This window comes from Falco punctatus (genome assembly GCF_963210335.1).
Source record: "Falco punctatus genome assembly, contig: scaffold_91, whole genome shotgun sequence".
Lineage (NCBI taxonomy): Eukaryota > Metazoa > Chordata > Aves > Falconiformes > Falconidae > Falco > Falco punctatus.
The window spans coordinates 37,541-107,897 of NW_027660237.1; the positions used below are offsets into that span (position 1 = coordinate 37,541).

At 50.2% G+C, this 70,357-nt stretch overlaps 4 protein-coding genes across 4 annotated transcripts; all 4 read right to left on the reverse strand.

Annotated features, from left to right (window-relative positions):
• Positions 1 to 25,385: 25,385 nt before the first annotated feature.
• Positions 25,386 to 28,243, reverse strand: LOC308057431 (uncharacterized protein; the record flags this gene model as incomplete). The annotated part of the gene is made up of 3 exons (XM_080411535.1): positions 25,386 to 26,861; positions 27,104 to 28,080; positions 28,139 to 28,243. 2 exons carry the CDS (start codon positions 28,241 to 28,243, stop codon positions 27,133 to 27,135), a joined length of 1,053 nt encoding a protein of 350 aa, XP_080267661.1. The 3' UTR covers positions 25,386 to 26,861; positions 27,104 to 27,132.
• A 15,748-nt stretch (positions 28,244 to 43,991) lies between these two features.
• On the reverse strand, positions 43,992 to 45,950 carry LOC308057432 (vigilin-like; the record flags this gene model as incomplete). The annotated part of the gene is made up of 3 exons (XM_080411536.1): positions 45,390 to 45,950; positions 44,338 to 44,544; positions 43,992 to 44,123 (listed from the first exon to the last, which is right to left on the reverse strand). The coding sequence occupies exons 1-3, from the start codon at positions 45,516 to 45,518 to the stop codon at positions 43,992 to 43,994; spliced, it is 468 nt and encodes a 155-aa protein (XP_080267662.1). The 5' UTR covers positions 45,519 to 45,950.
• A 15-nt stretch (positions 45,951 to 45,965) lies between these two features.
• On the reverse strand, positions 45,966 to 49,666 carry LOC308057433 (vigilin-like; the record flags this gene model as incomplete). The annotated part of the gene is made up of 4 exons (XM_080411537.1): positions 49,566 to 49,666; positions 48,493 to 48,647; positions 47,941 to 48,156; positions 45,966 to 46,289 (listed from the first exon to the last, which is right to left on the reverse strand). The coding sequence occupies exons 1-4, from the start codon at positions 49,639 to 49,641 to the stop codon at positions 45,966 to 45,968; spliced, it is 771 nt and encodes a 256-aa protein (XP_080267663.1). The 5' UTR covers positions 49,642 to 49,666.
• Positions 49,667 to 58,772: 9,106 nt separating this feature from the next.
• LOC308057437 (vigilin-like) lies at positions 58,773 to 64,873 on the reverse strand. The gene is made up of 7 exons (XM_080411541.1): positions 64,764 to 64,873; positions 63,691 to 63,845; positions 63,139 to 63,354; positions 61,281 to 61,487; positions 60,588 to 60,803; positions 59,530 to 59,736; positions 58,773 to 59,315 (listed from the first exon to the last, which is right to left on the reverse strand). The coding sequence occupies exons 1-7, from the start codon at positions 64,837 to 64,839 to the stop codon at positions 59,184 to 59,186; spliced, it is 1,209 nt and encodes a 402-aa protein (XP_080267667.1). The 5' UTR covers positions 64,840 to 64,873; the 3' UTR covers positions 58,773 to 59,183.
• Between the last annotated feature and the right edge of the window lie 5,484 nt (positions 64,874 to 70,357).

The following is a 70,357-nucleotide window of genomic DNA, read 5'->3' on the forward strand; positions in this document are numbered from 1 at the left end:
ACAAATCCTTTGGTCACATCAAACCTTGAACACTAAATGTAATCAGGCTGTCCTTTTGATAGAAGTATAGGATGGAGCCAACACCTGACCACTATCTACAAAAACACTCCTCACATACGCAATTCAGTGAGTATTTCACCCCCAAAATACCATGCAGGCACCCTTCTGAAAATTGTTTCCACAACTATGGTTACATGCATAGCAGTTTTAAAAATCTGGGTTTAATATTTGTAGTACTTCAGTAAAATTCAGTTATATTTAAGATCGCAGCTTCTGGATGCTTACTTGCAAGTGTGCACAAGGGAAGTAACTGTTAAGAACCCTAGGTTTAATGCATTGATTAGTCCCTGCAAGTACACTTACCAGAATATCCTTACATTTCAAAAACATGCCCAAAAAATGCATAATTTATATTTAAATCAGTGCAAGAAAATGAAATCATGTTAAAACTAAACATGCTTGCACCTCCAGTATTACAGAGTAGGTTGAACTAGAACACCGGTTCCTCATCGCTGCAGAATCCCAGAGCAACAGAACAGATGCTCCAGACATCCCTGCAGAAGTTAATAATTCTTCAGAACACTAGCAAAAAAAGCAGGCCTGAGAGCTTGTAGCTGACAAAAAGAATACTGCCTAAGCATTCAAAAAAAGGAGGGAAAACATGCAATGTGAGATTACGTGCAAGCACAGAATGCCATCTCAATAGAAGAAAAAAAGATGACCCATTTGAGTAACTCATCCGCTGAGCACTCTTGAGTAACCTGACGAGGAGGAAAGGAGAACTAGGTGATGAAGGATTTCAGTACCTCTTCATTAAAAAGTGCCCTTTATCAGTTAGGATTCTATCACGAAATCTACAGGAAACATTAACAGTGTTTGGGGAAGAACAGAACAGGTTATATTAGTAACTTATAAACTTAAAATCTGACTCAAATGACCAAGAACAAACAAAACTGTGGTGGTTTATCTCGTCGCCTATGGCTCTTTTGCCTCAAACCACAAATCTACTGCGTGCTCTGCCACAGCTACAGGTCTTTTAGGAAAAACTCACAGCAAAAGAAAGGCTGGCAGGTCAGAGACTGCTTCTAAGGAGAAAACAATATTGGCTAGCACTGTAGTTTCTTTCAATCCCCCAGAAAACTTGCCTTCAGATCACTTATTTTTATAGGACATTTACTGTAAATACACCATACCTTGGGAGAAAAATCGAGTTCTTCCTCAGAAGTATGCCAACTGACATCGCTCCCCTCCTTCTCCAAGCTTCTTAAAAAGTAAAGCAAAATGAGTACTGTGTCTCTCCAATCATTCCTCAGGTATGTGCTGGGTATGTTTAAAGTCTTACCTGATTGAGTCTCCTTGCGACAAGTCGTCTATTGCTCTTCAAACATTAATTGACATGTTGAAATTAGATTTGGCATGCCAAAAATCAACCAGCACATACAAACATTTAACCTGGACAACTCTACATGTCATAACAGAATGAAACTTTGGGGAGTCAACTTTATGTAAGACAGCATGAATGAATGCATGCATTTCCAAACAACTGCTTTCTCAAGTCACACTGAATTGACAAAACAAAAAAGACTAGAGTTTTATCTCCTTTGAACTTTTATACCTAAAAGTTTAAGAACTACCTCTAAACTAAAAAAACCCAGCATAGCATGAATATGCTACGTTAATAAACAGTTAACAAAATACTGGTGCTTTAGCAAGACAGTAAATAAATGAACTTCTGAAGTATTCATACTGCACACACAAGCACACACTGTTGACAGAGATATTACTGGTTTATATACTATACTAGCTGGTGCTCTACCCACTTACAGGTTATCCTGAAAAGGTAAAAACCGTCAAAAAGCATAACCAAGATCTAATGCCTATCCTCAGGCAGAAAAATCCCCAGCAGTTCTCTACGCTGCACCAAAAAGGGTATTCAAGAGGCAAGACAGGCGTAACCAGGGCATTCTATACTACGCTCCAAGCTTTCATCCATGTTAAGACAGCAACTTGCACACAGGATCACAGGATAAATCAGGTCACAAGGGACCTCGGCAAGTCTCTCAGCCAACCGCCTCCTCAAAGCGGACTCAGCTCTGAGGTCAGATGAGGCTGCACAGGGCTTTTTCCACTCTGATCTTGAACCATTCAAGGAGGGAGACTGCACAACCTCTCTGTTTTACTGTTCTCACCATGGTGAAGCTGCCCACATTCCATTAGAAATTCTCTTGTTTCCATTTATGCCTCTTGTACCTTTGCTTCATGTGACACACCACTGGGAGGCACCTGTCTCTGTCTTCTCCTTATACGTGCTAGAAGCTGCCACTGGGTCCCCTTCAAAGTCATCTCTTCTCTACACTGAACAAGCCCAGTTCCCCCAGTCTCTCCCCAAAAGGCAAGTAGCCCTGCTCCTGGCAAAGTTTGATGGCCCTCCACTGAACTCGCTCACGGATGAAAGACCACTCTCTCTTGCACTGGGGGCTCAAAATTATACCCAGGGAGCTGGACACAACCCAGGGACTGCCAGGTAGCAGCGTACAATCCCCTTCCTCAGTCCCCTGGCTATGCTGCTCTTCATACAGCCCAGGACACCGTTAACCTTCTCAGCCGGCAGGGCACCCTGCTGGCTCATTCTCAGCTCACTTTCTGCCAAGACCCTCTGGCTATTCCCAGCAAAGCAGCTCTCCAGCCAGGCAGCTCCAGCACGTGCTGTAGCAAACGGTTGTTCCTTTCCATGTGCAGGACTTGGCATCTGCCCTTGTTGAATTCTGTTAAGACAGGCCTGACAGTCCATTTACCCAGCTTGTCAAGATCCCTCCGAATGGCAGCGTGGCCCAGATGCACATGTTGCAAACTCAACGACAGCGCACTCTAGCACACCACTGATGTACTAAAGAAATCTGAACTCTAGGAATCCAGCCTGAAGAGTGCGAAAACCTCTCAATTACCAACAACTAAGAGGAAATAAAAGGCCTCTTCAATTCCCAGGACAGAAAGGAAAAAAACAAATAGAGCCTCCACATCGTATCTATTTCAGCATTCCTCAAGTCCTCGATAATTAGTTCTCGTTAACTATCATCACAAAATGAACTTGCTTATAAATAGGAGATTGGTGGCCTTCCATAAAGTTGTATGATGACAGCCAAACCGAGGTCTTAGACAAAATCATTAAAAGGAAAAGAAAACAAAGGGCATATCGTGTTGAGTAAGTTATCTGAACTTTTGCTTTCCATGGATAGTAACTTTAAGCAATGATCAAAACCAGTTCCCATTCTCCTTTAAAAAGCAAGAGAGAAAGTTTATGAGATAGTTTTCAGACAGATCTTGATGCCCTACTGTAGAAATGGGATCTAGAAAAGTAGTATCTAGGGATCACTTGTTTCTACTTTAATTGAAGTCCATTTTCATTGTGGAGTAACAGAAGAGCATAATTTTTTTTTAAATATTATTTACTATCACTAATGACACAAAGCAATCACTCAATCCAGTAATAAAGGACCCGTGCAAAACACGCAAACAAAAAGCGCCCAAAGCCTGCTCTCAAACCTGATTTATAAAACCAAAACCATCAGAATAGAGACCTCCAAGATAATAAACATCACAGGTGTGTTAGTATTTGTACATCACACAACATGTTTCACAGTTGAAATGCTACTGTATAGAATACCTTTCTTTGGTTTTCCTGTTCTTGATGTCTGGCTAGGAGATTGTGGCATTCCTATATCCGTTTAGGGAAAGGCATGTCAAGGACAGACCAAACAAGGACACCAGAGTAAATGTGAATTCCCAGAAATTTGGAAAACCTAACCAGTACATTAACAAAGCTGTAGCAATGGGAGAATGTACTGTGACCATCAGCCTACTCTACAGTTACAAGAAGTAGAAGCCAAACCTATCACAACCTACAGAACTCTACTCTTAAGGGACAGTGTCAAACAGTGTAACTTAATTTACTTGCTCCATTGTAAAATACCTATATTCCAATATTTTGAAACACTGAAACAGATTCTTGGCAGTTTACTGTACTGCCAACTTTGAATTTCTCTCAGCTTGACTAGTCCTTGCCCAGCACTGACTGCCAATGCAATTCCTCCATATTTGTAGAGTGTTTTATACATACGGCACACTTAAAATCCCTCCGTTTAAGCATCCCAAAAATCTGTAGGTGCCAACAAACTTTGGAGATACACTAGCCAGTTGTGTCAGATGGTGCCGGATGCAAACACAGCCCCCTCCTACCTCAGTCTGAAGGTAAAAGCCCTGCATATATTGATTTGACCATGCTGAACTGTTCACATAGAGAAGCTACGCCACCAGCCAGAACGCAGGCATGACAAGCAGTCAGAGTGAATACCCTGTTCCCCCAGGGCTATAGGGCAGGCCACAACTGGACCAGAACAGGTGCACTGGCTGGTGTGAGTGTCATGCGTGTGTGCTTGTGTGTGTACGCGTGTCTATGTGTTGTGGAACAGAAGCTTTAGAATATAAATCACCATCCGCCTGCTCTACTCATCCTACTTAGTAAAATTTTATTTTTTATATCAATGAATGGTGTGGTTCTGTTATTGCAGCTACCCAACACCAAACGTCTGTGTGACAAGGCCATAACATTTGCCTCAGAGCAACAGGGAGTCCTGCTTATATTGATGTTACCACAAATACATGGAATGGATGTGGCAAGAGGACTCCTATCAAAAATACACATGTAAGAGTTAAAAAAAGGACCTCAAGATTGTTTCTCATTCCTTCTCCATTTCTGTTTTCTTAAAAGGCGATACAGCAGATATAAAGCACACTGAAGCACTCGTTTCTTTTCCAAGAGCTCTATGATGAAAAACCAATGGTTTCTGTAGGAACAGTACACCAATATGCAGTGCAGCAGCTAAAAAAAGCTGCCACTGAAGACATACTAGAAATCTGAACCCTCGCTTTTAGAAAAAATACATAATTACTTTTTGCCAAAGAAATTCCAACTTCAAATCTGAAAAGTCTGTCATTCGATATGCTAGAGGTGGAAGCCATTCATTTGGAGGTTTTTGCAAGTCTGTCTGTAATCAACAAAAAGGTTCATGTTCTGACAAAAAGTAAACACTCAAATAAGCATGAGCCAACTTCTTAAATATACCAACTTGCTCACTAGAGGCGAATATTTTGAACAATGTTCAACAAGTGCAAAAGTAGCAGCAAAAGGAGGAAGGACTACATTGTAAATCCCAGAAAAACAGGAATGAAGAGCAAGATTAAAACAAAGAATTCAAAGTGGGTATTCCTCCTTTGTCTCACGATCAGTTGAGCTTCTCCTCTAACAGGGGCTTCAAAGCTTTTACTGCAGCCTGTCAAAGGGACTCAGGATGCAGGACCTGCCCTTTGTGTGTGCAAGCAAGAGACTGCAGAATCAATGCCACCAAGTGCTCCCTGCATGCTACTAATCCCTCTCACTCAACAGGCCGGGGTCATTTTCCAGGAGACTGAGCACAAGGAGAAAAAGATTCGTACTACTCAAGGAAAACAAGCCCTACTATAAACAGTTTGAGACCACAGCGCACTCTTTCTCCTCCCAAGTCCTTAACCCACATAAATATGCTCTTCACACTTACTAGGCCTCTTCAAGTGAGGATTTCCCATAACATTGTGGACTTATGCTAGTAGTATTACTGTCTTCAAGGAACTGCGCAAATTACTTGGTTCAAGAACCCTTGTTTCCCTGAGGGCATATTAATTTTGGAATCACACAACAGTATTATTCTTCAAGCCACATATTTTAAAATAACCCAGGCCTGTCAGTCATCACAATGTGGTACCACAGCAATTATCTACGTGCACAGGAGGCAGCCACAGAGTGCTGTTTGGGTAACAGAAACATTTTGTTGATTAAACTACCTGTACCAAGCCCTTTCCAAAAATAAAATAAAATATAAAAACCTCTGCATCTTCCTTCAGTCTATCAAGAAACTTCACACATCGCTGACTAGATCAAAATAACTATTCCTAAGTCAAAGGAACAAAGTTTGGCTCTAAATTAAATTCCCCTATCTGGGAAAAGTGAACTCGGAAAAATATCCCATGTTTTGCTCATATTTCACGACATATTTAAAAAAGGAGTAATAAACTGTGTTTGAACACTGTCTGCTGTCCATTTGCCACAAAGTTCTGATGTAACACCCTTAAAAAAACCAGAAAGGATAGAACTTCCCACTGTAGGGCCTGAGATGTAAAGTACAAGAAGTTCGATCTATATTAAAAGATTAGTTTTCTAAGATTCCTCTAGAGCTATATGAGCTCATAAGCATAGACTGGATCTTAAAAATTAAGGAGTTGTTTGTTTTGGGTTTTTTTAATTTAAAATGAACTCACTGAAGGAGCTAATTTTTTGATAACAAGGCAATTCAATTGTTTTCCTGGATCACAAGTTAATATGGACTTTTTAATGTTTATTTCATAAAATTACTGGAAGTAGAAGTGGTTTTTATTTTTACTGGAATCAAACTATGTCCATGAAGATACAGTACACACAGAAGTTGCATTATTGTTTCTAACAAAGTGACTTTTCCAAGACGATTTTTCCTAAGTATGTCTCTACAGCACCTACACAGAAACAATCGTAACTGATGCTGAGAAATAAGACGACTCACTAAAGGCAGCTTAGTGCAGGTGAAACCATTAATATTAAAACACCACCGCACAAACTCAGTGGAAATCAACAAGACATGTACGGCCCTGCTAACTCATCTGTTGCTTCCCAGCTACAGGAAGATGAACAACTACTCAGGACGAACCTACTGCTTTTGCAATTCATTTTCACAATCTGAATGGCCATCTACAGGTACAAGTACACACCCCAAAACCAAAACCACTCTCACCTAGTTCCTTCCCTGTCCCCCTTCTCTCTCTGTATGAAAACCTATACAGATGGGCAATCTGGCAGGCAGAACACAACAACCCGGTAAGTGGGCCCGTAGCACACAAACCGCAGCTGCCTTCACCCCTGACAAGAAGCACCTCCAACCAGCAACAAGTCAGCATATTCACAAAGCTGCTTGCGCTACCCCACCTGATGCCTCCACTAAAGTCAACGGCGAACACAGTGAGCGCTGACAACACAAACCCCCTAAAGAAAAGGCCACAGTGATTTTCCTCGTGAGCTCCTGCGTGATTAAAGATCCTACCTCCTCTGTCCACAGCAGGTGCACCCAACGTCAAGCCAGCAGCTCTGGCCCGGTGAGGAATGCCAGGTACTGTGTCGCCTTGTGCACCACCTTCGTCTCTGTCTCCCCGGAATGCGTATTCCACCAGTTGTTTACAAAGACTATATAGGGAAAGAGAAGAAACATATTTGGTAAAAACAACCACATACTTGCTTATACAGTTTAATAGAACAGTTAACAGCCACTTACCCACCCTACACGTATTCACAGCCGTATGAATTCGTATACTTGTATGCATTCACTGAGAGTAATACAGACAGAACTTACTGCACAACTACTACCTACTTCAATGTTCACTACAGTCATGTTCACTCTAGAGGTGCATATCCACACCTACGAAGCTATTAGCTCCAGCTCGGCACAGTATTTTCAGCCTAGCTGTTAAGCACACATAACCACCTCAGAGAAGGGATACGCACAGGTACAAAGCTATCCGTAAGAGGGGTGAAACTGCTTAAGACTTTAACAAAAGGGATTTGTTAGATCTCTGAAACAAAAGACTGGTAGTTCCTGGTGATTGTAGTGGAAGTCAGTAAGGACAATGGTGCTGGTCTGAGGAGAGGACTGACATGCATTTCAGTTTGCCACGTTCTACCTCTGGGTAACTGTAGGATACAGACATGTTTTAGAGTTTGTATTGGGCAGGTGCAAGCTTAGCGTCAAAACTTGACATCTACAGACAATTCGGGGCGGAAATTTTCTTCAACATCCAGATTAATACTAGACACAGGGAACGATACGTATCAGAAGACGCCACTGAGCACAGCTTCAGGACAGCTTTCAACACACCATTAAACCGTGCTGCTATTACCAAAAACATTCAAAAGCCACACTGACAACTGACAACCTATTCTAACAATAAAGTCAAAAATTTACCTAGAATATCCATGAGTAACAGCATAATCCTCAGCTGTCCATCCGTTAGTGTCTTTATGGAAAAGATCAGCACCATATCGAAAAAGAACTTTTATTAAATTAAGCTGTCCACCAGATGCTGCAGTCATAAGTGGGGTTCTGAAACACCAAAAATATGTTATGAAGTAGATCATTTGACACAGACACTGTAATTATTTTTATTCCTATTTGCTCTCAAAAACTACTTTCCTCATTACTGAATGAGCAAAAGAAAACGCAGTTTTCATTAAATATTAAGAGCAACCATAAAATGCAAGAAGGAGTCAAAACAACCAAACCTTTAATCTTCAGACAAAGCTTCCACATAGACAACACTCACATACAAACTATGCCACTATGCAGGAGATGTTTTTCACAAACTGAGGTAGTGCTGCTGAGCTAACAGCATGTTTCCTGCCAGAAGGGACACCACAGACAACGCCTTCTTGTAATCCTCAATGAGGAAAGCACCCACCGAGGTATGACAACAGCCAAGCGCAGATGTGCTTTCACAAGTCACACAGAAATAGCTGCTATGTGGCTCCCCGGGGTTTTTTTTTCAGAGCTCACTCTCATGCCTCTGATTAATCCAACCTAAAGAATACTAAAGAGACCCATGCAGAGTTTTGACGAACCACTCACCTTTCACAGTGATCTCGAGCATGCACATCAGCTCCTTTCTGCAGAAGAAACTCTGCTATATCTTCATGATGTTCAGAGATAGCAAGAATAAGCGGAGTGTTTCCCTCCTGAAAGGGCAGATAAAGTTAAAAATAAAAGTAAAAAAAAAAACACCACCCTACCAGAGAAATACTAATACAACTTTTTGAAAGAACTTCTTCAACAAATACAAAAATTTACCTTATTCCGAGCATCAATATTGGCATTATGCTCAAGTAACAGCACCACTACAGTTGTATTAGGAGATCGGACAGCAAGGTGAAGGGCAGTGTTGCCGTCAGCATCTGCCAGATGTGGGTTGGCACCGTGCTCTAGCAGAACAGCTACACATTCTTCTTGCTGGCACTGTACTGCCTGGGAACAACACGCAAAAAAGGAAGAACTTCCAGCACTCTGTTACAATTGCCACAGCTTCCCAATGCTGGAAAATAAGAGCACCTTCAAAGCTGAGCTAACATATGCCTATTCCACGCTGATTACCAGATGCATGCTTCTACACAGAGCTGTGTAAAGAATCCTACCAGCCACCTCTCATTTAATGCACAGTTGACAAGCCCCACTTGAAAGAGCATAACATATTCCACATACCTTCATCAGCGGCGATCTGTTATCACTGTCAGTAAGATTTAGTTTACACTTGTTTTCTACGAGATATGTAACAACGTTCACATGGCCATTCGCAGAAGCAAGATGCAGAGGTGTCCTAAAAATTAAACATATTAAATTAGCACAAACAGACAACTAGAGAAATAATTTCAGGCTCTGATAAATTGATACAACCACAAGTTTCACTTTGCACAAAGCAAGCTTAAGAAATGATTTCTCATTCTGTTACCAGTAACAGCAGTTGCGCACCAAACACCCGAGACTGGCCAGCAAAACCCCTCCACAGCATCTGCTTAGTAAGCTGCCATTTCCTTCACTCTAGAACTTAATCTGCACAGATTCCTGTGCCCAAGCATTGGTCACTGCCTCCAGCAGGACTACACCCGTGGCACAGCAAAAAAGCTTGGGAATCTGAGAACCATGGCAAGCAACCCTCTAAGTTCTATAATTATTCATGTGCCAGAAGTATCAGAGATGTAGATGGGCTTTATATAAAGAGTATTAGCATTTCCCTGCACTTTGAGGATTTCTGCTTTTTCTCTAGGTTGCTTACTACTGCAACAAAACCAAGTACTCACTTGCACCAAAGTGCCCCCCATCACATGCAGCAAACCAGACAGCAGAACACTGTAATCCTGAGTACAGGGAAGTAATACCTGATCCTTCAGATATGTATAACTACAATAGTCATAATAAGCCTACTACAGAGGAAGTCCTCTCCAGGGAGGGAATACTGTGTTTCCATAATACATGACCAGCATAAGAAAATGAAACTCTTTTCTTCAAGTTAAAGCCTTGCCAGAGGAAAAAAAAAACCCACAAAAAACCACCCAAAAAAACCCCTCCTTCAAACCACAGAACATCTTAGGTCTGATGTCAATTAACCAGCCTACTTATATTGAAAGAAATTGCCCAGAAAGTCCTTGCATGTGTTTCCCCCTAAATCAGAGGCACAAATCAGCACAAGCTTCACGCTGTGCAAAGGCAAAGCACCTGCTGCTCTGCAGGACACCTGTCCCAACAGAGCAGAAGACAAGCTAGAAAACAGCTGGGACCTTCCTCCCTTGAAGGTGATGCAGTAACAATCCCACAGTTCCTCAAGAACTGAGGGGAACACCAGCACTGGCTCTGAACCACATCGCTGCAGGTAGGTCCTTCTCTGTATTTAGGAAAGCTCAACTAGCCTTGCAATTGTTTTGGTACCTTGCTGAGACCGGAGCACAACAGCTCCCTGGCTAAGTGGGAATGGAAAGGGAGAGGTACACAAATGCAGTGGCAGGTGATGCAGAAACACAGTAATCTGTAATGCAGATACTTGTTACAGGGCAGCTGACATCCTCCTCCACTGCAACAAAGATGAGGATGAGAGAAATACAGAAAACTTCAAAGAATTTGTAATGTCTTGCTACAGACAGGGAACAGACTGGAGCACTGACAGAGGAGTAGCTCAAGAGCAACTACCACCACTTTTTGAGAAATTTCCATGGAAACATGCAGGATTCTTCATCTCTGAAGAAATGACTGGCTGAGATTATCTGAAAGCTAACCAGGACTGGTTATGAAGGAGTCCACAATCCTCTGAAAGCTGCTACTACCAACCACTAGGAAGCATGACAGACGTGAAGTAGTCACTATCAGCTCTGCAAACAGAAAAGCCTTCAGAAAACTTGTGGACTTGTTGCTGTCCTCCTCAACCAAGCCTCTCAGTCTGTCAACAGGAGACGGCTCTGCTTGGAGCAAGGCCTGCTGTGCTCCACAGAAGATCCACTTCGGGGAACAGGCTGGCAGAGAACATCAGTGTTCAGGGTTGCCTGTCCCTGCAAGAGGCCTCCAGTAACACCGAAGTTCTTCTGCCACCCAGCCCTGGGGACACTGCCCAGATTCTGTTCCTGCTCCTGTTGCTGCTACGCTGATCACCTATAGAGTAGAGGAGAACTGCTGATGCTGAGCAGCCACGAAACAACCCCACTGGGAAACAGCAGGTTGGCAGTACGCACTTTGAATGGCCCTTGAGCCGACAACCCAGCAGCTACAAGCCAAGCAATGAAAGTGCTGGAGTTCAGTCTGACAGGCAGCTGACAGGGTAAATCTCCCTTAGCGATGAGCTCTGACCCAGGATGATGACTAGCTGGCATTGTGCCTACAGTGCTTCCAACTCTGTGCTGACTTTTGCCCATCTCTGTCAGTGAGGCTGAAGGTTTTGCTAGACCACCTCTGAAAGCTGCCTGCTCCTAACTGATGCTGTATCAAGCACACTTTCGGGAGGTCGTATGGGCTACAGGACCCACTTTATGGAAGGAACCTGTTGGTGTGATCCTTGCCATGTTCCTGGTGCAGGATTTTGCTTTTGGAAATCCTGAGCAGCAAAACTGAGATATTCATACAACCAATGCACACATTTTTGCCGTTACTTTGCATTATTTCCTATTCTTCACCTCTGTTTCCAATGATACCAAGTCTTCCAACACGAAGCCCTGAAACACAACTGCATCTGGTGGTCACTCACAACACACATCACCCCCACAAGCACTAAGAGGGCACAGGTGGCCTTGCAACCCCCATGGCTGGTACAGAGGGCAGTGGCTGCAGCAAGTAGGCAGGCTCTGTCCACCGAATTGCTCTCAGCCTCGCTGTTCAGCACTGGGCATTATCATGGCAAAACCACCACAGTGCTCATCATAGTATGCTGCCTTTTCTTTCTTCCCTCCGTCTCCCCCCCCACCCCCGGCTTGTTTTTTACAGTTTGTGACTGTATTTGTCCTGTTATAACACTGATAATTGCCTGGCACACAGAAGGAAACCCTTCAGAGGAAAAAAAGCTTTCTAGACAAGATGAACTTGAAACGCAAAAACTAGTGAAATTTCATACCAGGGTCTGCTAAGAGCTGGTGACTCACTGATGACTGAATCAGTAAGCAGTAAGAAGAAAAAGAGAGAAACGTTCCGAACTATTTCCATAAATGCCATCGTGCACCTTGACTCTGGCAGCTGAATTATGCACAAAAGTGCACTCAAGCCACCTTAAATGGCATCACCCACCTCCAGCTGCATAAACAAACACTGGCTGGCAACACTCAGGCACACAGCCCACATGCTGACTGACTGCACTCTTCATTGCCTTCCTACAAATCTAGACAGTTTCAGGTGTTTTCAGGGCAATAAGCTAGCTGGCTGGCAAAAGTCCAGTCTTCAGAAAAGACAGCCCAGGATGCTGAAGTACTCTGATTAAACCAGCATCTCCTCTGAATGTCATGGATGTTTTGACTCAGTCTTTTCAGAAAAGGCATTAACAGCTCGACACATCCAAGACCCAAAACCTTCAGCTGATTCCCTTATGCTTACAGCGGACCATGAGGAGCTGTGCTGCAGCCCAGGGCTTCTCCCTAAGATATAACTGCCAAGTACTTGCTGTGCTTGACTCAAAAGCACACATCCTAACACCTGCCAGAAGCAGCAGCTTCCTCTGCATGGCACTGCCCAGATCTTCCAAACCAAGGCACTAATTAGCTGTACCAAGGCCACAGAGCAAACAGCAAAGTAACTGCCACCTAAAATCAGACTGATGTTGCTTTGGCTGCAACATCAGAGTCACAAAAGGCACATCGGGCAACCGTCCACACAGCACCAATACACAGCACATTCACCCTTTCCTAAACGCAGTGCTTACCCCTCTTTTACTCCCAGCTGAGGCAGTGCAGCTTGCTCAGCTCAACTACTAACCCCGCACGCTGAGGCCTCCGAGGTGCATGCACTCTGCCTTCCAAGCCTGCCTGGAGAATGGCCCTGAGGCTCCTTCTGCAACCCGCCCTGGCCAGGCTGCTGCCGGCCCCCTGCCGCTCCTGCGCCCCCAGGCAAGGCAACACCCCCGGGAACGAGGGCACGGAGGGGGCCGGGGCAAGACCAGGACAAGACGGGGGATGCTCGGCCGACTCCAAGGGCTCCTGGCAGCACAGCCCTGGCTCCCCGCCCAGGCTGAGGCTCCCCGCAGCGATGCTGCCGTTCGCTCCCAGCGCCCTTGAGCTGCACCTGCGGGTGCCGGCGCTGCCCGCAACCCCCCCACACCCCGCCCCAGCACCGCCCGGCGCTGCTGCCCCCCGCCGCTTACCGCTCCGCCGCGTCCCGCTCGTCGATGCCGCATTTCTTCAGTCTCTGCCGCACCTGACCCAGGTCGCCACGGGCGGCCGCACGGTGCAGCTTGCCCAGGTCCTTCAGCCGGAGCTCGTAGGCACCGGTGGGGAAGGGCTTGGCGGAGCTGCCGGCCGCTGCCGGCCGCCCCTTCTTCTTCCTCCCGAACCCGAAAAACCTCTTCATCCCGCGGCACGGTCCCGCCTCAGGGAAGAGACGGCGGGAGGCACGCGGCGGGCTGCGGCAGGCCCCGGGCAGGGCCCGGGGATCGGGGGTCCCCCCGGGGCAGGGGGATCGGGGGATCGGGGAGCCCCCGGGGCAATGGGATCGGGGGGCCCCCGGGGCAGGGGGATCGGGGGATCGGGGGGCCCCCGGGCAGGGGGATCGGGGGATCGGGGGGCCCCGGGGCAGGGGGATCGGGGGATCGGGGCCCCGGGCAGCGGCCCGGTACCGCTGTCTACAGAGCGAACCACCAGAGGGCGGGAAGCCGAGCGCACAGGCTGCTCCTCAGCGCGGCAGCGGCGGACAGCGCCTCCCTCAGCGGCGAGCGCGGCGGTTAAACGGCCGGCGGGCTCTGCTGGCGGGGGCGGGGTCTGCTCCGGCGCGTGTCCAGCGCGAGTGACGTCACTTCCTGCCCCGCGGTGCCCGGCGGCTCCCGCGCGGTGCCCGGCCGCGGCGCTGCCGAGCGGGGCCGGGGGCAGCGAGAGGCCCGGCGGGTGGCGGCGGCGCTGCGCCCCCCGCAGAGCACTCGGGCCGCTGTCGGGAAGCCCGGGGGGTGCCGGCGTACCGGGCAGCAGCAGCTCCCCGCTGGCCCCGGCGGGGCCCGCGCTGCGAGCTCGCGGGGCGGCTCGGGCGAGTTGGTTTTAAAAGAAAATGGCTCAAACTGGGAAAGCGCTTGTCGTTCAGGGCAAGGGCATCTCGTCAGGGAGTTATGGCCAAAACAGCTCTGCGAGCAATTCGCCTCCTAGTTTGTTGAGCAGTCCTGCTTGTGTGCCATCGTTAGCCCTGGGCAAATGGATGCCAAAGGAACGAACAGCAAGGGTTAATATAGCGGGAGGGGGGCTGGGGGGGGGCTGTAGGCATCATCTAGTTACCTGCCTTGCCAGGACAGGGTCAGAAAGTTACTTTCCAGTAAACGTGGCCGAGCTGGCACTGCCACAAAAGAACAGAAACGCGCACTGAGGGTATGGAAACGTCCAGAAATCTAAAGACAGGTCATGCCTTTGGTATAGATAAGTTGGGAACCATCCTCCTATTCTACTGCTGCGGTGATGGCACTAAGTAGTTCAGCGTGGTGAAACCTTGCTATAAGTACCATATGGTTGTGGGGTGATGTCACAGTCCAGTATACCCTAGATGGTTTGACTCATGGAACACCTTGCCAGCACACTACTTCCTATTAGAAACTGTCTCTTGCCAATGAATTTGTGAAACATGGGAGAGATGGCAAAGAAAACCTCAATCAGAGAGAGGGACACACTTCACTGTGATTAGCGCTGAAAATACTGATTACAACAGGACAGGAATCTGGTACCACTTTTTAGGAAGGAGATTCAGCCCTTTGAAATACCTTCTTTTTCTTCATCGCTAATAATGGTACAGCTCCTAGAACCTTCCTTTTCCTTTCTGGAATGAGCCTTCACAGCTTTATGAAGCCTCTTCGCTCTGGCAGTGTTCTCGCCGACCAAAGTGGCTGATGTACAGTCACTTTCCTTAGCTGATCCTCAGTGTATTAGCAGCATTCCGTTATTGCAGACATGATCTCTAGAAGGAAGAGCTATAATAATAATAATAATAATTTTAAAAAGACAGAAAAAAGACTTTTGCTGAAAACACAGCCAAGTACATTCAGGTTGCAAAACCCGAATTCTATGAGTTTTGGGAAATGGCTATGAGCAGCAGCCATTTCAAGAGTAGCTCTGTAATCAGTCGGACCATTTAATGGGGGAATGGAGAGCAAAATGCATTTTTTAATTGAGTGTATTTGTTTTTTTCCAGACATTAGAAGAAAGGCAGAATTTTATTTACAAGATGGCAATACACAGTAAACACAATCAATCTGTGCTCTTTCCAGGAGGAAGTATTTCCTCTCCAGTGTTTTTTCAAGTGCACGCATGCTCAGCCACAAAAACTTGGGTTTTTTTCAGGTCACTCCCCAGCCAAGACCAGGAGACTCTACAGTTCCTGTGCAATATTAAATGTTTCAGAATGGTATTAAACCCCCCCGTGATTACCCAGTTTTAGTTGGCAGGGACTTGGTAGCTGGCTGGGCTGAAATTCAGTTTCAGGCTTTGAAGGTAAGAGGGTGCTGATGGGTCCTGTGGATATAGTGTTATGGGCACAACGGCCACTATTTGTTCATTATTAGCCAGAAAGGATGCAAAACTAAAAACTAGAATCTATCACCCAGAGCAACCTCAAAAGCACTTCTGGGAACTCTGCTTCTGGGTCTCCATGACAAGGGAAAGACGGACTGAGTCAGCTACTAGTAAGCAATAAGTTACTGCATTCATTTTTTCTGCATCACCTCACACTGCATTGTGCCCTGGGAAGCAAAGACACCATTCCGAAAAGCAAACCCCCACCTGCCTCCTGCTCAACTCGTGCCCGAGACAGGCTTCAGGGGGTGACCTTGGGCAAGGCCAACTGCACAGAGTTGTTCCGAGTGACGGTGGCGTTACTCCCCTCTCTTCCGAGAGGGAGTAACTGGGAACTCTTCCCAACAGAGCCACTCCAGAACTTACACAAAGATACCCATCTAGCTTTTATTTGCTTCCTCCGTGACCCCCAGACGATAAGGTACTCGCAGCCTGAATGGCAGGGATAACAGAAAGCAATGATATGTAAGAACCTGACCAGAAGGTGCATGTGGTTCTCCTGGGTATTGGCTCGGTGCCCGGAGAATTTTCTGGGCTCACCTGTTCCAACAGTTCAGCCTTTTCCTCGTCAAGATGAGCAACGCGCTCTTCCAAGGTGGGATCGTGACTTCAAGTGCTCCTCCCACGTGCTGTGCAAGTCCTTGGATGTCAGAGCCAGCATGTTCTGCTTCTGCATCTGTGAAAGCAACAGTGGCAGAAGAAAAAGTAAGGTGGCCGGAAAAGACAAGAGCGCAGGAGAATGCAGTAACTCACACAGAAACAGGCCTAAGCTCTCCACCCATCCAAGACCTATGGCCAAGGTTGATGTGGAGCGTAAAACACACCTTAGGAACCATAACCAAGAACAGAAGCTGGAGCTGATGGGAAGAAGGAATACTCTAGAAGTGACAGGATGAGGTTGCAACTTTGGGGAACAAGATGACGTGTCCACGCACACACAAAATCACCCTACAGCTTTCCTGCAAAGCTCCTCTGGTTCCCTCTATACTTCAGTTTTCATAAGAACACTGCAAAACGTGGTGCAAAAGTACAACATTCGCTCCTACTTTCAACAGCTACAGTCAGATTTCTTCATATAGTTACAGACATTAAGGACATTAGTTTTCAACTTTCTTTCCAACTCCTTTTGCAAGTGCAGCTTGTCTCTCTCCAGGTCACTGTGGTAGTGTGTAGTAACTTCAAGTGAAGCTTCTGGCATAGATTGCTTTTTAAGTGCATCAGCAAGCTCCTGCTGCAGTTGTCCAACCATGCCCTAACAAAACAGTTAAATGAGCATGAAGAAATTTCTAAGAACATGAAATACACCTTTAACTTATTTTATTATACAATTAGACCTGTCTTAAGATTGAACCCAAAGGTATGAAATTTTGCCTGCCACCAGCAGGCATCTGCGCAGATGATGAACCTCTCATCATCTTTCTCAGCTGAGCACCTTCGACTATCAGCAGCTGTTCATGAGGATTTCTGTTTCCTAACACATAAAAAAGGCTCAGGTATTGTTCTTCCTTGAACAATACACAAGCACACACTGCAATCGGGTATTTTTTTCTAACAAAACCCAAAGAAATCTGTTGTGATCTAAGAGCCATAGTTTGACTGCAAATATTACTCTGGTGACTGAAGGCAGGACTTTGTGTTAGATTGTTCTTTCTTCTGTTTCTTCACTATACAAGTACAATTAAATGAATACAAATATCTGAAAGCTCTTTTGAGATACACTTTAAGAGTATGTTGAATCACATCCTCTTGTAGTCTTCTTACTGAGCTCGTTTTAGAATAACAACTGCCTTTATACTGATAGATTAGGTTTACAAAATTCTGGATAGCTCATATATATATATATATACACACACAGTCTTCAAAAGGAGCCTGTTATTTTGGTAGTAAGAATACAAAGCAAGTCACAGATTAAAATGATTGACAGTACTGCTGGAGTGTGGCTACATATCATAAAAGAGAAGGGAAAGCTTAAGGTCACCGTCTGACATGAACTTTGAGGAACAGGCAGGCCCCTCAGAATCCTCAAAACACAGACAGAAATCAACAGCTGGACATTACTAATACTCTTCAATCTAGATAGCAACTAAAAGAGAAACTGTAGAAGAATGGCTGCAGAAGCGTGGCCTTAGAATCTCTGAAGATCTGCACAATCCAGGCCTGGTATTAGAATAGGCCTGTAATCAGAATTGTGCTGAAGTTGCTGTGCTGAAGTTAACAAGAAAGGTAGCCTTGAGCTATTCTTGAATCCTGAGACCAAGTAATTATGTTGTGCCAACAGGCCGTGGCTGTAACAAGCTACAGCTGCTGGGAAAGCAGGTGCAGGGCCAAGAAAGAGAGGGAGCGGTATGGGAAAATAGGGAGTAACAAACGACAAGGCTGAAGCACAGCAACACAATTAGCTACATGGATAGAATGCTTATTTTAGTCATGATAATTACGGGTGTGAGAACCACGCGCGTTTAGAGACTACTAACCAATTCTATTTCTGCTTTACGAATATGCATGTGTATCGGTTCTGTATAAGTAGTGTTAGAAACTAATAAAGTTTTATGCTGTAAAGGTTTACTAAGAAATAAAGTTGAGCAAGATGCGTAACTCATATTGAGCGTCTTCTTGACCCCAGCGAACCCTTCTTCCAACAAGAAACTATTTTTTCCCCTCTGTAGAAGCTTCATATAAATCCAACCCCAACCACTTCACTTGTCTGCATCTTCATTTCTCAGCCCTCGTGTATTGGACGGTTCCTGCTTTTATACCACTCTCATTCATGTCATCGGTGCAATACTTATATAAAAAACATCAAATACAAAACCTATTCTATAGGGCATATGTCTTAGGGTTAAGATTTAACTTAAATCTTAAGGTTTAAGTCTTAGGGATAAGTCTTAGGGTTAAGTTTTAGGGTGAAGTCCTAGGGTTAAGTTTTAAGGTTAAGACAGGGTTAAGTCTTAGGGTTATGTCTTAAGGTTAAAGTCTTAAGATTAAATCTCAGGGTTAAGTCTTAGGGTAAAGTCTCAAGTATAAGGCTCAATGTTAAGCCTCAGGGATATGTCTTAAGGTTCAGTCTTAGAGTTAAGTCTTAAGGTTAAGTCTTAGGGATAAGTATTAAGGTTAAGTCTTAGGGTTTAGTCTTAGGGTTCAGTCTTAGGGTTAAGTTTTAAGGTTAAGTCTTAGGGTTAAGTATTAAATTTAAGTCTTAGGGTTAATTCTTAGGGTTAAGTCTTAAGTTTAAGTCTTAGGGTTAAGTCTTACGGTTAAGACTCAAGATTAAGTCTTAGAGTTATGTCTTAGGGTTAAGTCTTAAGGATAAGACTTATAGTTAAGTCTTTAAGGTTACATCTTAGGTTTATGTCTTAGGGTGTTGTCTTAAGGTTAAGTATTAATATTAAGTCTTAGGGTTAAAGTCTTAAGATTTAATCTCAGGGTTAAGTCTTATGGTTAAGTAATAAGTTTAAGTCTTAATTTTAAGTCTTGGGGATAAGTCTTAGGGTTAAGTCTCAAGGTTAATCTCAGGGCTAAGTCTTAAGGTTAAGTCTTAGGGTTTAGTCTTAGGGTTCAGTCTTAGGGTTAAGTCTCAGGGTTATGTCTTAGGGTTAAGTCTTATGTTTAAGTCTTAGGGTTAAGTCTTATTTTTAAGTCTTATGGTTAAATCATAGGGTTAAGTTTTAAGTTTAAGTCTTAGGGTTAAGTCTTAAATTTAAGACCTAGGGTTAATTCTTAGGGTTAAAATCTTTAAGATTAAGTCTCAGGGTTAAGTCTTAGGGTTAAGTTTTAAGGTGAAGTCTAAACGTTAAGTATCAGGGTTATGTCTTTGGGTTAAGTCTTAAGGTTAACTTTTAGGATTAAGTCTTAGGGTGAAGTCTTAAATTTAAGTCCTAGGGTTAAAGTCTTAGGGATAAGTCTTATAAGGTTAAATCTCAGGGTTAAGTCTTAAATTTAAGTTTTAGTGTTAAAGTTTTAAGGTTAAGTTTCAGGGTTACTTCTTAAGGCTAAGTCTCAGGGTTAAGTCTTAGTGTTAAGTCCTAGGGTTAAGTCTTAGGGTTAAGTCTTAATGTTGAGTCTTAGGGTTGATTTTTAAGGTTAAAACTTACAGTTAAGTCTTAAGGTGAAGTCTTAGGGTTAAGTCTTAGAGTTAAGTCTCAGGGTTATGTCTTAAGGTTAAGTCTTATGGTTCAGTCTTAGGGTTAAGTTTTAAGGTTAAGTCTTAATGTTAAGTCTTAGGGTTAGGTCTCAGGGTTAAGTTTTAAGGTTAAGTCTTAGGGTTACGTCTTAACGTTAAGTCTTAAATTTAAGACCTAGGGTCAATTCTTAGTGTTAAAAACTTTAAGTTTCAGCTTTACTTCTTAAGTTTAAGTCTCAGGGGTCTTAAGGTTAAGTCTTAAGATAGGATTAAGTCTAAGGTTTAAGCCTTAGGGTAACAGGCCTCAAAGGCATGAAGAACATGAGAACAGCGGTGCTGGGTCAATGGGTCTGTGCTTTTCTCTAGTGCTCTCCTTGCTACCACCCAGCACTCAGCTGGCATATTCATGGGCACAGCCAGGACCAGCCCAGCCTCTTGTTTTCCAGGGAGCCGATCACCACACAAATGGGGAACAGACAGTAGACAAGACGTAGCTCTTCATATCCTTTCCGTTGTTTTGCTAGAGAACCTAAAGTTTGATATACCTTATTTTGTTTATATTTACATTGGCACTTCAGTGGGTCCAGACTAAATGGCAACTCTCTACCTGACTGCTGCAAAAATTGGTTTGAGCCCTCGGTTAGTAACCAGCCGTTGGTTAACTTTGTCTTTGAAATACAGCAACCTATGGTGGAATAGGAAACTGAGACAGTTAGGGACATCGGTTGTATTTACTTGAAGGAGGTGGAAAATTTTCTAGGGAAATTTTTTAATAGTGTTAGCATAAAAATCCTGTATGTGGCACATGAGCGACTGCTCTAGGCAAATGGCTTTTTAGAATTAGAAGCCATCCCTGCCTTAAGTGACACATTTAGAAAAAGTCTCTACGTGAATAATAAGCTCACACAGCAAAGCTGCAGCTACCTGATAGCACAGTATTTTTCCTGGTTTGGAGGATTTTTTTATTCATCTAAAACTTTCCAACGGTTGTCACTGCTAGTTTACTCCCTGTATAACAAATAAGTAGTAAATGAAGGTGTTTTCATACAATGGAACAATCTGCATGTTTGCATATTTTTAACAGCTGTTGCAAAGAGGTACTTGAAACCCTAAAGAGCTTTTGCTTTTTATACTACTGAAAACCACGCTACACAGCTTTTTGCAAATTTCCAGTTTGGAGAATCGCACAGTAATTGTTCATTTGTTTCCATGAAAGAAAAAAACCCCAACACATCTTCCTTTAGAGGCAATATATTGCTGCAGATTTTAGATCTATCTTTTCTATTTCATCTACCTCTTCTCCAGCTCAGAAAGGTCTACTTCTTTAGAAATTCTTTTCGTTTGATATGTTAGAACATCTCTGTGTATTAGTGAAAAAGGAACTGGACCTGCCCTTTGTCTCACTAAATTCTCATTTCCATAATACATGCAGTTTTCCTTTACTCGTTAAAGAAAATTACCAAATCCCATACAGCTACCTGGGATCATGGATCAATCTGTATATGTGTGGCCCAGCATTACTTTTTGCAACTGATTTAAAATTCTGTGCCAAATGCTATCATAACCCAGGAATGGAAATAATAGGGATGACATACTTTGCATATCTTCTCTGCAGGTTGTTATGACCCACTGCAAGTAAATAAGAAAAAATACAGGTAGTGGACATTTCTAAATAAACCTCTGACATCTGAAGAAGTCATTTTAATATCAGATTTATTCTCACCATACTTTCTGCATGGAAGACCGGAAGAATCTATGCTTTTAATACAATTTGTGCAGGAAAGCATTGGCAAAAATACTAGAGTACTTGTAATGTTTGTTCCTACATCAAACATGCCGAGGTGAGGCTTAAAAGCCCACCAGTGAATTCACATTTGCCGCAGTGCTGTTAGTAAAAGCTGTAATTATCCGTACTTTTTTGAGAATGCTTAAAATGAAAACACAACCTAACTCTCAGTTATAGACCAGTGTAGCACAGCAAAGACGTTATCATCTAATTTTTTCATTATAAGATGTGGGTGCATAACCAAGAAGAACACTAACAATTATTTCTTAGTAAACCTTTACAGCATAAAACCATTTAGTGGGGCAGTGCAAATCAGAACATACTCTGACTAACACGAAAGAACACTTCTGTTGTATAGGTAGACAAAAAAATTTGTGGGACAAAAAGACAAAAAGATTTAGTGGGGTATTTTCATTCTCACAGTGCTGTTTCCTCTCCTTTCGTTGTCAGTAACCTAGCTACCCAGTGATTTTGGGGGGACGTTAGGGTTAACATAGATGTTAGGTTAGCTTTAGATGCTTTACATGTTAGGGATGCATTCCTCGTGATTCTGCTCCACGCACAAGAAAAAGCCCAGTTTGCCTTTGCCTGGAGCGGGACTCAGTATGTTTTCAAACAGTTTTCTGCAAGGATACACACACTGCCCCACTATCGCTCACAATGCTCCGGCCACAGTCCTAGCACAGATCACCATTCCACCTGGCCCCGCAGTGTATCGATACATTGATGGCATCCTCAGCAGGGCAGAAGGGCCAGAAAGCGTTACAGATGCAATGAAAAACATTTGGGCAACACTAATCAAGTTGGGACTGGAAGTCCCAGAGTCAAAGTGCCAAGGGCCAGCACGAGAAGTTAAATTCCAAGGAGTCTGGTGGGTTGCAGGAGCTGCCTCTCTTCCACCAGACTCACTGGAAAAGAAAGAATCTGGGCACAATCCATCCAGTACGCTGGAACTACAACAAGTTCAAGGGACTGTGAAGTACTGGTGTAACCATATTCCTGCCTTTTCTGTCATTGCTCGTCCCTGGTAGAATTTGTTATAAAAGGGAAAATCATGGCAGTGGACATCTCATCAGCTCTGTGGTACCGTCAAGTTCCCCTTCCTGCAGGAGCATAACAGAGCCTGGCCGCGGGGTCTCCACTCCGCTCCAGCCCCCGTTACTCCTGTCAGCACGTGCTGAGGTTGCAGGCTGCGTTGCTTAGGGAGCCGTGGCAACACACATTTAGGATGGTGAATGCCAGCCATCCTGAAAGCGACAGCTGTCTCTTACCCTAAAAAGCTTCCTGTAATACTATGCTTCTCTGAGGTCCCAGTTTTCTCAAATTGCCCCCACCCCAAAGCAATTTCCCCACAGGGTCCCTAAGCAAGGCAGTGGAGGAGTGGCTCTCTCAAACTCCCTCCCAGCCCTGCCCTGGCTGAAAGAAGGCAGAAGGAAGCCTTCAGATGAGGGAAGTTCTGGCTGCAAGAGAATACAAGCTGACCAGGTCTTGGGATCCACTGACATCAACAGAAATTTAGGTGAAAACTCCCCTTTCACATGAAACTCGACTCCCAAACCAAAAAACAGTTGTGATGGGAAACTATGGTGGGGGTGGGAAATCAGCGCTGAGGGCAGGAAAGCATCAGCAGGATGGGAAACCATTGAGATGGGAAGTCGTTCTGTCATTAAAAGTGAAACTGTCACAACGCTGGCTGACCCAGGTGCTGGCGGAATGATCGCCATGGAGACGGAACCCCAGAACACTGTTTGCCCCAACAAACGCCACGCTGGCCAACTTCCACGGCATAGAGCAGCATGCTCCTCGTGGTGCTCCTGCCCTCCGGGTAACCCCCAACCAGCTGTGCCGGCCAGCATCTCACCCCATCACCCCCCTTCGCTTCTGCCAACAGAGAGGTTCCCCCTCCAGCTGCCGACGGCATCAGAGGTGCCCGGCACAAGCTTCACCACTCTGACCATGCCGCCATCGGTCACTGCTGGTGTGCTGCCCTCTGTCCCAGGGCTGCTGATCACCGTTTGGCCTTCCCAGCTCCACACCATCACCCACCAGCCCACCCAGGCAACCTGGCAGGGGGTGCAGGGGCCCCTGGGGGACTCGGGGCAGGTTGTGCAGCTGCCACACGTGCTGCAGCTCCCCAGCGCTGTGCGGCTGCCCCCTCTGCCTGCTCCTTGTCCCTCTGCCTATGGCCAGGGACAGCAAGTGGTGATGGGACACTTGTGCCCCACCAGCCAGTGGGGCTGGGCCCATGGGACGTGGGCCAGGGGCAGCCCCTCTACCCTACGGGCTGCACTGTGCTGAACGTCCCTGCCCATGCTGGGCCCCTGCCACCCCAACACCCTGCGGCTCAGCACTGCGTGCAGGTCCCCCCTGTGCTCTGCACCCATCCTGGCAGCGCCCAGAAGCTGTTGGAGGCCTTTAACAACGACGTGGTGGCCAATGAGGATGGCATCCCTGCTGCCACCCCCTGCGAGCCCACCCTGGATATGCTCTCTGGCAGAAGCAGGACCAAGCACCAAGGTGAGGTCTGCAGCGTGGCAGAGCCCATAGGGGGTGACCTGCACCAAGGAAGGCTTGCATCACCCTGGGGGTGGCTTGGCTTCGTTTGCTTTTTCAGAAGTGGTGACCACCCCGCCAAGCCCAGAGAATCTCCTGGACCTGCCCAAGCTGGGGCCAGATGCCTTCAACGAGGCCTCTCCTGAGCTGGCAGAGGACAAACTGCAGTTTCAGGATGAGCATTCGGCCACCATGGACAGCAGTGACCTGCTCACCTGGCTCGACAGCATCCTGGAGCTCCTTGAAGTTTTCAGCGGCTCCTTCTTGACCACCCTCCTCAACAAGCTCCCGGAGCTCTCAGAGTACGTGGCAAAGGGTGGCTGCTCCAAGGAGCAATCACTGGTGGCAGGGCTGGGGGACAGCAAGAACACTGACTGTGGTGTCCCTGATGTCCCTGTCTTGACCACCACCCTCAACAGGATCCCTGACCTCTTGGAGTGCATGATGGAGGGCGACTGTCCCAAGGACCAAGTGGTGGCTGCAATGCAGGAGGACACCAACCCCTCCTGGCAGAGGGTGGCAACATCCCCCTTGCTGGACGCCAAAGGCAAGCAGGGTGGGCTGGCAGCGGTCTTCCCCACCCGGCTGCCAGAGAGTCCCATGGAGCCCTCTCAGGAGGGTCCTATGGACACTTCAGAGGAGAGCCCCTTGAAGGGATGCTCAGAGGGTCCCCACCAGGGTCTCCCAGAGAGTCCTCAGCAGATCCTGCTGAAGAGTCCCCTGGCCAGCCCCCGACTGCACCCCAGCATCATCCACCCTGCATGGCCCAACTGGTGGAGGAGGTGCTGCGGAGGCAGCCCTGGGTCATTTTGACCCTCTTGCCACCACCACCGGGCATCTCCTCCTGCCGGGTGGTGCCCAGATCAGGCAAGGCTGCTGGCAAACAGGCCAAGTGCCCCACATTGGCTGACACCCTCAGGATGCCAGAGACGTCCCCACGGGGCAGCATGCCACCCAAGAAGAGGAAGAAGATGGTGGTGTGCCCGGTGGCAAAAAGCTCCAAAACCCTCTGGGGGAGGAAGCCAGACAGGGATGCCAGCAGTAGGTCGTTCCACTGTGGTGTCTCTCCAGTGTGTTCCCTTAGGGAGTGACTCTTTGGGACAAAGATAACCTCAGCTGTCTGATTCCCTTTCAAAAACTAGTCCTGAGACCTCTCTTAGGACAAACGACATGTGCCTGTGACAGGACTGGAGGAAAATGAACCTAGCTCCAGATGTATTTGTGTTGGGTAATCTAAACCAGTAGCGATTTATTAAAGGAATACTTTGGTCTTTGAAGGAAATGTCCTGAATTATTTCAGTCTAATCCTTCATTTACAACTTAATTCCCTAAATAGGGAATTCATTAGTTCCTAGTGCTTGTGAGGTACAGAAATGGACAAATAATTCTCTCTGTGTTGCTGTCCTTCCAAACTGCCATAGGTCCCACAGCCTGGACTGTCTTCTCAGGCACCCTTGGTTTTCAGGAAAAATATTTAAGCGGTATCTGTAACAGAATTCTGTCAGGATTCCATGAAGATAATGGTGTTTCTTGGCACCTGCCTCTAAGGAGCAAAACTTTGTACTTTACTGTCCAATTATCTTAAGAAAGTATCAAAGTTGGAATAAGGCCAGCTTGTGCATGAGGTACTGCTGAGCACTGAGAACGAATGCCTCTGTTCAGTGTAAAGAGAAGGATCTGAAAGTACTTGGAAGGAATAAGAGAAGGGGAGAATTTTGTGGAGCCCCCTTTGCCCATGTTTTGGGGGGGCTCCCTGCAAGTCTGGGATGGCGTAGAGGGGCAGGGCTGTCTTATCTGTCCTTTGCAGTGTTGAGAGCTCTCTCCCTGTGGTGGGAGACCACAGGAATGTGCCACTGTGTGGTAGCGCTGTCATCCAAGGATCCGAAAATACTTGGAAGGAATAAGAGAAGAATGATTTAATTTCATCTAGAACTCCAGATGCTCTTGTGTGTACTTCTTGCTGTCTGTTGGATGATGACAGGGTACAGCTACAGTGGCTGTTGCAGAGGTCCCCTTGTCCGTGGTATTGTGTTCCTTCCAGCTGCTTGTGGGACCACGGCATGGTAGAGAGGTGGTGGTTGCTGCAAAGCTCCCTTGCCCAATCCTGCAGGCACCTTTGAGCTGCCTGTGGGAACTGGGTGGGGTGTAGATCGGGTAGGTGGTGCGGCGCCCTCTTTGCCCACGGCTGTGGCCACCTTCCTGTTGGCTGTTGGATGACAACGGGGTACAAATACCATGTGTGTTTTGGTGGTCCCATTGTCTGTGTCTGCAGTCACATTCGAGCTGCCTGTGGGAGCTGGATGGAGTAGAGGAACACTGGGGTTTGCAGCTCTCCCTCTGTCCACGGCTGCGGGCACCTTTGAGCTGCCTGTGGGAGCTGTACGTGGTGAGGATAGAGTGGGTGCTGGAGCTCTGCCTTTGCCCATGGCCGCGGGCACCTTCTTGCTGTCTGTAGGATGACGGGGTACAGATACAGCAGGCTTTGTGGTGCTCCCGTTGTCCGTGTGTGTGGGCACCTTTGAGCTGCCCGTGGGAGCTGGGTGGCATAAGGCAGGGTGGGTGCTGTAGCCCTCCTTTTGCCCATGGCTGTGGGCACCTTCTTGTTGACTGTGGGTTGAAGACAGGGAACAGGTACAGTGCGTGTTGTCGAGGTCGCCTTGTCCACGGCTGCGTGTTGCTTATGATTTCCTGTGGGACCCCGGCATGGTAGAGAGGTGGTCGTTGCTGCAGACGTCCCTTTGTCCCTGGCTGCAGGCACCTTTGAGCTGCCCGTGGGAGCTGGATGCCTTACGGCCAGGGTGGGTGCTGTAGCCCTCCTTTTGCCCATGGCTGTGGGCACCTTCTTGTTGACAGTGGGATGAAGACAGAATAGAGATACCGTGCGTGTTGCAGGGATCCACTTGTCCACGGCTGCGTGTTGCTTATGATTTCCTGTGGGACCCCGGCATGGTAGAGAGGTGGCGGTTGCTGCAGAGGTCCCTTTGTCCCTGGCTGCGGGCACCTTTGAGCTGCCCGTGGGAGCAGGGTGGGTTGTGGATCGTGCAGGTGGTGCGGCTCTGCCTTTGCCCATGGCCGCGGGCACCTTCTTGCTGTCTGTAGGATGACGGGGTACAGATACAGCAGGTTTTGTGGTTCTCCCGTTGTCCGTGTGTGTGGGCACCTTTGAGCTGCCCGTGGGAGCTGGGTGGCATAAGGGCAGGGTGGGTGCTGTATCCCTCCTTTTGCCCATGGCTGTGGGCACCTTCTTGTTGACTGTGGGATGAAGACAGGGAACAGGTACAGTGCGTGTTGTCGAGGTCGCCTTGTCCACGGCTGCGTGTTGCTTATGATTTCCTGTGGGACCCCGGCATGGTAGAGAGGTGGCGGTTGCTGCAGAGGTCCCTTTGTCCCTGGCTGCGGGCACCTTTGAGCTGCCCGTGGGAGCAGGGTGGGTTGTGGATCGTGCAGGTGGTGCGGCTCTGCCTTTGCCCATGGCCGCGGGCACCTTCTTGCTGTCTGTAGGATGACGCGGTACAGATACAGCAGGTTTTGTGGTTCTCCTGTTGTCCCTGGCTGCGGGCACCTTTGAGCTGCCTGTGGGAGCTGGGTGGCATAAGGGCAGGGTGGGTGCTGTATCCCTCCTTTTGCCCATGGCTGTGGGCACCTTCTTGTTGCCTGCTGGATGATGACGGGGTGCAGGTAAGGTGGGTCTTCTGATGCTCCCGTTATCCATGGCTGTGGGCACCTTTGATCTTCCTATGGTACCTGGATGGAGTAGAGATAAGGGGGGTGGCACAACAGTTACAATGCCCACCTCTGTGGGCATCTTGTGGCTGTCTCTGTGGTCACGACTGGCTATTGATACGGTTGGTGTTGCGGAGCCTCTCAGCGTTTTCTTGCCCATCTGCTCCTCTGCCATTTCTGGTCTTGTGCGGCCCTGTTTATAGCCATCTGGGGCCAACCGTATCACCATCCCCTTTGCAAGGTTGACCAGCATAAGCAGTTGGCCCCCTGTGACATCGCCCTGACATGACCAGTGCTGGGCCAGGGCCTTGTTTGTGTCCCAGCCCTCAGCTTCCTAGGGGAGAATTTTGTGGAGCCCCCTTTGCCCATGTTTTGGGGGGGCTCCCTGCAAGTCCGGGATGGCGTAGAGGGGCAGGGCTGTCTTATCTGTCCTTTGCAGTGTTGAGAGCTCTCTCCCTGTGGTGGGAGACCACAGGAATGTGCCATTGTGTGGTAGTGCTCTCATCCAAGGTGTGGCTGTCAAGGACAGGAGAAGCAAGGACCTCAGCAGCCACTCTCTATCACCATGAGCAGCCCCAGCTTCCCTGCCTGGAACAGGGCCAGCCTTGTGCCAAGGCTGTCTATCATATGAATCCCAGACAGCCAGGCAACACCTGCCCTGGACCAAGGCTGTCCCTTAGCCACCATGACACGGACCACTGCTGCTGTTCTGCCTGCTGTGGCATGGACGGGACGGGACATCCCCGGGGCTGGTGGCCAGCCCTGGGCTACCCAGGGGAGAGGGTTGTGAAGCTACCTTTGCCTATGGTGTTGGGAGGCTCCCAGAAAAACCAGGATGGGGTAGAAGCCAGGACCGTCTTATGTGTCCTGTAGAATGCTGAGAACTCTCACGCCAAGTGATGAGCTGAGAAAGGACAGGAGCCGTGCTCTTGTTGCGTCCTTTTCCAAGAGTCTGGCTGTAATTCCCAGGAGAAACAACAAAAGAGAAGTCATACTCCATTCCTGTGGGCAGCCCCAGCCCCCTTGCCCTCCCCTCGGTGCCTGCTCCTCGCAGCTGTCGCTCACCTGCCTTGTCTGGCAGTCTGAGCCAGCAGAGCCCTTTTTATGCCTGGGGCTGGGCAACCGTGTCACCGATCCCTTTGTGAGGTGGCCGACCACGAGCAGTCCCCACTGTGGGCACCTTCTTCTTGACTGTGTGGGGTGAAGACAGAATACAGATAGCATGTGTGTTTCTGGGTTCCACTTGTCCACAGCTGCGTCTTGATTCCGATTTCCTGTGGGACCCCGGCATGGTAGAGAGGTCGTGGTTCATGCAGAGGTCCCTTTGTCCCAGGCTGCGGGCAATAGTGTACAATGCTATAAAGAACAAAGAAGAGAAAGAAATGTGGAAATTGCACCTTTCCTTATGGTAAATGACATTATTATTTGCATCCTTCTGAGTCATCTCCCATATGCTTCCCAAATTGTTGTGTGTGCTGTAGTCTGAGGACGTCTTCAGAGCACTTCCATAAAGGACATGCCCGTGACTGCACTTCTTTTAGATTCTGTGCCTGACTCTTCCTCTGAGTTCCTTAGCACGGAAGCTCTCAAGGTTATACCCAACCTTCATCCCACCAGCCCAGAAGAGCAGAACCCCAAATTATGGTAACTTCTCTGGGTATGATGGGAAAAGGCAGTCCCATGCTTGCCCTGCAGCCTGTCTCCAGACATTTTTTGACATATATCTTTGGCTGCAGCACCATGAGCACTTGTAAATTCTTTTGCTTGCCTTGCCTGCTTCTAACAAGCCACTTCAAAGATTTCAGCCTCTCTCGTCCGCCCATGTGCTAACCCACTGGATGGCCACCTGCTTGTACTCGCACAGAAGACTGAGAGGGCAATGAAAGTAGTCACAGCTACAGGTGAAATGGCACATGTAATGGATTCTTCTATTTGGAGAAGATCATAAACCAATAATATTTTGGGCTGTCAACAAAAATACCTTTATGTGATACAATAGGAAGTTTCAAACTCACTGTTTGGAGGGAAGAAGGGAGCTACCACCTCTAGACATGGAGCATGGAATGGTCTTGATCAGAGTCTGCATTGCATCACATGGACCTGGTCTAAAATAGCTCTAGCAGAACCCCAGCCTCAGAGAAGAAAGCAGAAGAGAAATCCGGTGACTATAAGCAGACTGAGCTTACAAACACAGTCTCTCTCTTCAGTGAAGTGACCAATTAAGACCATGGCTTTGACTTTTGTCCTGGGGCCTATTAAAACTGTCATTATTTTACAAGTTTGAGGTTTATTAAGAAAGGGATCGGTTCAGGAATGGTCCATGGATTTTACCTGGTCAAAGGAATACATGGCACAAGGTTATGTCTCTCAGTGTGTGAGCCCATGCCCACTGAAGCCCATGGACTCAGATTGCCTTCCTCATGAGGCCATTCTTCAGCACCCTGCAGACAGTTAAAAATACAGTCTGTCCACTTCATGCCACTGTTCAGGAAAGGACATTTGTCCCAGGTAGTACATTCTGCTCACATGGTTGTCTTTCTGAGGGAGGAAGTATCCATAATGAAAGTGTTTTTCATCCCAGTCAGGGACCCGCAGGGGTCCCACGCCAGAGCACTCTGTTCCTAAAGGACTGCATCCCAGGGAAAGACCCACACTGGAACCAGGAAAGAGCATGAGAAGACCTCCCCCCGAGGAAGGGGAAGAAGAAGAATCAATGGGACATCCATCAACTGACTGTAACTGCCATTCCCCAGCGGGGAGGGGAGACAAGGAAATTGGGAGTAAAGCGAAGCCTGATGGAAGTGAAAGCTGAGGGTAAAGGTGTTTTGAAGATTTGGTTTTACTTCTCATTCTCCTGCTCTGATTTGCCTGCTAATGGACTGAACCCATTTCCCCAAGTTCAGTCTGTTTCACCCGTGACGAGAAGTGCCGAGCGATCTCCCCATCCTCAACTATGACTCGCCAACTTTTCATTGTATTTTCTCTCCCCTGTCTGGCAGAGGAAGGGGAGACATAAGAGCAGTTTTGGTCTGGCTCGAGTCAACCTGCAACACCAAAACAGTCACAGCAGTACAGGTAAGAGACGGGGCCAGAGGAGGGGCAGGTAGAGCCTGGGACGCACAAGAGAGAAGATGTCACAGCACTTTCCAAACTAGAAGCTACAACAAGGTCTTTTACCACCACATACCAACATACGCTTCATGCCAGTCCCTCTGCTACCTCCTCCTGGTCTCTCCTCACCCAGGGCTCACTCGCTCACTCTCTTCTCTCTGCTTCTTCCTCCTCTCTCTTCATTGGCTGCCCAACCTCTTAACAGAACCAGCCACACCTGCACCTTGTCTACAACAGACAACCCACCCACCCCCCAGCCAGCCCACAGCTGTATGTTATCAATGCTAATTAACCCAGCCTCATCCTCTACAGGGAGACTGGGACTCTCGCTCTTGGCGGTGTCCAAAGAATGTGACAGTTCAGACACTTCTTTCTCCTTCTCCCTTTGTCTTCTGTAACGACAGTCGCTTGGCGCTAACCCTCAACAACCTAAACCCTAAAAACCCTTAAAACCTAAACACCCTTAAACCTAAATTATAAAAATTCTTAACACTCTTAAAACTAAAATCCTTAAATCCAATACAACCTAAATCCTAAAAACCATAAAGGCCTAAACCATAAACACCCTTAAGCCTAAAAATCCAATAAACTAAACCCTAAAACTCCAAACCCCTAAAAAACCTAAAACATAAAAGCCTTAAACTATCTAAATCCCAATAACCCTTAACACCGCTGAACCTAAAACCCCTAAAAGCTAAACAACCTAAACCCTAAAAGCCCTAAACCCTAAAACCCCTTAGACCTAAACCCACTAAACCCTAAACAATTTTAAAACCCTTAACACCCTTAAACCTAAAACCCCCAAATCTGAAACAATCTAAACCCCAAAGCCCTAAACAACATAAACCCTAAAAAAAACAGAACAGCTTTAAACCTAACCCCCCCTAAACCCTAAATTCCTTAAGCCTAAAACCCCTAACCACCCGATACACCCTTAACCCTAAAAAACCTTACCCCTAAAAACCCTAAACCCCCTAAAAAACACAAACCCTAAACCCCCTAAATTTTTAAGACCCTTAAAACTAGAAACTCTAAAAAACCTAAACCCTAAAAAGCATAAAACCCCTCAACCCTAAAACCCCTAAACATCCTTAAACCTAAAAATCCTGAAATCTAAACAACCTAAACACTAAAAACATCGAACAACCGAAACCCTAAAAACACTAAACAATAAACAACCTAAACACTAAAACCCTAAACAACTTAAACCCTAATACCCCTAAACCTCCTTTAACCCTAAAAAAATCCCAAAACCTAAACCCTAAATACCCTTAACACCCTTAAACCTAAACTCTAAATCCTAAACAACTTAAACCTTAAAACCCCTAAACAACCTAAACCCTAAAAAACCTTAACATCGTTAAACCTAAAACCCCAAAATCTTAAACAACGTAAACCCTAAAACACCTAAACCCTAAACACCCTTAAGCCTAAAAACCCTAAAACCTAAACAAAGTAAACACTACAATCCCTAAAACGCCAAAACCCTAAACCCCCTAAATCAAAACCCTAAACAACCTAAACTCTGAAAACACTTAACATCCTAAAGCCCTAAACAAGCTAAACTCTAAAAACCCTTAAAACCCTTAAACCTAAGAAATCTAAAACTTAAACAAACTAAACCCTAAAAAAACGAAACCTTTAGACATTAAACACCCTTAAACCTAAAACCCCTTAACCCTGAACACCCCCTTAAACCTAACAACCGTAAACCCACTTAAACCTAAAAACCCTAAATAACCTAAAACCCTAAACCCCAAAACCACTAAACACCCTTAAACCTAAAACCCCTAAAAAAACCTAAATCCTAAAACGCTAAACATCTGTAAACCTAAAACCCCTAAACATCCCTAAAACCCTAAACCCCCCAAAAAACCCCTATAGCCATAAACCCCCTAAATTTTAGAGACCCTTAACCTTAAAAACCCTAAACACAGTTAAACTTAAAAACCCTAAAACCTAAACAACTTAAACCCTAAAACGCCTAAACCTTTTTAAGCCTAAAACCCCTAAAAACCGTAAACCCTAAAACCCCTAAGCACCCTTAAGCCCCAAAACCCTAAACCATAAAACTCCTAAACAACATAAATGCTAAAAAGACTTAACACCCTAAACCCCTTAAAAACTCTAAACAGCCTAAACCCTAAAAACACATAACACCCTTAAACCTAAACCCCCTAAACCCTAAACAACCTAAATCCTAACCCCTTATCACACTTAAAACTAAAAACCCTAACTCCTAAATAACCTAAACCCTAAAAACCCTAAACATCCTTAAGCCTAAATACCCTAAACCCTAAAAATCCTAAACCCTAAAAACACTAAAACCCCAAAATCCTAAAACCAAAGGCACCCATCCAAACCCTGCAAAGGCCAAAAAGATGAAAAAAGGCACACTACACGAAAAAAAAAAAAAAAAACCAACAAAAAAACCCAAACCAAAACCACACACAGAACACGTAATAAGATCACACTACCATAACCCCAGGAACTCAGAGCCAACAAACCCAGATTCTGTCCATAACAATAACACGCTTTAACGCTTTACTCGCTTAACCTCTGGCATACCATAACCTTGTTGCCCCCAAACCACAGCACGTTGTAGCCCTGAGGCAACACAAGATGGAACACAAAGTCCCTGGAGATCTCTGTCAGGGCCTTCAGGTGGACCCTGACCTCAGGCATCACAACCTTGAAGTGGGAGCCAGACGGAGGCACCAGGACATCACCGGCACCCATCTTCACACCCTGAAACAGGGCCTGGGATAAACGCTCCTGGGGACAGAGGCTGAGGCACTCGGAGGCTTTGAGCCGGCCAGCCACCATCAGAGGGCTTCAGCTCATCATTTCTGTGTCAGAGCCACCAGGCAGGTGGCCCCATCCTCCCTGAGAGACCACTCAGGGCACCTGTACTCAGCTCCAGGGGGCTGGATACACAGCCTCGGATCCATGGTGGGGAGGGGTGCTTTAATCCTGGGAGCAGGATTTCTAACAGTGCCCCTGGGGAGGAAAGCCTCCTCAGGCCTGGAAGCCTGAGAGACATCCCTGCGCTGCTCCACACGTCACCAAAAGCAGGGGCTGAGGAAGGCTGCTTTGGGGCCCGTCGAGGGAACCAGCTCCCCTGGGCTGCTCTGTGGCCACCGGCTGCCGTTGCTGTCGCGCGGGTCTCAGTGCTGCTCTGCAGTCGGCCGTCACCTCCCCGCGGGACACTCCCCAGCGCAGCACACGTCTGCACTGGCTCTCCCTGGGGACAAAGATCACAAGCGAGGGATGGGCTTGGCTTTGCCCCCAGTCCCAGGCTGCCATCAGAGAGACCTGCCACCCCCGCCCCAGCTGTGCGATGTGGGCACCACGTACAGCTGCAGATGTGGGTCAGGGCAGCTGTGGGCAGGGGGCAAGCCCCGTGGCGGTGCCCCCGGCGCTGGCAGCAGGCAGAGCTGGGGAGAGCGAGGGGCAGCCCAGGGCAGCCGGCAGCTGGCGGCGGGGCCCGTCAGGGTGCAGCACCCTCAGCAATGCCCGGCTCCGTGCGCCTCGGCCCCAGGGCTGCAGCGCAGGGCTGGCCCCAGCTGGGGCTGGGCTGGGAACAGGCAGGCAGGGCCCCTGGCAGCCCCGGCACGCACCTGCTCCCTGCATGGGGCAGCCTGGTCCTTTGCAACCGACCCCGTGGCATCCAGAGAAGAGCCCTGCCCTGGGCCTGAGCCATCGCTGCAGGCAGGAGGCCTTCCTCGGCGTCCGTCCCTCAAACCCCTCCCTCCGGCCCCCACGGTCCGACCCTAAAACACTTCCCCTCGCCCCCAGCCCCTGCGAGCGGGGAATCCGCCTCCCCAGCTGTGAGCCCGGGCGGCGCAAGCCCCCCCAGATGTGGTTCCTGGAAGAAACACCATCCCACCATGCCCGCAGGCAAACCGCTATCCCTATGGACACAATGGGGGCAGCCGGCAGGGGGGTTGGGGGTGGGGGGGTGGGGGTGAGGGGGTGTCACTCTCGGGGCTATCCTAGTGAGCAACACTCAGAGAGGCCAAAAACTGGAGTGCAGGGTTGATGCCGGCATTAGAGCCGGCTGCAAGCGAAAGGCACTCAATGGGCATGGGCGCTGCTGGGAGGGAAAGCGCCACGTCAGGACGGTCGGGAATCTCGGCTGGCTGGGAGGGAGCTCCATCGAGCGCTCAGAGTCGAGGCTTGAGATCCTTGCAGCCACGGAGGTTTTTGCACGGAGAGCTGCGCTAAGCAAGGCCCGTTTATCACTTTGGCTGCAACACGAGGGTGCTGCACCCCTGCATGGTGCTTCCCCTGAGCCGACAGAGAACTTTCTCTCCTGGGCTTTGTTCCCTCTGGGACAGCGGCTGTGAGCGAGGCAGGGCTGTCAGATATGCACAGCTGGGGTCGAGGGGCTCAGAACGGATAAACCCCCCGGCCTGCGCCCGGCCCTGCCCCTCTCTTACAGCCGCCATGGCAGTTCCCCTGCAGCTGAATAGAACCATCAACGCTCTGTCTTCAGCGGGGTTTCTTGTACGTAGAAAAAGGGGACAGCACAAAGCGTGACGCAAAGCCAAGAAGGTGGCACCTGCTTTTAAAAAAGAATACATTCAGTACATCACAACAAAATGCGGTGGAACTCACTCTTCCAGTTGGGTTAGGCAGGAGGAAAATGGATTTGGAAAGCAAATAAGAATCGCTCACTTCAAGCTATAAGGTGGCTACTAAACACAGACTCTCCCGTGCATGTCCTGCTCATTAGTTCCGTGCTTTGGAAGTGCCTGTGGTTTCCCTGAAGCACCCTCTCCGGGTTACTCTTCCAAAGGGGTTCCGGGGACATCTGCATAGGGAAGCTGCCTGAAGCAATCACCGTTTGTTATCCTGTCAGGTTTCAGCCAGGGCAGATAGCCTGTGCATGCAGGGACTACAAACTGCAGGCATCGCAACTTGTGGACCCCAAGAAAAAGGGGGTACACGATATGAATTTACGGTACAAGGCTGTCACTGAAGCAAGCCATGTGAAGTGGAATATAGTACTTCTAGCAATAGTGAAATAGTGTACATTAAAAGAGTATTCATCTATATACAAAAAAGTCATGAAAACTTTTTTTCAGGACATTTCTCAAGATCTTGAGAAATAGACCTCTGTTTACTGGTAAGGGAAGAAGAAGTAAGAAACTAAAAAGTGTCCATCCCAATACACACACCACCACCACAAACACCACCACCCGCCCCCAAATTACCTCAGGTGAACCGCGGCCTTTTGAAAAAGGGCCAGCATCTAAAGCGTATGTAGTGACCTGGAACAACGTTGCTGCATATTTGGGATCCAGATGATACAGGGCAGCGTGAGGATTGCTAACATGGACAGAACAGCGGGACTTACTTTGCCTCTTTATTTCGGTAGCTAGGTAAATAGCTAAGGATCGAGGCTCTTGTGGCGAGGTGTCTGCTTACCCTTGAGCAAACAGTACTTCAGTAAGTGCAAAACCAAACCTGCAACATTGGGAACGGCAGTTTCCTGCTGACACGCATTTTTTTCCAAAAGGCAGGTGTCTGCTTCCTATCCGGGGCCATCTTTGTGCACGCTAAAAATAGTTCATGCACTTAGTGCAGTGTTCAGAGTTTTGAGAGATGGACAGCAGTGTCTGGATACACCTGGGCTTCTTGACCTTCCTGAATTTTTTCAGCGCTTGATCTCAAAAAGCTTTTCTTCTCTCCTTTTCTCTTCTGGTGTGCTTTCAGCCTCTTCTCCAGAGACCTGTTTTCCCTTTCTGTTTCTTTGCTTTTCATTTTCCTGAAACGAAAGACCCTGCAAACCTTGACATTCCACAGTGTTATTAGAGAGGTAAAACCACGATCAACTGGAATCAGTTCTCATTTTAAACAAAGGGAGCTCATTTTACCTTCTTTCCTCTGAAAGGCTCATCAGCTGTTCCGGGTCTACCGAGGAGTCGGCTGTGCTCTCGGGGGTGGTTGGAGGCAAAGGTACAAGTGCCTGAACCGGAAAGGTTGAAGTTGAAAGGTGGCAAGACACCTGGAGTAGTAAGCTACCGTTTTCCAAATTGCTACCTTAGCTCCTCAAATAAGATCCCTTTGGTTGCTTTGCATTATCCATATTTTGCACGGTCGCAAGATAGGCTTCAGGAGCTCTGATGAATTGGGATGATGGGCTGCCCCTTCTTGCGGGCTGGGGCACCACAAACTGGAGGGGCCTTGGAGGGTAGGACAGACCCTTGCCAGCTTCGTTCTGCTGGGCTTTCTTCTGCCTTCCTGGGACACGGTTCTGCCGTTATCCCTTGGGCAGCATTATCCCATTCTGGGGTGTGAGCCTTTTATTTTTAAATCTGCGATTTTGTATTTGACTTCTTGTAGGTATTTAGATTGATTAAGCACATTCCCAATGCATCTGAGAAACAACCTTTCTGGTTTTTCTTCTCTATCATTAGAGGGTGGGAAAAGTCAAACAGACAAGAGATCTAATGGCAGGAGGAGGCACAGCAGCTGCTTGGCCCTATCAGAAACTACTGTCATACATGAGAAACAGAACACAAGATCACACTACCATTACCCCAGGAACCCAGGTCAGCAAACCCACATTCTGTCCATAACAATAACACGCTTTAACACTTTACTCGCTTAACCAGTGGCATACCATAACCTTGTAATCCTGAGAGACATCCCTGCGCTGCTCCACACGTCACCAAAAGCAGGGGCTGAGGAAGGCTGCTTTGGGGCCCGTCGAGGGAACCAGCTCCCCTGGGCTGCTCTGTGGCCACCGGCTGCCGTTGCTGTCGCGCCTGTCTCAGTGCTGCTCTGCAGTCGGCCGTCACCTCCCTGCGGGACACTCCCCAGCGCAGCACACGTCTGCACTGGCTCTCCCTGGGGACAAAGATCACAAGCGAGGGATGGGCTTGGCTTTGCCCCCAGCCCCAGGCTGCCACCAGAGAGACCTGCCACCCCCGCCCCAGCTGTGCGATGTGGGCACCACGTACAGCTGCAGATGTGGGTCAGGGCAGCTGTGGGCAGGGGGCAAGCCCCGTGGCGGTGCCCCCGGCGCTGGCAGCAGGCAGAGCTGGGGAGAGCGAGGGGCAGCCCAGGGCAGCCGGCAGCTGGCGGCGGGGCCCGTCAGGGTGCAGCACCCTCAGCAATGCCCGGCTCCGTGCGCCTCGGCCCCAGGGCTGCAGCGCAGGGCTGGCCCCAGCTGGGGCTGGGCTGGGAACAGGCAGGCAGGGCCCCTGGCAGCCCCGGCACGCACCTGCTCCCTGCATGGGGCAGCCTGCTCCTCTGCAATCGACCCCGTGGCATCCAGAGAAGAGCCCTGCCCTGGGCCTGAGCCATCTCTGCAGGCAGGAGGCCTTCCTCGGCGTCCGTCCCTCAAACCCCTCCCTCCGGCCCCCACGGTCCGTCCCTAAAACACTTCCCCTCGCCCCCAGCCCCTGCGAGCGGGGAATCCGCCTCCCCAGCTGTGAGCCCGGGCGGCGCAAGCCCCCCCAGGGCTCACCCTGCCATCCATGTGGTTCCTGGAAGAAACACCATCCCACCATGCCCGCAGGCAAACCGCTATCCCTATGGACACAATGGGGGCAGCCGGCAGGGGGGTTGGGGGTGGGGGGGTGGGGGTGAGGGGGTGTCACTCTCGGGGCTATCCTAGTGAGCAACACTCAGAGAGGCAAAAAACTGGAGTGCAGGGTTGATGCCGGCATTAGAGCCGGCTGCAAGCGAAAGGCACTCAATGGGCATGGGCGCTGCTGGGAGGGAAAGCGCCACGTCAGGACGGTCGGGAATCTCGGCTGGCTGGGAGGGAGCTCCATCGAGCGCTCAGAGTCGAGGCTTGAGATCCTTGCAGCCACGGAGGTTTTTGCACGGAGAGCTGCGCTAAGCAAGGCCCGTTTATCACTTTGGCTGCAACACGAGGGTGCTGCACCCCTGCATGGTGCTTCCCCTGAGCCGACAGAGAACTTTCTCTCCTGGGCTTTGTTCCCTCTGGGACAGCGGCTGTGAGCGAGGCAGGGCTGTCAGATATGCACAGCAGGGGTCGAGGGGCTCAGAACGGATAAACCCCCCGGCCTGCGCCCGGCCCTGCCCCTCTCTTACAGCCGCCATGGCAGTTCCCCTGCAGCTGAATAGAACCATCAACGCTCTGTCTTCAGCGGGGTTTCTTGTACGTAGAAAAAGGGGACAGCACAAAGCGTGACGCAAAGCCAAGAAGGTGGCACCTGCTTTTAAAAAAGAATACATTCAGTACATCACAACAAAATGCGGTGGAACTCACTCTTCCAGTTGGGTTAGGCAGGAGGAAAATGGATTTGGAAAGCAAATAAGAATCGCTCACTTCAAGCTATAAGGTGGCTACTAAACACAGACTCTCCCGTGCATGTCCTGCTCATTAGTTCCGTGCTTTGGAAGTGCCTGTGGTTTCCCTGAAGCACCCTCTCCGGGTTACTCTTCCAAAGGGGTTCCGGGGACATCTGCATAGGGAAGCTGCCTGAAGCAATCACCGTTTGTTATCCTGTCAGGTTTCAGCCAGGGCAGATAGCCTGTGCATGCAGGGACTACAAACTGCAGGCATCGCAACTTGTGGACCCCAAGAAAAAGGGGGTACACGATATGAATTTACGGTACAAGGCTGTCACTGAAGCAAGCCATGTGAAGTGGAATATAGTACTTCTAGCAATAGTGAAATAGTGTACATTAAAAGAGTATTCATCTATATACAAAAAAGTCATGAAAACTTTTTTTCAGGACATTTCTCAAGATCTTGAGAAATAGACCTCTGTTTACTGGTAAGGGAAGAAGAAGTAAGAAACTAAAAAGTGTCCATCCCAATACACACACCACCACCACAAACACCACCACCCGCCCCCAAATTACCTCAGGTGAACCGCGGCCTTTTGAAAAAGGGCCAGCATCTAAAGCGTATGTAGTGACCTGGAACAACGTTGCTGCATATTTGGGATCCAGATGATACAGGGCAGCGTGAGGATTGCTAACATGGACAGAACAGCGGGACTTACTTTGCCTCTTTATTTCGGTAGCTAGGTAAATAGCTAAGGATCGAGGCTCTTGTGGCGAGGTGTCTGCTTACCCTTGAGCAAACAGTACTTCAGTAAGTGCAAAACCAAACCTGCAACATTGGGAACGGCAGTTTCCTGCTGACACGCATTTTTTTCCAAAAGGCAGGTGTCTGCTTCCTATCCGGGGCCATCTTTGTGCACGCTAAAAATAGTTCATGCACTTAGTGCAGTGTTCAGAGTTTTGAGAGATGGACAGCAGTGTCTGGATACACCTGGGCTTCTTGACCTTCCTGAATTTTTTCAGGGGTTGATCTCGAAAAGCTTTTCTTCTCTCCTTTTCTCTTCTGGTGTGCTTTCAGCCTCTTCTCCAGAGACCTGTTTTCCCTTTCTGTTTCTTTGCTTTTCATTTTCCTGAAACGAAAGACCCTGCAAACCTTGACATTCCACAGTGTTTATTAGAGAGGTAAAACCACGATCAACTGGAATCAGTTCTCATTTTAAACAAAGGGAGCTCATTTTACCTTCTTTCCTCTGAAAGGCTCATCAGCTGTTCCGGGTCTACCGAGGAGTCTGCTGTGCTCTCGGGGGTGGTTGGAGGCAAAGGTACAAGTGCCTGAACCGGAAAGGTTGAAGTTGAAAGGTGGCAAGACACCTGGAGTAGTAAGCTACCGTTTTCCAAATTGCTACCTTAGCTCCTCAAATGAGATCCCTTTGGTTGCTTTGCATTATCCATATTTTGCACGGTCGCAAGATAGGCTTCAGGAGCTCTGATGAATTGGGATGATGGGCTGCCCCTTCTTGCGGGCTGGGGCACCACAAACTGGAGGGGCCTTGGAGGGTAGGACAGACCCTTGCCAGCTTCGTTCTGCTGGGCTTGCTTCTGCCTTCCTGGGACACGGTTCTGCCGTTATCCCTTGGGCAGCATTATCCCATTCTGGGGCGTGAGCCTTTTATTTTTAAATCTGCGATTTTGTATTTGACTTCTTGTAGGTATTTAGATTGATTAAGCACATTCCCAATGCATCTGAGAAACAACCTTTCTGGTTTTTCTTCTCTATCATTAGAGGGTGGGAAAAGTCAAACAGACAAGAGATCTAATGGCAGGAGGAGGCACAGCAGCTGCTTGGCCCTATCAGAAACTACTGTCATACATGAGAAACGTGTCAGTGTTTCTTGGCCTGACATCCCTCTACTATTTCTGATTTCACCACCATAGCTGCCCCTGCTTCTTTGTAGAGGATGAACAGAGAGGGTGCTGTGTGCAAGAAGTCTTTTGCCTGGGGCTCTGCGTTTGCTTCACCTGCACGGCTCCTTTGATCTTCCAAACGCACCCATGGAACACAAAAGCACGTGCAGCAAAGTGACCTCGTGGAAGTGGACAACACCTAAACCAAAATCCACCAGCAGCACAATAAGGAATTGGACCAGAAGCCCCAGATTTTGAAAACCCTCAGCCCCTCCTCATACCTGTGCACCTGTCCACAGGTGCTGGCACCTCCTCAGCTGATGGAGGGGAGGGGCCGGCCACCTCCTCCCCAAAGATGTCCCCGCAGTTTTCAATCACAAACTGCACCAGCACGTTCCCCTGCACACATCAAAGCCTTGGCCTCAGCCTACGAGTTTTCTCCCTTTGAGCCTCCCAGTTCTCCCTGCCATCCCCCTGGGGAGGGAGGGAGGGAGGGAGCGAGCAGCTGTGTGTTGCACAGCTGGCGGCCCCGCTTGAACCACAGCAGCCTATGAGCAACAGTTAGCTGGTTGATGGTGAGAGTGCTCATCCTTCGTCCTCCATCAGGGTGCGGGCGTCTCCCGTATCACACTGGGACGCACAAAAGCCTCAGCAGTCCGGCTGCTGTTGGAGCTGCTGGAAAAGCTTTTTGGGCGAGCCGACGTATTTGTAGTGGCCAGCGTGGCAGTTTGCTTTATACCGTTGCCCTGAGCGTGGGCATCTGGAGAAACTGCCCATCAGTCAGTGTGCAGGGATGACGGCCGCAGGGGACAGCGAGCTGCAGGTGATGGTCAGCGGCGGCACCGTGTCTGCCTGCGTGTTGTCCCGGCTCTGAGCTAATGGCGCTGCTCCCCAGTGGAGCATCCATCGAGCCTGAGCACAGGCTGTGTCTTAGCCAGAATCCGAGCAGGAGCTGAGGGGACAGTGACACCTCCAGAGGTGCCATCCGGCCCCCACCTCCCTGTGTGACTGTGCTGTGAGTCATAAAGCTCAGCCGTGATGCCCACTGGCAAGGAGTCTGGGCCAAGGGATGATCCCAAAGTCCTCCCCTAGGACGCACCACCAAACAATATCTGCCCAGTCCCCAATTATCACATGGCAGACGTAGTCAGAAGAGAGGAAAGATCATTTTATTGAGGACAGCAGCTGCGGGCTGCGGGGGTGGCGGCTACCCAGGAGCCCCAGGGCTTCAGGCAGGAAAACAGCACCTGCAACAATAAGAGCCAGGAAGCACTGCTAAAGCCACAAAGCCAGGACGAGGCGTGACTTGGTTGCCCTTGCTTTGGGGAACGCTTTACAAAGTGCCTTGCCTCAGCACTCCCGCCCAAAGGACTGGTTCTCTTCATTTACTCCAGCATCCTGAGCAGACAATAAAAGCCTTACACAAGCAGCCTGCCACAGCAAGAAAGGATCTTCCTGACTTGCCGTTCGGTTCTCAAATGTTACGTTACTGCCTGTGGAACAGGGTTTAATAGGCTGTATTCCCAAGGCCTCTGACTCCCCTTTACTGACCTGGGGCCCCGCGTTCGTGCTTTTCCCAAATGACATTCGTTCTAGTGTTTGGTCCACAGTTCCCCATTCTAATATCTAATAGTGCATTCCACCACTTCATACGTCGACTTTTCAATCGCTTCGTCCGTCTCTGGCCGGCCCCCTCGCGGGGAACACGGAAACGCAGATCGGGACCCCCCACTCACTTCACAGTTGAACTGTGTCTCTCACACACATCACACTTGCCGGGCAGCCCTCAGCCACACAGGCGGCATGTTACATACAACTCTAGGAATGCTGACAGTTTGCGTTAGCACACAAAGTACGTGTTTCAATGAACAATTGCCAAAAACCAAGTTCTAATTTTTTCTGGCCCTAAGCAGGGCCCTAAGCAGGGGCCCCTCTGCTCTGTTGCCCCTTCTTGCCCCAGTTTCTTACTGGAACTAGTAACTCCAGCTCATCAGTTCCTTGACCATGGCTTCAATCTGTTCCTGAGCCACATGCACATCTTCTGTAGGCCCTTCCAAAGTGATGTTATCCTCTCCTCCAGTGAATTTGATGCGAACCTTGAGGTGAAAGACAATGAATCTCTTAAGAATTTGCCAAGATCCAAGCCAGGCCAATGCTCTTGGTCAGGCCTACACCATCGATCCCTGCCACTAAGAGATGCGCCTCTTCCCAAAAAGCCCAAACAAAATCCCCACAATTTCCCAAGTCAGTAACTTAACGATGTCAGCCATATGGCAGTGCCTAGAGCCCAAGGCTCTGGTGCTGTCCCGGTTTCTGCAAGGGCTTTGGAGAAGTTTACTCATCTAGCCTTTATCTAGATACCGTCTAACTCACCAGGGAGAAGCCTTGCCGCACTCAGCATTTCCAGGTATCCTGCTACATCAGTTCTCAAAACAGCACCACATAAAGCTTCCTTGGAAGGGCTCAACCCATGACAATAACATAGGATGAGCAGTGTTTGCAGCAGTAAAAGAGAGGGTTCCCTTGAACAGCAAAGATCTGTGTCATTTCCCCCTGGGTTTACCCACGCTAGAATACACCTCTCTCTCCCGTGACGAGTGATCTGGACTAAACCTTTTTCTACGCCGGGGGTGCTAAGCTAACCAGCTCATCCATACCTTTGGCATCTGCTGAGTTATTTTGGCCAGGTTCTGTCCTTTCTTTCCAATAATGAAACGATGAAGCCAAGAGGGGGCAGAGACCGAGGAGACGGTAAAACTGTTGGCCTGAGAGACAGAAAAACAGAGAAGCTGTTTGATGGACAAACTGGAAGAGGCCTTCCCAACAATTCAGTTCCAATTCCCATGCTGCACCTCCGGTATTGACTTCTAAGCTGCACCTCTAATGGCCCAAGAGAGAGCACCCCCGCTACAGCCGTCAGTGCTCACAAATGTATCTTCATGGGACCTTCAAAGGAGGCCTAGCCCATCTTGTAAGTACCTTTGCAAAGACTTCAGTCAATGCTTGCCCCAGTTTTTCAGGCTCGCCTCGCAGTATCAGCGTCTCCGAGCTACTGTCAATGGGTGGGATCTCAACAGAGACTCCAGTCTTCTCCAAGATCTCCTGCAGGGAATTCCCCTTGGGGCCGATGACATACTTGTGCTGGGACTTCTTCACCTCCACTGCAATAGTAGTAGTCTTCTTTTTCTGTAGGGGCAGAGACACTGAGGTGTCAATCACAAGGGGGCGGGGAAGGACAAGAGCGACAGGAAGAGGCACAAGATGCAGTCAGACTCTGCACCCAGCAAAGAGCAAAGCCAAGCTGAGCACAGTGGCTCGGCAGTACCCTAGCACCCCTTGGGCCCCTGCCTACAGAAAGCCTTGTGCTCAAAAATTCACAGGGGAAGTACAAAACTAGCATGCTGTGTCAAGCTCCCTGGGACACGGCATGGAAGAGACCACACACACACACAGGCATGTCGTTGTCGTCGTCCCCGTCCCCCCGTTGGACAACAGGGTTCAACTCCCAGCCGTCTCCCAGGCAGTGCTGTGATGCAACACTGTGCAGGCTATAAGCCGATTGTTGAAATCCAGACCGGTACAAATACAGACCTAACCACGAGGAAAAACAGCCCAGCAACCCACAACAAGGATATTCACAGCAGCGTTGGCTGTGGGAAATAAACTGGAGTGACATTCGCTCTTCAGCAACTTCTACTTAGGTAGCAACTTTGATACTGTCAGCTGGCCACCACTGCAGACTTCACACTTCTTTCCTTCCTTAGTAGCCCCGGTGTGAACAAGAGCCAGGGGAGCTCTTGGTGGCCTGCTAATTCCCACGGTACAGAAAAGCGAGAAATCTGTCACCTCCCGGATAGTATCAGCCCAGCTCCCACTCTGCCGAGTGAGGAAACGGTAGGATTCGGGGTCATGTACTGCAAGGGCTGCTGAGCCAGATGCAACGGAGGGATGCACAAAAGTAGAACAAGAAGGGAAGAGTGCCTAGGAGCAGGTGCCAGGGGAAGGTGGGAAGCTTTATGGACCATGCGTACCTTCTCCTCATAGATCTTCTTAACTCGAGCCACAGCCTGGGCTAGTCGCTCCTTTTCTCCGGTGAAGACTATCTCGGTCTTGTTGACACTGGGTGGAGGAATGTTGATGCGCGTCCCTGTGTCCTGCATGAGCTCCCTCACCAGCTTGTTGTAAGGGCCAGCAATGAAAGGGTGGTACACTTTCTCCACGTCCAGCCGCTCCACGGCACGCTTACCCTGGAAGAGCCCACAACAGACCTTGGTGGGAACTGCCCTCTATATTACAGTCTCTGCCAGGCACAGCTAAGTTCCCAGGGGTGTCCTGCCTGACACTCTGGCCCAAGCAACCTTCTCAGTTGGCGGGCTTGTAGATCTCCACCTCTTTCAATCTACAAATACGGTTGCTGCTGCTGCTCCTTGTTTACGATATTCACCCCTGTGATCTCCTGCCTTATCTCAGCTGGCACCTAAGACGCATCGCTTCAACTATCAAATGCTTGTTTTGGCTTCAGAGATGGACAAAACGCAGCACAAGAAGTTTCAGGACCTGGCAGCGGTGCTCACACAGCCAGCGAGTGGCACAGCATATGTCTCCGTTCAGGCTAACGTTAGCCACTGACTGTAGCCACGGTGGCTGCAAACTCCGACTACACCACGGGGAAGCAAAATGGCTGAGCAGCCAATGCCATGAGAGAGATCACAGTACTGAGGTACCTGCTCAGCGGAGATAAGCAGGATCTCGTGCCGGGCCTTCTCAATCCCTTCTTTAGTGCCGCTGATCTTGATCTGGTTGCTGGGGTCATCTGGGCGGGGGACCTGCATTTTGGTTGCAGTTTTGAGCTTCAGGTCCTGCAGCTTCGCACCCTTCTTTCCAATGACAAAACGGTGGTGCTCCTTGGGGATGGCAACTGTTGCCGAAGCCTGCAGCAGAAGAACCAAGCATCTGTGAAAAGCCTTGCCTGCACTGGCAGATCCACAGGAACAGAGCCAGGGAAAGCAAGGTAGACGCTGCTCAGTGGTACTGCTCCTCAGAGCAAACACAACGCCTTCCCAGCGCACTCTGTCTGAGGGCTGACACTGTACCAGTTGATCTACAGCGCCTCCGTGCCAGGAGTATAGACCCCACCTTTCCCTCAAAACCCTTCTGTTTGCACAGGAGCGGTACCCTGAATTAGCAAAGGCCTTCCGACACAGACGAGGAGGTGCCTCTCCTCTAGTGTAAGACACCAGACAACAACTGTGATGACAGCGCACAGCTGGAGTTTATCTGAACTCTGACACCTGCTGCCAAGGCTACAGAGAACAAGACATACAGTATGACTCCTAGGAAAGAGAAATTCAACACCAGAAACCTACTGCAGGAGGCAGGCAGCTAGCAGATGCTCACCGCTACTTAAGTGCTAAGATGTCTTCAAGTGTAGCACGTGCTGCTCCTGGGACTGCTTCTAGAAGGCCCCACATGCAAAAGGGGTCCTTCTCAATCTACCATTAAAGGGCTGGTCTATACGAGGGCTTCCTGACTTCTTCCCTTCTCACTGAGTTTGTACAGGTCTGGTAGCTGATGACTGCTATCGTGCTCCTGGTCCCTGTGATTAGGTAACCACTAACAGCAATCAGACAATGAACATTCAAGCTATAATGGAAAAATGAAAGATGAAGAAAAGATCACTCGGTGTGACTTTTCAGCTCTGTGTTCCTGTCCTGAAGCCAGCCAAGCCTAAGAGAAGCTGGAATAGAGACACACCTTCCCGACCTGGGGCCAGGGCAGTAGGAGGTATATTTGAGAACAGTGGCTCATGGATCTGTGGCGGCACGACCTGAACTGATTTTTCAGATGCACATTGTGGATGTAGGGTTTTGTTCCTTTCTCTTTCCTCTGGCAGGGTATGACACAGGGGCTGAACAGCACTAAGCAGACATGGTATTAACATCGCATTACCTACCTTTGGCATTGTACTTTAAAACACACTGCAACACCTGGCTGCGATACATCCTAACAAGAGCTACCACCTTGACTATGAGCTCAAGAACCTTAAGGTAAGAGATCAAAACCGAGAGGACTGAAGCAACCGAAACAACAGGGTTGTGGCTCCTTACCAGTGTGCCTTGAGCTACACAAGGCAGAACCCTGACTCGAAGCTTTTGGCTTTTGGCAGGACTTCCTTTTCTCTACTTTTCTTTCTCCCAGCCTTCCACGTTCTCCTCTGAAGGGCTTCAGGAAAAGCACAGTCCCGTTCTCACACACTACTAGCTTTGTGTGTGAGGCTCCTGCACCCCCTCCAGCACCAGCACCTCAGCACAAAGTCACTGGTTGCAACTCAAATGTTCCAGAGATCGCAGACTCCACGCTTCATGCAACACCACGGCCTGTAATTACCTTGGAACCCTATTTTAAGCCTCATTCCCATTCCAAATTGCCAATTGGGTGCTTTGAAAACGTATGGCAAAGCTGAATTAGTCATGTAACAACACACCTCTTTGGCTTACAAGCACACGGGCCCAAGGGTCTCAAAGCATTTGCGAGTCTTGGGGAAGAGCAAAGCTGAAGGCAGAAACAGTTAGATGCCCTCACCTGAGTCTGCAGTCGAGCGACAATCTGCTTCCGAGCCTTCGTGACTGCTTCCGGCTTGCCAGAGACCACGATCGAAAGGCCCTGGTCCTTTGCGAGAGACAGCTCCAGGTGAGCTCCCGTCTTCTGCATGATGTCAAGGCAGATCTTGGCCTGCTTGCTTTCTCCCAACCGATCCATGTCCTTGTATTTCCTCTCCTCCAGTGGCACATGGAACACCTGCTCAGCCACGGGACAGACACAAGCAGGGCACAGCAAGGTGTCAGTGTGCTTTTGATTGTCAGTGCCTCCCTCTGCAATCCTCCCTTCAGGCCTGTTCCAGCTGACTGTGCAACAGGGATGCAGAGCTTTGTCTGGGCAGTTTTCAACACATCCCTCCCCCTCCAGAGCTGTCCTAGCATTCAGCCGCAGTCTTCCTTGTGCCCCAGGGCAAAGGACAGCAAAGAGGCAGTTACTCTGGCACACTAAGGGATTTCATACTCCAGGGAAAGCTTCGCTTCACCTACTTTTTGGAGGGATGAAAAGGAGGGAGATAAGACACCCACTCCCACCAACCTGAGTGATGACAGAAGCCTTTATTGGCCGGATTTTGCTCCAGGGCCCAGCAGGTTCCCGGGCAGCTTCCAAACATGGTGCTTTCTCAGGGAGCGCAGGGAAGGCTTCCTCGTAGGTGGGAGGATCCTTCTCTTCTTCCGAGTTTAAAGCTGTTACTGGGGTGAAGCAAACAAGGCCAATGAGATGCTCTCCCCACAGAAACGCCCCCATTCATAGGCAGTGCAACTCTATTGAGGCATCATCAAAGAGGGACAACAAAGGACTTGTGCACTACTATTCACCCTGCTACAGTTATGCTTGTGGAGAGCAGCCGAGTCTGGAGCTCAGCTGAGCTCAGCACAGCACAGACTGCAGTAGGTGCCGCTACGGATGCAGGAAGCAACCGTGCAAGTGAATGGTGGCAGCAAACACAGCACATTATCGCCAGCTTTGTTGAGAGGAGCTTCATCAGGGGACAACAGGCCAAGGAGAAAGAAATCAAAGGGACACAGCAAGGCTGTAGGTCAGAAGGGGACAGGACAGACACATGCCCAGGAAGAAGGCAGAGAGAAGCAGAAGCACTCTAGTTGGGGCAGAGTCCAGGGAAAGCCTGTAGCTTATGTTCGACTCAGCTGGGCACTGGGCTGTGCCAAGCGGGCCAGCTCGCAGCTGGAGAATGGGTGCCGAGACCCATCAGTGAGTCAGCCAATACGGTTATACCGACTTTCCCCAGCACCTGGCTGAGCAGAGGAGGAAGTGACAATCCAGCACACTGATCCCACGAGGCTCTCTTGCAGCCCAATGACCCCTGCTTGCACATGCCCTGCCCCACGGCTGACAGCGTTGCTAGCCAGAGCTCTGTGAAGATCTGAGGCTTGCCTCCGCCTGGCCCTGCACTGTGCAGCACCACCGATGTGCTCCTGTTGGTGGAAAGCCAGAGTCTGGCAGGCCGCCAGCCTAGGAATGGCGAACGCCGTGCCTGGACACTTAGCGGGAGCCGGAGGCATGGAGCGAGCTTGGCTAACAGCAAGGAACCTTGCCTGCGCAGTCTCTATTTAGAGGCACATCACAGGAACTCAGCTGTGTCTTCTCACCTTTCACCTGCTGCTGCGTCAAGCCACTGCGGTGTTTGGCAAAGCTCTCCTGGCTCAAAACTGCCACCGAGCTCATCGTCGACTTCCCACGCACACACACAATCCGGGTATGCCACTGGAAGAGACAGAGGAGGCAACACTGTTACCAGCACCACTCAAGATGCACACAAGTCCCTCCAGGAAGGCAAATGACGTGTTTCCTGAGCACTTTTCCAGCCGGCCTCTTGAGAAGCGCCTACAGGGCCAGTCTGCTGCCCTGTTCTCTTGCTGAACCACACAGAAACTCAGGGGGGATTTTTCCTGACAGCACAGTGGGCATCAAAACCAGAGCTCCTCGTTAGGAAGGCAGAGGATGTGCAACCTAAGAAGCCTCTTGGAAAGGGGGACACCCCAAGCTGGCTTTACCTCTAGTAGGCCCGCAGCTAAGCCTGTGCTGGGCACGAGGCCGAGGGGCCTGCCGCCATCGTGGTCAAGAAGAGATGTGTGTGACCTCCCAACATACGGGTGGTCCCTCCCCTGTGTGCCCTTTGTCAGCCGGTTGCCAGGGGAACAGCCCGACTCGTTCCCATAGCAACCGACCAAAGGGCGCATGGGGGCGGGGCCACCCCTGTGTTGGCAGGTCACGCACTTCTCTCTTCTTCACCAGGATGGTGCCCCGGGACCGGCTTTACCTCTCGTAGGCCTGCAGCGAAGCCTGTGCTGGGCACGAGGCCGAGGGGCCCCTCTTCCCGCCAGCTGTGCGCGCGTGGCAGCGGCGGTCGGGGTCGCTGGCTGCGCGAGGCGCGGGGCGCAGGTGAGGAGACGCGGCGGGAGGGGGGCGGCCAGCGGCGCTGCCCTCCCTTGGCGGGGCTCGGGGGTCTGCCTGCGCAGCGCCCGTCTGGAGGGGCGGTGCAGGACAGCCCCTTCCCCTGCTCTCCGGGAACTCTCCGGGAAGCCCCTCTGGGGTGCTGAGCAGGTGCTGGTGAGGAGGAAGCAGTCGAGGGGAGCTGCGGGGTGGGGCACACACACACCCCCACCACCCCCCCCATACCCACAAACACCCCCACACCCCGGTCCATCCCTAAAATCTTCATCAATTCCCACCCGTCCATCCCTAAACCCTTTCCCCCCGCCCCCTCCCCTGCCCCCGCCCCTCTGTCCCTGGCATGGCCCAACTGCCCAGCACCACCAGACCACTCTGGCCCAAACACCATAAGGCAATGGTTCCCACCTGACAATAGCAAGTCGAGGAACATTTTTTTTTTCCTAAATAGAGAGATTTTTACTTCGTACGCTGCCGACTATGCCGAATGTTGTTTTGCTGGCTGACTGGATACACAGCAAAGCTGAACTCCAGATCAAATATAACCAAATCTATCAAGTATATCAAATAACAGAATATATCAAATGCAGTTTCTTATATTGCAATAAAAGAAAATAGCATGCAATATGATAAAAGGAACCAGTGGCAGTTACTGTGAGCGATATGATAAAAGAGCAATAGGAGCGAAGCACCAAATTGTCACTGCAAAGCCTTAACGAGACTAAGGAAAGGAGACATCACCCATTCCAACCCCAGCATCACACAGGACCACCCTTTGTCTGGGAGCGCCCTTGCAGCCGGCACCAGCAGTCTCTCGGGAACTGGGAAATTCCCCTGGAGAAGGTGCCAGAAAGGAATCCTCTTGCTGCTTCTCAACCTGCCCTGGCAGACATATGACGCACATCATAAAAGTTCTGCTCCCTGCTTTCTGTGGTGAAAAATTGACCAAAAGCTTTTGCACTCATGCAGAGCCAAAAAAATACATTTTGGGAAAGGGCAGCATGGCTCCCCTGGAGAAGGTGCAAGGAAGGAAATCTCTTGCTGCTTCTCAACCTGCCCTGGCAGACATATGATGCACATCATAAAAGTTCTGCTCCCTGCTTTCTGTGGTGAAAAATTGACCAAAAGCTTTTGCACTCATGCAGAGCCAAAAAAACACATTTTGGGAAAGCGCAGCATGGCTCCCCTGGAGAAGGTGCCAGGAAGGAATTCTCTTGCTGCTTCTCACCCTGCCCTGGCAGACGTGTGAGGCACAGCACAAACATTCTGCTCCCTGCTCTCTGGGGTGAGAAAAATTTACACGGCACATTTGCAATAATACACAGACCCAAGAAGTCACCTTGGAAAGTAAAAATGCAACACTGCTCCCCTGGAGAAGGTGCAAGGAAGGAGTTCTCTTGCTGTTTCTCACCCTCCCCTTGCAGCCATGTAAGGAACAGCACAAAAGTTCTGCTCCCTGCTTTCTGCTCTGAGAAAAAGAAAATTGACCACTCATACATGGAATCATTCACATTCCAAAAGAAGCCACCTTGGGAACGTGCAGCACTGCTCCCCTGGAGGAGGTTCCAGGAATGAATTCTCTTGCTGCTTTTCACCCTGCCCTGGTAGCCCTGTCAGGCACAGAACAAAAGTTCTGCTCCCTGCTTTCTGTGGTGAGAAAATTGACTCAAACCTTTTGCACTCATGCAGAGCCAAACAAAAAAATACGTCTTGGAAAAGTGCAGCACTGCTCCCCTGGAGAAGGTGACAGGGAGGAATTCTCTGGCTGTTTCTCACCCTGACTTGGAAGCCATGTGATGAGGCACAGCACAAAAGTTTGGCTCCCGGCTTCCTGTGGTGAGAAAATTGACCATAAACTTGTGCCCTCACGCAGAACCAGAGCTCACCTTGTGAAAGTGCAGCACTGTTCCCCTGGAGAAGGTGACAGGAAGGAATCCTCTTGCTGGTTCTCACTCTGTCCTTGCAGCCTTGTGAGGCACATCAGAAAAGTGCTGCTCCCTGCTTTCTAAAGTCAGCAAAATTGACCGTTCACAGTTGCGCTCATGTAGAGACAAGACTTTCTTACTCAAAAGAAAACCCCAAAAAGCCACGTAGCCTTGGGAAACCCCTTGTCCTTCCGTGTGGCTGGTGACTTCCCATGGCTCTTCCACAAGGCAGGAGAAACAACCATGAATTTGGAAGCCCACGTAAATTCAAGTGCACTTAGTCCTCTGACAGTCACTACTTATGGGCCAGCAGTCCTCTCACCCCTCCACAGATCTGCCTCTTAGTCCTCTAGCAGTCATTCTCCATGGAGGGACCACAAGTCCTCCATACCTACCTACCAACTCACCAGAAATGAGTCAGACCACACCAGAAGTGACACTGCCTGACCTGCAGGAGATATATTAGACCAGTAAGGATGGTTTCAAGACAGAAAAAACACCACCATCCACCAGCACAGCAGAAAAACAACCAGAAGAAACTTCACACACAAACCAATGGCCCCCATCCAAACCCTGCAAAGGCCAAAAAGCTGAGAAAAGGCACTCTCCACAAAAAAAAACCCAACACACAGAACACAAGATCACACTACCATTACCCCAGGAACCCAGGTCAGCAAACCCACATTCTGTCCATAACAATAACACGCTTTAACACTTTACTCGCTTAACCAGTGGCATACCATAACCTTGTAATCCTGAGAGACATCCCTGCGCTGCTCCACACGTCACCAAAAGCTGGGGCTGAGGAAGGCTGCTTTGGGGCCCGTCGAGGGAACCAGCTCCCCTGGGCTGCTCTGCGGCCACCGGCTGCCGTTGCTGTCGCGCCTGTCTCAGTGCTGCTCTGCAGTCGGCCGTCACCTCCCCGCGGGACACTCTCCAGCGCAGCACACGTCTGCACTGGCTCTCCCTGGGGACAAAGATCACAAGCGAGGGATGGGCTTGGCTTTGCCCCCAGCCCCAGGCTGCCACCAGAGAGACCTGCCACCCCCGCCCCAGCTGTGCGATGTGGGCACCACGTACAGCTGCAGATGTGGGTCAGGGCAGCTGTGGGCAGGGGGCAAGCCCCGTGGCGATGCCCCCGGCACTGGCAGCAGGCAGAGCTGGGGAGAGCGAGGGGCAGCCCAGGGCAGCCGGCAGCTGGCGGCGGGGCCCGTCAGGGTGCAGCACCCTCAGCAATGCCCGGCTCCGTGCGCCTCGGCCCCAGGGCTGCAGCGCAGGGCTGGCCCCAGCTGGGGCTGGGCTGGGAACAGGCAGGCAGGGCCCCTGGCAGCCCCGGCACGCACCTGCTCCCTGCATGGGGCAGCCTGCTCCTCTGCAATCGACCCCGTGGCATCCAGAGAAGAGCCCTGCCCTGGGCCTGAGCCATCGCTGCAGGCAGGAGGCCTTCCTCGGCATCCGTCCCTCAAACCCCTCCCTCCGGCCCCCACGGTCCGTCCCTAAAACACTTCCCCTCGCCCCCAGCCCCTGCGAGCGGGGAATCCGCCTCCCCAGCTGTGAGCCCGGGCGGCGCAAGCCCCCCCAGATGTGGTTCCTGGAAGAAACACCATCCCACCATGCCCGCAGGCAAACCGCTATCCCTATGGACACAATGGGGGCAGCCGGCAGGGGGGTTGGGGGTGGGGGGGTGGGGGTGAGGGGGTGTCACTCTCGGGGCTATCCTAGTGAGCAACACTCAGAGAGGCCAAAAACTGGAGTGCAGGGTTGATGCCGGCATTAGAGCCGGCTGCAAGCGAAAGGCACTCAATGGGCATGGGCGCTGCTGGGAGGGAAAGCGCCACGTCAGGACGGTCGGGAATCTCGGCTGGCTGGGAGGGAGCTCCATCGAGCGCTCAGAGTCGAGGCTTGAGATCCTTGCAGCCACGGAGGTTTTTGCACGGAGAGCTGCGCTAAGCAAGGCCCGTTTATCACTTTGGCTGCAACACGAGGGTGCTGCACCCCTGCATGGTGCTTCCCCTGAGCCGACAGAGAACTTTCTCTCCTGGGCTTTGTTCCCTCTGGGACAGCGGCTGTGAGCGAGGCAGGGCTGTCAGATATGCACAGCAGGGGTCGAGGGGCTCAGAACGGATAAACCCCCCGGCCTGCGCCCGGCCCTGCCCCTCTCTTACAGCCGCCATGGCAGTTCCCCTGCAGCTGAATAGAACCATCAACGCTCTGTCTTCAGCGGGGTTTCTTGTACGTAGAAAAAGGGGACAGCACAAAGCGTGACGCAAAGCCAAGAAGGTGGCACCTGCTTTTAAAAAAGAATACATTCAGTACATCACAACAAAATGCGGTGGAACTCACTCTTCCAGTTGGGTTAGGCAGGAGGAAAATGGATTTGGAAAGCAAATAAGAATCGCTCACTTCAAGCTATAAGGTGGCTACTAAACACAGACTCTCCCGTGCATGTCCTGCTCATTAGTTCCGTGCTTTGGAAGTGCCTGTGGTTTCCCTGAAGCACCCTCTCCGGGTTACTCTTCCAAAGGGGTTCCGGGGACATCTGCATAGGGAAGCTGCCTGAAGCAATCACCGTTTGTTATCCTGTCAGGTTTCAGCCAGGGCAGATAGCCTGTGCATGCAGGGACTACAAACTGCAGGCATCGCAACTTGTGGACCCCAAGAAAAAGGGGGTACACGATATGAATTTACGGTACAAGGCTGTCACTGAAGCAAGCCATGTGAAGTGGAATATAGTACTTCTAGCAATAGTGAAATAGTGTACATTAAAAGAGTATTCATCTATATACAAAAAAGTCATGAAAACTTTTTTTCAGGACATTTCTCAAGATCTTGAGAAATAGACCTCTGTTTACTGGTAAGGGAAGAAGAAGTAAGAAACTAAAAAGTGTCCATCCCAATACACACACCACCACCACAAACACCACCACCCGCCCCCAAATTACCTCAGGTGAACCGCGGCCTTTTGAAAAAGGGCCAGCATCTAAAGCGTATGTAGTGACCTGGAACAACGTTGCTGCATATTTGGGATCCAGATGATACAGGGCAGCGTGAGGATTGCTAACATGGACAGAACAGCGGGACTTACTTTGCCTCTTTATTTCGGTAGCTAGGTAAATAGCTAAGGATCGAGGCTCTTGTGGCGAGGTGTCTGCTTACCCTTGAGCAAACAGTACTTCAGTAAGTGCAAAACCAAACCTGCAACATTGGGAACGGCAGTTTCCTGCTGACACGCATTTTTTTCCAAAAGGCAGGTGTCTGCTTCCTATCCGGGGCCATCTTTGTGCACGCTAAAAATAGTTCATGCACTTAGTGCAGTGTTCAGAGTTTTGAGAGATGGACAGCAGTGTCTGGATACACCTGGGCTTCTTGACCTTCCTGAATTTTTTCAGGGGTTGATCTCGAAAAGCTTTTCTTCTCTCCTTTTCTCTTCTGGTGTGCTTTCAGCCTCTTCTCCAGAGACCTGTTTTCCCTTTCTGTTTCTTTGCTTTTCATTTTCCTGAAACGAAAGACCCTGCAAACCTTGACATTCCACAGTGTTTATTAGAGAGGTAAAACCACGATCAACTGGAATCAGTTCTCATTTTAAACAAAGGGAGCTCATTTTACCTTCTTTCCTCTGAAAGGCTCATCAGCTGTTCCGGGTCTACCGAGGAGTCTGCTGTGCTCTCGGGGGTGGTTGGAGGCAAAGGTACAAGTGCCTGAACCGGAAAGGTTGAAGTTGAAAGGTGGCAAGACACCTGGAGTAGTAAGCTACCGTTTTCCAAATTGCTACCTTAGCTCCTCAAATGAGATCCCTTTGGTTGCTTTGCATTATCCATATTTTGCACGGTCGCAAGATAGGCTTCAGGAGCTCTGATGAATTGGGATGATGGGCTGCCCCTTCTTGCGGGCTGGGGCACCACAAACTGGAGGGGCCTTGGAGGGTAGGACAGACCCTTGCCAGCTTCGTTCTGCTGGGCTTGCTTCTGCCTTCCTGGGACACGGTTCTGCCGTTATCCCTTGGGCAGCATTATCCCATTCTGGGGCGTGAGCCTTTTATTTTTAAATCTGCGATTTTGTATTTGACTTCTTGTAGGTATTTAGATTGATTAAGTGCATTCCCAATGCATCTGAGAAACAACCTTTCTGGTTTTTCTTCTCTATCATTAGAGGGTGGGAAAAGTCAAACAGACAAGAGATCCAATGGCAGGAGGAGGCACAGCAGCTGCTTGGCCCTATCAGAAACTACTGTCATACATGAGAAACGTGTCAGTGTTTCTTGGCCTGACATCCCTCTACTATTTCTGATTTCACCACCATAGCTGCCCCTGCTTCTTTGTAGAGGATGAACAGAGAGGGTGCTGTGTGCAAGAAGTCTTTTGCCTGGGGCTCTGCGTTTGCTTCACCTGCACGGCTCCTTTGATCTTCCAAACGCACCCATGGAACACAAAAGCACGTGCAGCAAAGTGACCTCGTGGAAGTGGACAACACCTAAACCAAAATCCACCAGCAGCACAATAAGGAATTGGACCAGAAGCCCCAGATTTTGAAAACCCTCAGCCCCTCCTCATACCTGTGCACCTGTCCACAGGTGCTGGCACCTCCTCAGCTGATGGAGGGGAGGGGCCGGCCACCTCCTCCCCAAAGATGTCCCCGCAGTTTTCAATCACAAACTGCACCAGCACGTTCCCCTGCACACATCAAAGCCTTGGCCTCAGCCTACGAGTTTTCTCCCTTTGAGCCTCCCAGTTCTCCCTGCCATCCCCCTGGGGAGGGAGGGAGGGAGGGAGCGAGCAGCTGTGTGTTGCACAGCTGGCGGCCCCGCTTGAACCACAGCAGCCTATGAGCAACAGTTAGCTGGTTGATGGTGAGAGTGTTCATCCTTCGTCCTCCATCAGGGTGCGGGCGTCTCCCGTATCACACTGGGACGCACAAAAGCCTCAGCAGTCCGGCTGCTGTTGGAGCTGCTGGAAAAGCTTTTTGGGCGAGCCGACGTATTTGTAGTGGCCAGCGTGGCAGTTTGCTTTATACCGTTGCCCTGAGCGTGGGCATCTGGAGAAACTGCCCATCAGTCAGTGTGCAGGGATGACGGCCGCAGGGGACAGCGAGCTGCAGGTGATGGTCAGCGGCGGCACCGTGTCTGCCTGCGTGTTGTCCCGGCTCTGAGCTAATGGCGCTGCTCCCCAGTGGAGCATCCATCGAGCCTGAGCACAGGCTGTGTCTTAGCCAGAATCCGAGCAGGAGCTGAGGGGACAGTGACACCTCCAGAGGTGCCATCCGGCCCCCACCTCCCTGTGTGACTGTGCTGTGAGTCATAAAGCTCAGCCGTGATGCCCACTGGCAAGGAGTCTGGGCCAAGGGATGATCCCAAAGTCCTCCCCTAGGACGCACCACCAAACAATATCTGCCCAGTCCCCAATTATCACATGGCAGACGTAGTCAGAAGAGAGGAAAGATCATTTTATTGAGGACAGCAGCTGCGGGCTGCGGGGGTGGCGGCTACCCAGGAGCCCCAGGGCTTCAGGCAGGAAAACAGCACCTGCAACAATAAGAGCCAGGAAGCACTGCTAAAGCCACAAAGCCAGGACGAGGCGTGACTTGGTTGCCCTTGCTTTGGGGAACGCTTTACAAAGTGCCTTGCCTCAGCACTCCCGCCCAAAGGACTGGTTCTCTTCATTTACTCCAGCATCCTGAGCAGACAATAAAAGCCTTACACAAGCAGCCTGCCACAGCAAGAAAGGATCTTCCTGACTTGCCGTTCGGTTCTCAAATGTTACGTTACTGCCTGTGGAACAGGGTTTAATAGGCTGTATTCCCAAGGCCTCTGACTCCCCTTTACTGACCTGGGGCCCCGCGTTCGTGCTTTTCCCAAATGACATTCGTTCTAGTGTTTGGTCCACAGTTCCCCATTCTAATATCTAATAGTGCATTCCACCACTTCATACGTCGACTTTTCAATCGCTTCGTCCGTCTCTGGCCGGCCCCCTCGCGGGGAACACGGAAACGCAGATCGGGACCCCCCACTCACTTCACAGTTAAACTGTGTCTCTCACACACATCACACTTGCCGGGCAGCCCTCAGCCACACAGGCGGCATGTTACATACAACTCTAGGAATGCTGACAGTTTGCGTTAGCACACAAAGTACGTGTTTCAATGAACAATTGCCAAAAAACAAGTTCTAATTTTTTCTGGCCCTAAGCAGGGGCCCCTCTGCTCTGTTGCCCCTTCTTGCCCCAGTTTCTTACTGGAACTAGTAACTCCAGCTCATCAGTTCCTTGACCATGGCTTCAATCTGTTCCTGAGCCACATGCACATCTTCTGTAGGCCCTTCCAAAGTGATGTTATCCTCTCCTCCAGTGAATTTGATGCGAACCTTGAGGTGAAAGACAATGAATCTCTTAAGAATTTGCCAAGATCCAAGCCAGGCCAATGCTCTTGGTCAGGCCTACACCATCGATCCCTGCCACTAAGAGATGCGCCTCTTCCAAAAAGCCCAAACAAAATCCCCACAATTTCCCAAGTCAGTAACTTAACGATGTCAGCCATATGGCAGTGCCTAGAGCCCAAGGCTCTGGTGCTGTCCCGGTTTCTGCAAGGGCTTTGGAGAAGTTTACTCATCTAGCCTTTATCTAGATACCGTCTAACTCACCAGGGAGAAGCCTTGCTGCACTCAGCATTTCCAGGTATCCTGCTACATCAGTTCTCAAAACAGCACCACATAAAGCTTCCTTGGAAGGGCTCAACCCATGACAATAACATAGGATGAGCAGTGTTTGCAGCAGTAAAAGAGAGGGTTCCCTTGAACAGCAAAGATCTGTGTCATTTCCCCCTGGGTTTACCCACGCTAGAATACACCTCTCTCTCCCGTGACGAGTGATCTGGACTAAACCTTTTTCTACGCCGGGGGTGCTAAGCTAACCAGCTCATCCATACCTTTGGCATCTGCTGAGTTATTTTGGCCAGGTTCTGTCCTTTCTTTCCAATAATGAAACGATGAAGCCAAGAGGGGGCAGAGACCGAGGAGACGGTAAAACTGTTGGCCTGAGAGACAGAAAAACAGAGAAGCTGTTTGATGGACAAACTGGAAGAGGCCTTCCCAACAATTCAGTTCCAATTCCCATGCTGCACCTCCGGTATTGACTTCTAAGCTGCACCTCTAATGGCCCAAGAGAGAGCACCCCCGCTACAGCCGTCAGTGCTCACAAATGTATCTTCATGGGACCTTCAAAGGAGGCCTAGCCCATCTTGTAAGTACCTTTGCATAGACTTCAGTCAATGCTTGCCCCAGTTTTTCAGGCTCGCCTCGCAGTATCAGCGTCTCCAAGCTACTGTCAATGGGTGGGATCTCGACAGAGACTCCAGTCTTCTCCAAGATCTCCTGCAGGGAATTCCCCTTGGGGCCGATGACATACTTGTGCTGGGACTTCTTCACCTCCACTGCAATAGTAGTAGTCTTCTTTTTCTGTAGGGGCAGAGACACTGAGGTGTCAATCACAAGGGGGCGGGGAAGGACAAGAGCGACAGGAAGAGGCACAAGATGCAGTCAGACTCTGCACCCAGCAAAGAGCAAAGCCAAGCTGAGCACAGTGGCTCGGCAGTACCCTAGCACCCCTTGGGCCCCTGCCTGCAGAAAGCCTTGTGCTCAAAAATTCACAGGGGAAGTACAAAACTAGCATGCTGTGTCAAGCTCCCTGGGACACGGCATGGAAGAGACCACACGCACACACAGGCATGTCGTTGTCGTTGTCGTCCCCCCCGTCCCCCCGTTGGACAACAGGGTTTAACTCCCAGCCGTCTCCCAGGCAGTGCTGTGATGCAACACTGTGCAGGCTATAAGCCGATTGTTGAAATCCAGACCGGTACAAATACAGACCTAACCACGAGGAAAAACAGCCCAGCAACCCACAACAAGGATATTCACAGCAGCGTTGGCTGTGGGAAATAAACTGGAGTGACATTCGCTCTTCAGCAACTTCTACTTAGGTAGCAACTTTGATACTGTCAGCTGGCCACCACTGCAGACTTCACACTTCTTTCCTTCCTTAGTAGCCCCGGTGTGAACAAGAGCCAGGGGAGCTCTTGGTGGCCTGCTAATTCCCACGGTACAGAAAAGCGAGAAATCTGTCACCTCCCGGATAGTATCAGCCCAGCTCCCACTCTGCCGAGTGAGGAAACGGTAGGATTCGGGGTCATGTACTGCAAGGGCTGCTGAGCCAGATGCAACGGAGGGATGCACAAAAGTAGAACAAGAAGGGAAGAGTGCCTAGGAGCAGGTGCCAGGGGAAGGTGGGAAGCTTTATGGACCATGCGTACCTTCTCCTCATAGATCTTCTTAACTCGAGCCACAGCCTGGGCTAGTCGCTCTTTTTCTCCGGTGAAGACTATCTCGGTCTTGTTGACACTGGGTGGAGGAATGTTGATGCGCGTCCCTGTGTCCTGCATGAGCTCCCTCACCAGCTTGTTGTAAGGGCCAGCAATGAAAGGGTGGTACACTTTCTCCACGTCCAGCCGCTCCACGGCACGCTTATCCTGGAAGAGCCCACAACAGACCTTGGTGGGAACTGCCCTCTATATTACAGTCTCTGCCAGGCACAGCTAAGTTCCCAGGGGTGTCCTGCCTGACACTCTGGCCCAAGCAACCTTCTCAGTTGGCGGGCTTGTAGATCTCCACCTCTTTCAATCTACAAATACGGTTGCTGCTGCTGCTCCTTGTTTACGATATTCACCCCTGTGATCTCCTGCCTTATCTCAGCTGGCACCTAAGACGCGTCGCTTCAACTATCAAATGCTTGTTTTGGCTTCAGAGATGGACAAAACGCAGCACAAGAAGTTTCAGGACCTGGCAGCGGTGCTCACACAGCCAGCGAGTGGCACAGCATACGTCTCCGTTCAGGCTAACGTTAGCCACTGACTGTAGCCACGGTGGCTGCAAACTCCGACTACACCACGGGGAAGCAAAATGGCTGAGCAGCCAATGCCATGAGAGAGATCACAGTACTGAGGTACCTGCTCAGCGGAGATAAGCAGGATCTCGTGCCGGGCCTTCTCAATCCCTTCTTTAGTGCCGCTGATCTTGATCTGGTTGCTGGGGTCATCTGGGCGGGGGACCTGCATTTTGGTTGCAGTTTTGAGCTTCAGGTCCTGCAGCTTCGCACCCTTCTTTCCAATGACAAAACGGTGGTGCTCCTTGGGGATGGCAACTGTTGCCGAAGCCTGCAGCAGAAGAACCAAGCATCTGTGAAAAGCCTTGCCTGCACTGGCAGATCCACAGGAACAGAGCCAGGGAAAGCAAGGTAGACGCTGCTCAGTGGTACTGCTCCTCAGAGCAAACACAACGCCTTCCCAGCGCACTCTGTCTGAGGGCTGACACTGTACCAGCTGATCTACAGCGCCTCCGTGCCAGGAGTATAGACCCCACCTTTCCCACAAACCCCTTCTGTTTGCACAGGAGCGGTACCCTGAATTAGCAAAGGCCTTCCGACACAGACGAGGAGGTGCCTCTCCTCCAGTGTAAGACACCAGACAACAACTGAGATGACAGCGCACAGCTGGAGTTTATCTGAACTCTGACACCTGCTGCCAAGGCTACAGAGAACAAGACATACAGTATGACTCCTAGGAAAGAGAAATTCAACACCAGAAACCTACTGCAGGAGGCAGGCAGCTAGCAGATGCTCACCGCTACTTAAGTGCTAAGGTGTCTTCAAGTGTAGCACGTGCTGCTCCTGGGACTGCTTCTAGAAGGCCCCACATGCAAAAGGGGTCCTTCTCAATCTACCATTAAAGGGCTGGTCTATACAAGGGCTTCCTGACTTCTTCCCTTCTCACTGAGTTTGTACAGGTCTGGTAGCTGATGACTGCTATCGTGCTCCTGGTCCCTGTGATTAGGTAACCACTAACAGCAATCAGACAATGAACATTCAAGCTATAATGGAAAAATGAAAGATGAAGAAAAGATCACTCGGTGTGACTTTTCAGCTCTGTGTTCCTGTCCTGAAGCCAGCCAAGCCTAAGAGAAGCTGGAATAGAGACACACCTTCCCGACCTGGGGCCAGGGCAGTAGGAGGTATATTTGAGAACAGTGGCTCATGGATCTGTGGCGGCACGACCTGAACTGATTTTTCAGATGCACATTGTGGATGTAGGGTTTTGTTCCTTTCTCTTTCCTCTGGCAGGGTATGACACAGGGGCTGAACAGCACTAAGCAGACATGGTATTAACATCGCATTACCTACCTTTGGCATTGTACTTTAAAACACACTGCAACACCTGGCTGCGATACATCCTAACAAGAGCTACCACCTTGACTATGAGCTCAAGAACCTTAAGGTAAGAGATCAAAACCGAGAGGACTGAAGCAACCGAAACAACAGGGTTGTGGCTCCTTACCAGTGTGCCTTGAGCTACACAAGGCAGAACCCTGACCCGAAGCTTTTGGCTTTTGGCAGGACTTCCTTTTCTCTACTTTTCTTTCTCCCAGCCTTCCACGTTCTCCTCTGAAGGGCTTCAGGAAAAGCACAGTCCCGTTCTCACACACTACTAGCTTTGTGTGTGAGGCTCCTGCACCCCCTCCAGCACCAGCACCTCAGCACAAAGTCACTGGTTGCAACTCAAATGTTCCAGAGATCGCAGACTCCACGCTTCATGCAACACCACGGCCTGTAATTACCTTGGAACCCTATTTTAAGCCTCATTCCCATTCCAAATTGCCAGTTGGGTGCTTTGAAAACGTATGGCAAAGCTGAATTAGTCATGTGAAAACACACCTCTTTGGCTTACAAGCACACGGGCCCAAGGGTCTCAAAGCATTTGCGAGTCTTGGGGAAGAGCAAAGCTGAAGGCAGAAACAGTTAGATGCCCTCACCTGAGTCTGCAGTCGAGCGACAATCTGCTTCCGAGCCTTCGTGACTGCTTCCGGCTTGCCAGAGACCACGATCGAAAGGCCCTGGTCCTTTGCGAGAGACAGCTCCAGGTGAGCTCCCGTCTTCTGCATGATGTCAAGGCAGATCTTGGCCTGCTTGCTTTCTCCCAACCGATCCATGTCCTTGTATTTCCTCTCCTCCAGTGGCACATGGAACACCTGCTCAGCCACGGGACAGACACAAGCAGGGCACAGCAAGGTGTCAGTGTGCTTTTGATTGTCAGTGCCTCCCTCTGCAATCCTCCCTTCAGGCCTGTTCCAGCTGACTGTGCAACAGGGATGCAGAGCTTTGTCTGGGCAGTTTTCAACACATCCCTCCCCCTCCAGAGCCGTCCTAGCATTCAGCCGCAGTCTTCCTTGTGCCCCAGGGCAAAGGACAGCAAAGAGGCAGTTACTCTGGCACACTAAGGGATTTCATACTCCAGGGAAAGCTTCGCTTCACCTACTTTTTGGAGGGATGAAAAGGAGGGAGATAAGACACCCACTCCCACCAACCTGAGTGATGACAGAAGCCTTTATTGGCCGGATTTTGCTCCAGGGCCCAGCAGGTTCCCGGGCAGCTTCCAAACATGGTGCTTTCTCAGGGAGCGCAGGGAAGGCTTCCTCGTAGGTGGGAGGATCCTTCTCTTCTTCCGAGTTTAAAGCTGTTACTGGGGTGAAGCAAACAAGGCCAATGAGATGCTCTCCCCACAGAAACGTCCCCATTCATAGGCAGTGCAACTCTATTGAGGCATCATCAAAGAGGGACAACAAAGGACTTGTGCACTACTATTCACCCTGCTACAGTTATGCTTGTGGAGAGCAGCCGAGTCTGGAGCTCAGCTGAGCTCAGCACAGCACAGACTGCAGTAGGTGCCGCTACGGATGCAGGAAGCAACCGTGCAAGTGAATGGTGGCAGCAAACACAGCACATTATCGCCAGCTTTGTTGAGAGGAGCTTCATCAGGGGACAACAGGCCAAGGAGAAAGAAATCAAAGGGACACAGCAAGGCTGTAGGTCAGAAGGGGACAAGACAGACACATGCCCAGGAAGAAGGCAGAGAGAAGCAGAAGCACTCTAGTTGGGGCAGAGTCCAGGGAAAGCCTGTAGCTTATGTTCGACTCAGCTGGGCACTGGGCTGTGCCAAGCGGGCCAGCTCGCAGCTGGAGAATGGGTGCCGAGACCCATCAGTGAGTCAGCCAATACGGTTATACCGACTTTCCCCAGCACCTGGCTGAGCAGAGGAGGAAGTGACAATCCAGCACACTGATCCCACGAGGCTCTCTTGCAGCCCAATGACCCCTGCTTGCACATGCCCTGCCCCACGGCTGACAGCGTTGCTAGCCAGAGCTCTGTGAAGATCTGAGGCTTGCCTCCGCCTGGCCCTGCACTGTGCAGCACCACCGATGTGCTCCTGTTGGTGGAAAGCCAGAGTCTGGCAGGCCGCCAGCCTAGGAATGGCGAACGCCGTGCCTGGACACTTAGCGGGAGCCGGAGGCATGGAGCGAGCTTGGCTAACAGCAAGGAACCTTGCCTGCGCAGTCTCTACTTAGAGGCACATCACAGGAACTCAGCTGTGTCTTCTCACCTTTCACCTGCTGCTGCGTCAAGCCACTGCGGTGTTTGGCAAAGCTCTCCTGGCTCAAAACTGCCACCGAGCTCATCGTCGACTTCCCACGCACACACACAATCCGGGTATGCCACTGGAAGAGACAGAGGAGGCAACACTGTTACCAGCACCACTCAAGATGCACACAAGTCCCTCCAGGAAGGCAAATGACGTGTTTCCTGAGCACTTTTCCAGCCGGCCTCTTGAGAAGCGCCTACAGGGCCAGTCTGCTGCCCTGTTCTCTTGCTGAACCACACAGAAACTCAGGGGGGATTTTTCCTGACAGCACAGTGGGCATCAAAACCAGAGCTCCTCGTTAGGAAGGCAGAGGATGTGCAACCTAAGAAGCCTCTTGGAAAGGGGGACACCCCAAGCTGGCTTTACCTCTAGTAGGCCCGCAGCTAAGCCTGTGCTGGGCACGAGGCCGAGGGGCCTGCCGCCATCGTGGTCAAGAAGAGATGTGTGTGACCTCCCAACATACGGGTGGTCCCTCCCCTGTGTGCCCTTTGTCAGCCGGTTGCCAGGGGAACAGCCCGACTCGTTCCCATAGCAACCGACCAAAGGGCACATGGGGGCGGGGCCACCCCTGTGTTGGCAGGTCACGCACTTCTCTCTTCTTCACCAGGATGGTGCCCCGGGACCGGCTTTACCTCTCGTAGGCCTGCAGCGAAGCCTGTGCTGGGCACGAGGCCGAGGGGCCCCTCTTCCCGCCAGCTGTGCGCGCGTGGCAGCGGTGGTCGGGGTCGCTGGCTGCGCGAGGCGCGGGGCGCAGGTGAGGAGACGCGGCGGGAGGGGGGCGGCCAGCGGCGCTGCCCTCCCTTGGCGGGGCTCGGGGGTCTGCCTGCGCAGCGCCCGTCTGGAGGGGCGGTGCAGGACAGCCCCTTCCCCGGCTCTCCGGGAACTCTCCGGGAAGCCCCTCTGGGGTGCTGAGCAGGTGCTGGTGAGGAGGAAGCAGTCGAGGGGAGCTGCGGGGTGGGGTGTTGCCTTTTTTACAGGCGCGCGGTGACCTGGTTCAGGAACGGCACGGCGGCCGACCCCTGGCCGCGCGGTCCATCAGCTCACAGACACCAATGTGGTGGATGGCAAATGGCGTTTATTGCTGAACGACGTGACACTATATAGCCTAGGTTTACAATGTCACTTCCGTCTGCTTACATCATAAATCAAAAGCTGCTGGCTATCTGGAGGGGGGCCCTGTGTTTCCGTACAGCGCGAGATCTTCCGGCCGCCAGGCCCTACCTAGCAACATTTCCCCCCCCTCTCTATGCTTAACTAAACAGGCTAAAATAGTAAAAATATTTCTAAAAAAGAGTATAAAGATAAGGCACACTAAGCAATTGGCACTTAGGAAGCGACTGGGGGTAATGGAGTGTAGCTTGGGATACTTGGGAGAGCCAGGGAAAATTGGGGAAAATACTGATCAAGTACATTTTTAAAGCAGTTGTTGGTGTTCTACAAACATGATGTTGACCCTTTCTAGCCGGCTCTGGATCCCCCGTGTGGGGGCTGTATCGCCGTTGTCTGGACTCCGATGGTGCAGAGCTCTCAGATGCGGACAGGCCGCTTGTCGACTCGTTGTCTTCTCTTGACACCAGGGTATACTGGTTACGGGGGTGTCCGATGATCCGGTCCTGCAGATAAAAACTCACAATTTTCATTAGTTTTATTGTGGACCATGGCGATGGCTTGGCAATAACTCTAGAGGTTGTGCGAATAGCCTCTCTAGCTGCACGGGTGGTTGCCATAACTTCATGGGCCCGCAGGCCCTGGGCTTGTGCTTGGGGGGTAATCATTGTTGGGTCTGTACCCATCAACCGCTGTAGGCTGGAGCCATGTAGCGGATGATCCGCTCCGGTTACTCGGGCTAACTGCCTCGCACAGTTCTCTTCCCATTCTTGTTTAAACACAATCATCCCTGCCCCGTCAAAAATCAACCTACAGGTCTGTTTTATATCGAACGGGAGCAAATCATCTCCCCCAAAAACCCCATCTATGAGGGTGGAGACCATGGCCGAATTGAGTCCTTTGTCTGCTATTGCTTTAACAATCGCTTGTATATCCTTAGGGTTTAAGGGCGAATGAACCCTCTGTCCCCCGTCCGTCACTCGGACCGGGAATGCTAGTGTGTCTGTTGGGGCCCAATCGGCACATGCAATTTGTATTTTTTTCCAATCAGTGAGAGTAATTTCTGTCCCCTTATGTTTTTCTTTTTCCGTGAGTGGTGATATTTTGGTCTTTGTATTTGCAAGCCAAGTCTCCCATGCAGCGTCTGAGTCGGAGTCAGAGTCCGACTGACTGCTCTCTTCCGGGTGTTGGTGGTATGTGGTTGGGCTTCGGCCCCTCCCCTTTCTTGTGTAATTGGGCGGTTCTTTCCCTTTTTGCCCGCCCTGCCTTCCACTTGGGGAGGCGCCTGCCTTATAAGGACGGTTTTGGGGAGGGTCATTCTGATTAGCTTTCCGCCCCCCGCTCAGTGATCTTTTCCCTTTTTTGGTCATGCCAATCACTCTTTTCCTTCCCATTCTCCTCCCCCTCCCCTCTGTGTGCGCTTGTTAACTCGAGCGCTCCCCCCCTGCTCCTGCCGGGGGTGGTCTCGCCCCGCCCTTCTTCTTGCTGCTCGGGGACATCTTGGGGCACATGTGGTGGTTCAATCCGTGTATTTTCAGCCTCAGCTTTCGCCTCAGCACCCCTGGCCTCTGCAGCCAGTTTGCCCCTAAAGGAGTTCGCCGAGGAGTCTGTGGGCGAGCTGAAGATGTTAGAGTCTTTCGGACGCTGAGTGGGCGCGTCACTTTTCTGTCGGCTTTGAGGGTCGACGGAACCCTCCTCAGCCGGGGGGCGTGAGGTTTGCGTAGCCGCCCCAATTCCCACCCACGGGGTGGTTAACAGACAATCCCTGGCAGCTTTCCAGGTCTCCTGCTCGTGTCTAGCTTTTTGGAGAGCCTGGACGACTTTCCCCCACGCTTTCAGATTTTTCCCACTACCAGTAGACATCGTTTCATCGCATAAAGCGCGGGAACATTTGTCCCACACATCTGGGTGGAGTATATCCACCGGCTGGTCAATGGCCCCCAGCTCCAAAAGTCTCGCAACTGCGAGAGTAAAATCTTTGGGCTTACAGTCAATACCCCACTGCTTATGCAGCTGTAATACGACCTTCGCAAGAGCTTCCATCCTCTTGGCTGGTCCGGGAGCGTCCTCCCCGCCGGGCTGGTCCTGCCGCTCCGGCCGCCGTTCACCCGACTCCAGGTGATTTTCCTGGGTTTCGGCACCACTTGTTGCCTTTTTTACAGGCGCGCGGTGACCTGGTTCAGGAACGGCACGGCGGCCAACCCCAGGCCGCTCGGTCCATCAGCTCACAGACACCAATGTGGTGGATGGCAAATGGCGTTTATTGCTGAACGACGTGACACTATATAGCCTAGGTTTACAATGTCACTTCCGTCTGCTTACATCATAAATCAAAAGCTGTTGGCTATCTGGAGGGGGGCCCTGTGTTTCCGTACAGCGCGAGATCTTCCGGCCGCCAGGCCCTACCTAGCAACAGTGGGGCACACACACACCCCCACCACCCCCCCCATACCCACAAACACCCCCACACCTCGGTCCATCCCTAAATCCTTCATAAATTCCCACCCGTCCATCCCTAAACCCCTTCCCCCGCCCCCTCCCCTGCCCCCGTCCCTCTGTCCCTGGCATGGCCCAACTGCCCAGCACCACCAGACCACTCTGGCCCAAACACCATAAGGCAATGGTTCCCACCTGAAAATAGCAAGTCGAGGAACATTTTTTTTTTCCTAAATAGAGAGAGTTTTACTTCGTACGCTGCCGACTATGCCGAATTTTGTTTTGCTGGCTGACTGGATACACAGCAAAGCTGAACTCCAGATCAAATATAATCAAATCTATCAAGTATATCAAATAACGGAATATGTCAAATGCAGTTTCTTATATTGCAATAAAAGAAAATAGCATGCAATATGATAAAAGGAACCAGTGGCAGTTACTGTGAGCGATATGATAAAAGAGCAATAGGAACGAAGCACCAAATTGTCACTGCAAAGCCTTAACGAGACTAAGGAAAGGAGACATCACCAATTCCAACCCCAGCATCACACAGGACCACCCTTTGTCTGGGAGCGCCCTTGCAGCCGGCACCAGCAGTCTCTCGGGAACTGGGAAATTCCCCTGGAGAAGGTGCCAGAAAGGAATCCTCTTGCTGCTTCTCAACCTGCCCTGGCAGACATATGACGCACATCATAAAAGTTCTGCTCCCTGCTTTCTGTGGTGAAAAATTGACCAAAACCTTTTGCACTCATGCAGAGCCAAAAAAATACATTTTGGGAAAGGGCAGCACGGCTCCCCTGGAGAAGGTTCCAGGAAGGAATTCTCTTGCTGCTTCTCAACCTGCCCTGGCAGACATATGATGCACATCATAAAAGTTCTGCTCCCTGCTTTCTGTGGTGAAAAATTGACCAAAAGCTTTTGCACTCATGCAGAGCCAAAAAAACACATTTTGGGAAAGCGCAGCATGGCTCCCCTGGAGAAGGTGCCAGGAAGGAATTCTCTTGCTGCTTCTCACCCTGCCCTGGCAGACGTGTGAGGCACAGCACAAACATTCTGCTCCCTGCTCTCTGGGGTGAGAAAAATTTACACGGCACATTTGCAATAATACACAGACCCAAGAAGTCACCTTGGAAAGTAAAAATGCAACACTGCTCCCCTGGAGAAGGTGCAAGGAAGGAGTTCTCTTGCTGTTTCTCACCCTCCCCTTGCAGCCATGTAAGGAACAGCACAAAAGTTCTGCTCCCTGCTTTCTGCTCTGAGAAAAAGAAAATTGACCACTCATACATGGAATCATTCACATTCCAAAAGAAGCCACCTTGGGAACGTGCAGCACTGCTCCCCTGGAGGAGGTTCCAGGAATGAATTCTCTTGCTGCTTTTCACCCTGCCCTGGTAGCCCTGTCAGGCACAGAACAAAAGTTCTGCTCCCTGCTTTCTGTGGTGAGAAAATTGACTCAAACCTTTTGCACTCATGCAGAGCCAAACAAAAAAATACGTCTTGGAAAAGTGCAGCACTGCTCCCCTGGAGAAGGTGACAGGGAGGAATTCTCTGGCTGTTTCTCACCCTGACTTGGAAGCCATGTGATGAGGCACAGCACAAAAGTTTGGCTCCCGGCTTCCTGTGGTGAGAAAATTGACCATAAACTTGTGCCCTCACGCAGAACCAGAGCTCACCTTGTGAAAGTGCAGCACTGTTCCCCTGGAGAAGGTGACAGGAAGGAATCCTCTTGCTGGTTCTCACTCTGTCCTTGCAGCCTTGTGAGGCACATCAGAAAAGTGCTGCTCCCTGCTTTCTAAAGTCAGCAAAATTGACCGTTCACAGTTGCGCTCATGTAGAGACAAGACTTTCTTACTCAAAAGAAAACCCCAAAAAGCCACGTAGCCTTGGGAAACCCCTTGTCCTTCCGTGTGGCTGGTGACTTCCCATGGCTCTTCCACAAGGCAGGAGAAACAACCATGAATTTGGAAGCCCACGTAAATTCAAGTACACTTAGTCCTCTGACAGTCACTACT

Coding starts and splice junctions, on each gene's coding strand:
- LOC308057437 (XM_080411541.1), bottom strand. CDS start 64,839: ATGAGCTCGGTGGCAGTTTTGAGCCAGGAGAGCTTTGCCAAACACCGC. Junction 61,488..63,138: donor TCGCTCGACTGCAGACTCAG/GTGAGGGCATCT, acceptor CTTCTGCTGCAG/GCTTCGGCAACAGTTGCCAT. Junction 60,804..61,280: donor TGCTTATCTCCGCTGAGCAG/GTACCTCAGTAC, acceptor GGGCTCTTCCAG/GATAAGCGTGCCGTGGAGCG.